The 72,089-nt window shown below is 45.6% G+C and overlaps 2 protein-coding genes across 2 annotated transcripts; both read right to left on the reverse strand.

Annotated features, from left to right (window-relative positions):
* Window positions 1-11,208: 11,208 nt before the first annotated feature.
* Window positions 11,209-15,166, reverse strand: LOC118476707 (uncharacterized). The gene is made up of 3 exons (XM_035966329.1): window positions 14,379-15,166; window positions 14,168-14,284; window positions 11,209-11,375 (listed from the first exon to the last, which is right to left on the reverse strand). The coding sequence occupies exons 1-3, from the start codon at window positions 14,884-14,886 to the stop codon at window positions 11,308-11,310; spliced, it is 693 nt and encodes a 230-aa protein (XP_035822222.1). The 5' UTR covers window positions 14,887-15,166; the 3' UTR covers window positions 11,209-11,307.
* A 3,910-nt stretch (window positions 15,167-19,076) lies between these two features.
* On the reverse strand, window positions 19,077-23,187 carry LOC118476708 (BRD4-interacting chromatin-remodeling complex-associated protein-like). The gene is made up of 2 exons (XM_035966330.1): window positions 22,187-23,187; window positions 19,077-19,219 (listed from the first exon to the last, which is right to left on the reverse strand). The coding sequence occupies exon 1, from the start codon at window positions 23,125-23,127 to the stop codon at window positions 22,345-22,347; it is 783 nt and encodes a 260-aa protein (XP_035822223.1). The 5' UTR covers window positions 23,128-23,187; the 3' UTR covers window positions 19,077-19,219; window positions 22,187-22,344.
* Window positions 23,188-72,089: the final 48,902 nt, after the last annotated feature.

The raw sequence follows: 72,089 nt of genomic DNA on the forward strand, positions 1-72,089 counted from the left end.
TGGAGCAACGCATTCTTTCATTACTGCATCATGGGTAGAAGCACATAATCTTCCAATTACTACCATGTCAACCCCCATTCAAATTGACTCAGCCGGTGGTAGAATTCGAGCCGATAGCATTTGTTTGAATGTATGTGTGGAAATAAGGGGGATAGCGTTTCCTGCCAACCTCATAGTAATGGGTACTCAGGGAATAGATGTCATCCTGGGGATGAATTGGCTAGATAAGTATCAGGCAGTTATCAGTTGTGATAAGAGGACAATCAAGTTGGTGTCTCCACTAGGAGAGGAAGTGGTGACCGAGTTAGTCCCGCCTGAGCCAAAGAAAGGAAGTTGTTATCAGATGGCCATTGATAGCAGTGAAGCAGACCCAATTGAGAGTATCAAGGTTGTGTCCGAATTCCCAGATGTGTTTCCAAAGGACTTACCAGGCATGCCACCAGAGCGGAAAGTTGAGTTTGCCATAGAGCTTCTTCCTGGAACCGCCCCCATCTTTAAGAGAGCTTACAGAATATCCGGACCAGAGTTGGTTGAACTTAAGAAGCAGATTGATGAGCTGTCAGAGAAAGGTTACATTCGGCGAAGCACCTCGCCTTGGGCCGCCCCTGTCCTATTTGTGGAGAAGAAAGATGGCACCAAAAGGATGTGTATCGATTATCGAGCTCTGAATGAAGTCACAATCAAGAACAAATACCCCTTGCCCAGAATAGAAGATCTGTTCGACCAGTTGAGAGGAGCCAGTGTGTTCTCCAAGATTGATCTGAGGTCAGGTTATCATCAGCTCAGGATCCAACCTTCGGACATTCCGAAGACGACATTTATTACCAAGTATGGTTTGTATGAGTTCACTGTGATGTCTTTTGGTTTGACCAATGCGCCAGCCTTTTTCATGAACTTGATGAACAATGTATTCATGGATTATCTTGATAAGTTTGTGGTGGTATTCATTGATGACATTCTGATCTATTCTCAAAGCGAAGAAGAGCATGCAGATCATTTGAGGATGGTATTGCAGAGATTGCGAGAGCACCAGTTGTATGCAAAGTTGAGCAAATGTGAATTCTGGATCAATGAAGTCCTGTTCTTGGGTCACATAATCAACAAAGAAGGATTGACTGTGGATCCGAAGAAAGTGGCAGACATTCTGAACTGGAAAGCACCAACAGATGCCCGAGGGATCAAGAGCTTCATTGGAATGGCTGGATATTATCGGCGATTTATTGAAGGGTTTTCGAAGATTGCAAAACCAATGACAGCATTGCTAGGCAACAAAGTTGAGTTCAAGTGGACCCAGAAATGTCAAGAGGCCTTCGAAGCGCTGAAAGAGAAGTTGACAACATCGCCTGTCCTAGTCTTGCCTGATGTGCACAAGCCCTTCTCAGTGTATTGTGATGCTTGTTACACTGGTTTGGGATGCGAGTTGATGCAAGAGGGAAGAGTTGTGGCTTACTCATCCCGACAGCTGAAGGTTCATGAGAAGAATTACCCAATCCATGATCTAGAGTTGGCAGCAGTGGTTCACGCACTGAAGACATGGAGGCACTATCTGTATGGACAGAAATGTGATGTTTACACAGACCACAAGAGTCTGAAGTACATATTCACTCAGTCAGAGTTGAATATGAGGCAGCGAAGATGGTTAGAGTTGATCAAAGACTATGAGTTGGATATCCATTACCATCCAGGCAAAGCGAACGTAGTGGCAGATGCTTTGAGCGGGAAGAGTCAGGTCAATCTGATGGTCGCTCGTCCGATGCCTTATGAGTTGGCCAAGGAGTTTGACAGGTTGAGCCTCGGATTTCTGAACAATTCGCGAGGAGTCACAGTTGAGTTGGAACCTACCTTGGAGCGAGAAATCAAAGAAGCGCAGAAGAACGATGAGAAGATTAGTGAGATCCGGTGACTGATTCTAGATGGCAGAGGCAAAGATTTTCGGGAAGATGCAGAAGGTGTGATATGGTTCAAAGACCGCTTGTGCGTTCCTAATGTCCAATCCATTCGGGAGTTGATCCTCAAGGAAGCTCATGAGACAGCCTATTCGATTCACCCTGGTAGTGAGAAGATGTATCAGGATCTGAAGAAGAAATTCTGGTGGTACGGAATGAAGAGGGAAATCGCAGAGCATGTGGCTATGTGTGATAGTTGTCGACGGATCAAGGTAGAGCACCAGAGACCTGCTGGATTGTTGCAACCGTTGCAAATTCCTCAGTGGAAATGGGATGAAATCGATATGGATTTCATAGTTGGATTGCCTCGCACTCGAGCCGGCTACGATTCCATTTGGGTAGTAGTGGACCGCTTGACCAAGTCAGCCCACTTCATACCTGTCAAGACCAACTACATCAGTGCAGTATTGGCAGAGTTGTATATGTCTCGGATCGTTTGCCTTCATGGTGTGCCAAAGAAGATAGTGTCAGATAGAGGAACGCAGTTCACCTCTCATTTCTGGCAGTAGTTGCATGAAGCCTTGGGCACGCATCTGAATTTCAGTTCAGCCTATCATCCGCAGACAGATGGTCAGACCGAAAGAACCAATCAAATTCTGGAAGACATGTTGAGAGCCTGTGTGTTGCAAGATCAGTCCGGATGGGATAAGAGATTGTCTTATGCAGAGTTTTCCTATAACAACAGTTATTAGGCCAGTTTGAAGATGTCACCATTTCAGGCGCTCTATGGAAGGAGTTGTAGAACTCCGTTGCAATGGGATCAACCTGGAGAAAAGCAGGTGTTTGGGCCAGACATTCTGCTTGAAGCCGAAGAGAACATCAAGATGGTTCGAGAGAATCTGAAGATAGCGCAATCAAGGCAGCGAAGCTATGCAGACACAAGGAGAAGAGAGCTGAGTTTCGAGGTCGGAGACTTTGTCTATCTGAAAGTGTCACCGATCAGAGGAGTCAGAAGGTTCGGAGTCAAAGGCAAGCTAGCACCCCGCTACATTGGTCCGTACCAAATTCTCTCAAGGCGTGGAGAAGTGGCCTATCAGCTCAGTCTGCCAGAAAATTTGTCTGTTGTGCATGATGTCTTTCATGTGTCTCAGTTGAAGAAGTGCTTGCGTGTGCCGGAGGAGCAGTTGCCAGTGGAAGATCTGGAAGTCCAGGAGGACTTGACCTATGTTGAGAAGCCAACGCAAATCCTTGAGACCGCAGACAGAGTCACCCGAAGGAAGACCATCAGAATGTGCAAAGTCAGATGGAATCACCACTCTGAGGAAGAAGCAACCTGGGAGCGTGAAGATGATCTAATGGCCAAATACCCTGAGCTCTTTGCTAGCCAACCCTGAATCTCGAGGGCGAGATTCTTTTAAGGGGGATAGGTTTGTAACGCCCTGAATTTGGGGGTAGAATTTTTTTCCTTCTTCTCCCCCACCAAATTCAGGCGTTACCCTTTCCTTTTCCCTTTTCTCCTCGCTAAACCTTGATCTTTTCCAAAGTTATAGCGGGTTTTGGCTTTAGATCTCGTGTAAAGCAAAACCCTAAAATGCTTTATTTTGTTTGTCGCACCATGCCGAGCTATGCATTTATTTTGTTTGGTTGAGATTGTGGAAATCACTCATCTAAAATTGAAGAAAAGGAAAACCTTTTCCTCTCTCCCCTCCCCCCTCCTTCCCCATTTCGGCCCAGCCGCGCCCCCCCCTTGCGCGCGCGGCCCAGCCAGCCGGCAACCCAGCCTTTTTCCCCCCTTCCCACGTGGGCCCCACGGCGGCCCAGCCGCGCCCCCTCCCCCGCAGTGGGCTGCCCCAGCCGGCCCAGCCGCGCCTCCCCCCCTTTGGGCCCAAGCGGCCCAGCCGCCCCTTCCCCTTTTTTTTCTTCCAAAATTTCCCTCCCCGCGGGCCCCGCCCGTCATTCTCCCTCCCTCTCTCCCTCTCCCTAACCCTAACCGCCGCCGCCCCTTCCCCCGCGCCGTGGGCGCGCTCGCCCCGGCCTCGGCCGCCCCTCCGGCGAGCCGCCCCGCCCTGTCCGCTCGGCGCCCCGGCTCGGCCGCCCCTCCGGCGAGCCGCCGGCCGCGCATGCCCTCGCCCGCGCCGGCCGCGCCCCACCCCGGCCCGGCCTCGCCCCGCGCCGCCTAGGCTCGGCCGCCCCTCCGGCGAGCCGCCCCGCCCCGTCCCGTGCCCGGCTCGGCCGCCCCTCCGGCGAGCCGCCCCGCCCCGCCCCATCCCGTGCCCGGCTCGGCCGCCCCCCGGCGACCCGCCCGCCCCCGTGCCCGGCTCGGCCTCCCCCGCCGCGCCCGTCCCTGGTGAGCCCCGCCCTGCCCCGGTGTGGTGGCCGGCCGTGTCCTCGCCCCGCCCGTGCCTCGCCCGCCGTGGTCCGCGGCGTCCTCGCTCGCCCGTGCTCGCTTGCCCCGGCGTGCTTGCCCGCTCGCCCCGCCGTGCCTTGCTCGCATCGTGACGGCCCCGGCGCGGCCTCGAGCTCGGCCCAGCGTGCCTATGGCGCGCGGCCTTGAGCTCGGCTAGCGCGCGGCCCCGACGTGCGCACAGCTAGTTCGCGGCGCGTGCGTGCGGCCTCGCGCGCCTGCCCGCGTAATGCGCAGTGCCTTGGCACGGCCGTCGTGCTTTCGTCTACCCCCCGTATCTTATGCGCGCTAATCACGTTGTTTATATTAATAAGATAGGAGTCTCAATTTAGAAATTGGTTACGTTAGTTAATTTGTATAGCTAATCGTCTACCTCATTCAATGTTAATCTACTAAAAGTGGTCACGTTTGCATTAGTGCATGTAGCTAATCCTTATTATTGAAGCTAAGCAGAACTAGAGCACGTAACGCTTAGCTATTCGTTTACCCGTAATACGTTTCGAGTAAGCTTTAACCCCTGCGAGACCTTCCCCTGTTTTCTTTCTAACCATGGTAAATGCATTATCGTATGTGATATTCTATGCACATTTACTTTATTTGTTCTCTGGTATGGTGTACTGTTTGTTTCCTAATTTGAATGGATGGATGTATGTATGCTTGCAATCGCATAGAGAACGATTCGGTCGAGGAGCCCGAAGAACTCGCAGGAGAAGCCCCTGAGCAGCAGTCGGTTGGTGGAGGCAAGTGTCCCTTGACCTATCTCTGTCCTATTCATTCTTTAATTCACCTCCCGCTTTACACATGTATACCTAAGGATTGACTAGCTTTTGTTATCCATGTCCTTGTTTACCTATTCGGGTTGGATTATTATTGTTTAGCTTTATGCTATTGCTCAAACTCTAATCAATGAACATGATGAGATTATCTATGATACACTGTTTTCCCTTCTCTTATTATGATGTTGTACTTGTGGCCTTTAAGGGGGCTCGAGCGGTTTCTCGAGTGCTTCTCCGTAAGGACCTGTTCTATGGATGATCGCCCGGGAAAACAGTGCAACCATGAGGGTGGAATGGGGTGCCCTTAGCTGAATAATTAGAGGATCCGGGGTGTAGTTCGCTTAGCCGTTGTGCCGTCTATGGGGCTCGGTGTATGCGGCTCGCTCTGCCAAGTTTGGGTTCGCCCCTTGGGGAGGAGTGCGGTGCATTTAGGAAACCTAACGGGCGGCTACAGCCCCGGGGAATCTTTGTAAAGGCTACGTAGTGATGCCCTGCTAGGCCACCTAGGTAGTGGTCAATGGGGAGTAGCTCTCTCCGGGCAGAAAGGGAATCACGGCTTGTTGGTAAAGTGCACAACCTCTGCAGAGTGTTTGAAAACTGATATATCAGTCGTGCTCGTCGTTATGAGCGGCCAAGGGAGCTCCAGTGATTAGTGGTACTTGATCAGAGACACTTTGGTTTACAGGTGGCAATGAGACTGATGGTTTTGGTTATTACTATGGTGCTGGTAAGTGGTATTCTTTCCGTTTGGAAAGGGTACATCGGGCTAATAACTTGGGTTAATGCTAAAACCTGGCTTTCTATTAGTAAATAATAATCTGACCAACTAAAAGCAACTGTTTGACTTATCCCCACATAAAGCTAGTCCACTACAGCCAAACAGGATACTTGCTGAGTATGTTGATGTGTACTCACCCTTGCTCTACACACCAAACCCCCCTCATCCCCAGGTTGTCAGCATTGCAACCACTGCTCAGGAGAAGATGAAGCTGTGGAAGGAGACTTTCAGGAGTTCCAAGACTACGACGAGTTCTAGGCGTGGGTTAGCGGCAACCCCCAGTCGGCTGCCTGTGAAGGCCGCGTTTATCTACGTTTCTTTTCCACACTTTGATTTATTGTAAAGACTATGTGGATGTCTCAGACATATGATGTAATCGACTATTATTTCCCTTTTTAATACTATTCGAGCACTGTGTGATGATGTCCATGTTATGTAACTGCTGTGTACGTGAATTGCTGATTCTGGCACGTACATGGTTCGCATTCGGTTTGCCTTCTAAAACCGGGTGTGACAGATATGATCAAAGGTATAGTTATGAGCTATGTATGCAAGACATCAAAAGAAATTCCTAGAATCAAGAATATTTAGCTCATGCCTAAGTTTGTTAAAAGTTTGTTCATCTAGTGGCTTGGTAATGATATCGGCTAATTGATCTTTAGTGTTAATATAAGCAATCTCGATATCTCCCTTTTGTTGGTGATCCCTTAGAAAATGATACCGAATGGCTATGTGTTTAGTGCGGCTATGCTCAACGGGATTATCCACCATGCGGATTGCACTCTCATTATCACATAGAAGAGGAACTTTGGTTAATTTGTAACCGTAGTCCCTAAGGGTTTGCCTCATCCGAAGTAGTTGCACGCAACAATGGCCTGCGGCAATGTACTCGGCTTCGGCGGTAGAAAGAGCGACGAAATTTTGCTTCTTTGAAGCCCAAGACACCAAGGATCTTCCCAAGAACTAGCAAGTCCCCGATGTGCTCTTTCTATTAATTTTACACCCCGCCCAATCGACATCCGAATAACCAATTAAATCAAATGTGGATCCCTGAGGGTACCAAAGCCCAAACTTAGGAGTATAAACTAAATATCTCAAGATTCGTTTTACGGCTGTAAGGTGAGTTTCCTTAGGGTCGGCTTGGAATATTGCACACATGCATACGGAAAGCATAATATCCGGTCGAGATGCACATAAATAGAGTAAAGAACCTATCATCGATCGGTAATACCTTTTGATCGACGGATTTACCTCCCGTGTCGAGGTCGAGATGCCCATTGGTTCCCATGGGTGTCTTGATGGGCTTGGCATCCTTCATCCCAAACTTGTTTAGAATGTCTTGAATATACTTCGTTTGGCTAATGAAGGTGCCCTCTTGGAGTTGCTTTATTTGAAGTCCTAAGAAGTACTTCAACTCCCCCATCATCGACATCTCGAATTTTTGTGTCATGATCCTATTAAATTCCTCACAAGTAGAATCATTAGTAGACCCAAATATGATATCATCAACATAAATTTGGCATACAAACAAATCATTGTCAAGAGTTTTAGTAAATAAAGTAGGATCAGCCTTTCCGACTTTGAAGCCATTCGTGATAAGAAAATCTCTTAGGCATTCATACCATGCTCTTGGGGCTTGCTTGAGCCCATAAAGCACCTTAGAGAGTTTATATACGTGATTAGGGTACTCACTATCTTCAAAGCCGGGAGGTTGCTCAACATAGACCTCTTCCTTGATTGGTCCGTTGAGGAAGGCACTCTTCACGTCCATTTGGTAAAGCTTGAAGCCATGGTAAGTAGCATAGGCTAATAATATACGAATTGACTCAAGCCTAGCTACGGGTGCATAGGTTTCACCGAAATCCAAACCTTCGACTTGGGAGTATCCTTTGGCCACAAGTCGAGCTTTGTTCCTTGTCACCACACCAAGCTCGTCTTGCTTGTTGCGGAAGACCCATTTGGTTCCCACAACATTTTGATTAGGACGTGGAACTAAATGCCATACCTCATTCCTAGTGAAGTTGTTGAGCTCCTCTTGCATCGCCACCACCCAATCCGAACCTTGTAGTGCTTCCTCTACTCTGTGTGGCTCAATAGAGGAAACACGAGAGTAATGCTCACAAAAATGTGCAACACGAGATCTAGTGGTTACCCCCTTATGAATGTCGCCGAGGATGGTGTCGACGGGGTGATCTCGTTGGATTGCTTGGTGGACTCTTGGGTGTGGCGGTCTTGGTTCTTTATCCTCCGTGTCTTGATCATTTGCATCTCCCCCTTGATCATTGCCATCATCTTGAGGTGACTCATTTGCTTGATCTTCTCCTTCATCAACTTGAACCTTATCCTCATTTTGAGTTGGTGGAGATGCTTGCGTGGAGGAGGATGGTTGATCTTGTGTATTTGGAGGCTCTTCGGATTCCTTAGGACACACATCCCCAATGGACATGTTCCTTAGCGCGATGCACGGAGCCTCTTCATCACCTATCTCATCAAGATCAACATGCTCTACTTGAGAGCCGTTAGTCTCATCAAACACAACGTCACAAGAAACTTCAACTTGTCCAGAGGACTTGTTAAAGACTCTATATGCCCTTGTGTTTGAATCATATCCTAGTAAAAAGCCTTCTACAGCCTTAGGAGCAAATTTAGATTTTCTACCTCTTTTAACAAGTATAAAGCATTTGCTACCAAAGACTCTAAAATATGAAATATTGGGCTTTTTACCGGTTAGGAGTTCATATGATGTCTTCTTGAGGATTCGGTGAAGATATAACCGGTTGATGGCGTAGCAAGCGGTGTTGACCGCCTCGGCCCAAAACCGATCCGAGGTCTTGTACTCATCAAACATGGTTCTTGCCATGTCCAATAGAGTTCTATTCTTCCTCTCCACTACACCATTTTGTTGTGGCGTGTAGGGAGAGGAGAACTCATGCTTGATGCCCTCCTCCTCAAGGAAGCCTTCAATTTGTGAGTTCTTGAACTCTGTCCCGTTGTCGCTTCTAATTTTCTTGATCTTTAAGCCGAACTCATTTTGAGCCCGTCTCAAGAATCTCTTTAAGGTTTCTTGGGTATGAGATTTTTCCTGTAAAAAAAATACCCAAGTGAAGCGAGAATAATCATCCATAATAACTAGACAGTACTTACTCCCGCCGATGCTTATGTAAGCAATCGGGCCGAATAGATCCATGTGTAGGAGCTCTAGTGGCCTGTCAGTCGTCATGATGTTCTTGTGTGGATGATGGGCACCAACTTGCTTCCCTGCTTGGCATGCACTACAAATCCTGTCTTTCTCAAAATGAACATTTGTTAATCCTAAAATGTGCTCTCCCTTTAGAAGCTTATGAAGATTCTTCATCCCAACATGGGCTAGTCGGCGGTGCCATAGCCAACCCATGTTAGTCTTAGCAATTAAGCAAGTGTCGAGTTCAGCTCTATCAAAATCTACCAAGTATAGTTGACCCTCCAACACTCCCTTAAATGCTATTGAATCATCACTTCTTCTAAAGACAGTGACACCTACATCAGTAAAAAGATAGTTGTAGCCCATTTGACATAATTGAGAAACGGAAAGCAAATTGTAATCTAAAGAATCTACAAGAAAAACATTGGAAATGGAATGGTCAGGTGATATAGCAATTTTACCCAATCCTTTGACCAAACCTTGGTTTCCATCCCCGAATGTGATAGCTCGTTGGGGATCCTGGTTTTTCTCATAGGAGGAGAACATCTTCTTCTCCCCTGTCATGTGGTTTGTGCACCCGCTGTCGATGATCGAACTTGAGCCTTCGGATGCATAAACCTACAAAACATGTTTAGTTCTTGACTTTAGGTACCCAAATGGTTTTGGGTCCTTTGGCATTAGATACAAGAACTTTGGGTACCCAAACACAAGTCTTTGACCCCTTGTGCTTGCCCCCAACATACTTGGCAACTACCTTGTCGGATTTGTTAGTTAACACATAAGATGCATCAAAAGTTTTTGTGGCGGAACCGCCTGAATTATTCCAGCTTAAGTGCCCAAGTCGCACCCTTAAGGGCAGCAACACACTTAAACAGGAATAACCTGTCAGTCCCTCGGATCTAGTCCGATAAAGCCACTTAACCAGGATCGAATACCACTAGCTCACACGAAGGTGAGGCACAGAGAAATACAATAGAACATAATACCACAAATTTACTAAGTATCATTAGTGATTACATTATCGGAGTTTCAGAAATAATAACCATAAATTTTAATGCAGCGGAGATAACTAACGGAGAAGAACCGAGTAACATGGCGAAGCCTGGCCACGCTACTCCTCCTGGTCCTCTCCTGCGGAAGCAGTAACCCACTCGACCATCTATCCCGGTGGCAGGGATGAAGGCCAAGTCACACCATCAACCAATCATCCTAAGGAGTACCTGCAAAAATTATGCCACAAGCAAGGCTGAGTATACTAATACTCAGCTAGACTTACCCGGTGTGAGGAGTCTACTCCTCTACCTCTAGACATGCAGCTGTTTGGCTGAGGGGTTTGGTTTGCCAAAAGCATTAGCTGAGTCTAAAATCAAGTTTTAGCTTTCAAGTTTTATTATGATCCTTTTTAAACTAGATGTGTACCTAGCTACTCATACATGGTATCAAACATTTTTATCAATCAACATCTTTTGCCAATCAACTCATTTCCACTTATTACTCAATGTAGCAGCATGGATCAAACAGTCTCATTAGCTGCGAGAAGCAGACGATTCGAATCGAGTTTTTAAACCTTGCAAGGTAAACCTAAACACACAACATGTAGGGGCACTCCGTCCCCACACACATCAACCGTCCCCATCGATTCCCTGGCAACAGAAAGGGGCTCACCGCCTTGGCGTACAATGCCTCACTGACCCCGATTGCCGTCGTGCAGTGACCGCACTTGTACCCACCATAACCGGAATGGGAGACCACGTCTCAGGTCGCGTGAGGAGGGCAATCTACGGGCAGGTTCACTCAGGTACTAGGCTTACCGATTTACCATATTTCTCGGTATGTGTTTAGTACGTTCAAACGCTTGACACACGGTACCACACCTTAATCCTTATTCCAATTTTCATCCCGTGGACAACCAATCCCCCGGGATTGTTGTCCACAAACCAGCATCATTATGATAAGAAAGTGGATACAACCAATTTCCTGACCTCGCGCGAGTGCTAGAAAAATCACTCGTCTTCTACCGAGATCCCTAATTAGTAAAGCAGCTACTCGACCTAGCATACTAGTATCCATCTCAAAAGGAATCCTGAGTTCATGCAACTAGGGTTTCCGTCAACTCCTACACTTAAGTGCACAGTACAAGCCTACAAACATTAAGTGCAGTAAAATAGCATATATAACGGTTATGCATAAAACCGGGGCTTGCCTTTAATTTAACACTTAGATAGTGTTTGCTGGGGGAGGTACTCGCTTGACGAGCATCTACTGGTTATGCCCATCCTTCCTTAGGTTGTCCACCATCTGCAGCTTGTGGTTGGCACCACATCACTAGCTCGATCATCATCTCTCGGTCCTATATGAGGTGCAAGATGCATATGTATGAATATAATAAAAGTAGCACAAAAATAGCACAAGATATACAAAGACACAGTGGCGAACTAAACATTAAAGTGGAAGACACCGTAGATAACTACATGTTAGCTTTAGTTATCTACACGTCGTCGGCGTTCAATATTAACACCATTAAAAAGATGACAACATTTTATTTATTTACGCAACATGACCACGACATCACAAGTACATGCATTTACTACGCTCACCTTAATCGTTCATTTGTTCTTCTATTGACCGTACAAGAGCAACCAATACAACGTAAGTTTAAATAGGACCTAGGCATTCATGTCTATGAACTCCTATATCACAATCAACTAGAGAAGAAACATATAAAACAGGACACTTAGGCAATATTAAGCTTAGTCATGGCAAGTCTACATTTATTTAAGTGCTAACCAAACATTTTTAGCCAAACGGGTGAACTAACAATCAAATGAGCACTAGCAGAATTTTTGGACAGCAATATAGCAGTTGCTTGTTTTAATCATAACTCTTCAATTGTTAGTCCAAAAATATCAAACTAGGACTTTCTGGAAAACTTAAAAAGTACTCTACAACTTTGGTATTGTCATCACAACCTGATTAAACACTTAGCAAGGTCGAATTGTGCAAACACAGCAGCTCTATCCAGATTTGGACAGATGCAGGCTTGCAACTTCAAAAATTCACAACTGAAGATTCAGACATCCAAATAAAGTGATCTTAGACTTTCTGAAAATCTAATTAAATGTTCTACAAATTATTTATAAACATCCCTGGCTGGTTTAGCATGTATCAAGGGTAAAATATACTATGAAGGCTGTGCTGTCCAAAACTGGACAGATTCAGTCTTCACACTTCAAACACATGTAACTTAATCTTCAGACCACCAAAAAGAGTGATCTAAGACTTTTTTGAAAAGCTTAGCAAAAGTACTACACAGCTTTTATAATCACCAAGAAATGATTCCAGGCTTAACTAAATCAAATATTACAGTTTTCGAAATCTGTTCTGACGGTGGACAGAACACAACAACCAGTCTGTAAAATTCATAACTCTTAAACCGTCAGGCCTATAGTTATGAAATTTTAACACAAGCAAGATAAGAAAAGCCTCTACAACTTTCTTATAATTGACAAAGACTGATTCTAACATTAACTTAAGCAAACAATGCAGTTTCTGAAATCTGTACAGAATTTGGACAGATTCAGTTACTGAATTTGTAAAAAGCACAACTCCTAAACGGTCAGACCTATGGCTGTCAAATTTTAACACCAGCAAGATAATAAAGTTATCTACCACTTTTCTATAGCACATATCTACAGAAAACACAATTTAGTTCATCAAACATACAGCACAACTAAAACAGTGCGTGCAGTCCAAAACAGCAATCAATAAATTTCAGCTTCTATATAATTCAAGAATTGCCTTGCTCTAGAGACTTGAATTATTCTAACACTTTACCATTTGTTAGAGTTAAAATAATCAACGGAGGACTAACAAGTAGACTCACTAATTTTTATCCATGTCATTTTGTATTACTAGCTTAATTGCACAACCAAAACTATACATGCAGGAATTTTTCAGCTTGCAAGCACAAGAACACTTAACTCAATCATCAAGCACAATCAGGGACAGTTACTACAAATTCTCATTTCCAAATTGCAATGATTTGGTTATCGAACACAACTATCACATGCTTATGTTATGTAAGTTGGTTACCATGAAAGATACACTTTAATAACGTAAATTAGCATGTGACGATAAGTTAATTCTAAACTCTTTACCTCTCGCAACACATGATCATTTTAATGTCATCAAGGTACCACAACATCATACGAGGACATATGCATACTAGTTTCCAGTTTTACATCTACAACTTCTTTACTAGTTATTTTCAACCACTTAATCGGCATTGATCGAATTAAACCTCTAACTCGATAATTTGGGGCACCATAAATTTCAGAATTCTACCTAGACACCTAGTGTCACATAGAGAGTCTACTAATTAACTTGCAACCACTTGAAGTACTGGAAACACCTACATATAACAATTACTTAACGCAATTGAATTCCTCTATTTAACAAGAGTTGGCTAACACAACATGAAAAAAATAGTAATTCATACACAAGTTCATATTTTTCTCAATCACAACACCATGAGACCAACAAAACTAGTTTCACCATTTTAGACATCTTAACTTAAAATATAGCTAAAAGTAATTCGATTAGTTTTCTTAACTACTTTTCTATGTTAGGTCACTTAGCTCCCAATTAATCAACACACCATATTTCCTTTGACGCAATAGGTAGAGCACTACTACTTGTTTCTAACAATCTTTGGGTATCAACAATTAATTGCCTATGGTATTTATCCGACTCGAAAACATAGAGAAGGCGACGACTACTACGGCATGTCGTCACCTCATCTTAATCGCATAATCAATTTTAGCTTTACTGATCGAGTCTGCCGACTAACCGTTTAAACTAGTAAAACCTATCCTTCGCATCAAACAACACATCGCACATCTTCCTATCGAAACGTAAAAACATTCGAGTTCTTTTCTACTTCCTTTTTCTTTCGCCACAAACTTCAATCCATACCAATACAATTTTTAAACACGCACCACATCGACCAATTTATACGAATCGACGACCACCAATCTCTAACTCGAAATCATGAGCACGACCATATTACGACCTACCGCCAAAACATTTCAACCACATCTATATAATTTATTAATCAAGTCAATCGAGAGCGACATGGCTCACCATAAACAAACCCAATCGGCGTTTGCAAGAACGACGGTGATTCCGATTTGTGCATCGCTACGACATCGACGAGCGTCGAGCGGCTTGCCTTCTCCACGCAAAACACGGGGTTATCTCCTCCACAAAAATAAAACAAAGCAGCACACATACATAATTAATCATAGGAAAATAATGTCGATGCGGAATCGAACAAGGAGCGTCGCGGTCTCACCGGGGTGAACGACGACGACAACGGGGCTGCGCAAAACAGCAAACACCCGGCGGGCATCCCGACGTGCTGTTCGCTGCGCAGCAAACACGAGAGCGATGACTCGCGACGGGGAAGTGGAGAATGAACTAGAGGGCTGCTGCAGCGCACGGCTTGCTGTGCATTTTGCCGAACAGCCGGCGGGCACCACGACGAGCAGCGAGGAAGGGGGCTCGCTGTTTGGGGAGGGAGAGTCACGCAGAGGCGCTGTGCGGGGCGCCGGCCATGGAGGAAATGGAGCTCTTGCTGGATTTCCATGGGAGAGTAGGGCGCAGGGAAGAATCGGCCATGGCAAGAGCAGTTTGGGGGAGGGAGATGCTGCTGCAATTTCTAGGCACCAAGGAGGAAGAGCAGAGGGCGCCATGGGAGGGAGCTGCTGCGTCGCCATGGACAGGGAGGCAGCGCCATGAGGAAACTCGAGCTCGAGCCATGGGGAAGGGAAGGGAGCTCGCTGGGGCATCTCCTGCGCCATGGGAGGAAGCAGGACGCCATGGACAGGAGCTCGACGGCCATGGGAGGAGAGGAGGAGCCGAGCTCCCTGCGCTGGGGAAGAAGGCCCCTCGCTGCGCGTGGGGGAAGAAGCCAGGGAGATGGAGCCGCTGCTGCTCCCTGCGCCTGTGAACGGAGAGGAGAGAGGCTGCAGGGAACCTGGACGCCAGGGGATTCCTTGCCGCGGGAGGTGCCGAGCTCCATGGGAGAAGAGCTGAGCTCCCAGCTGCCACCGTGAGGAAGAAGGAGGCAGGGAGAAAGAAAGTGGCGGCTAGGGGTGTAGGTGAATAAAAGCCAAGCAAGGAAGGAGCACCTCTATTTATAGAAAATGGCTAGGGTTAGGGTTTTTTAGTGGGCCTAGTGGGCCGGGCTGGAATGGGCTTGGCCCAAAATCCCAATTCGGGTCGCGCTAAATTTATTTTTCCAAATAAAAATGCTCCCGCGGAATTCGTTTCTACAGAGAACAGAGTGAATTAGAGTTTCGGTGAACGGACGGTTGAGCGATTAATTCGGTCGAGAGTCTAATTTGATTTCGCTCAAAAATAATTATCTACGCGTGATTCGAAAATAAAACGTCCTGAGATTTGATCGGCATTCGGATTTTTAGTCGGAGGAGGTGAATCGTGGCATTTTAAAATCGCTGCCGATGTTGAATTTTGAAATCGGATTGGACACAGAGGTGTTAAGCCGAGTCGGATAAGAATTAATTAGAGGGCGACATCCTGAGTATCCCGTTGGAGAATACAGACCCGAATAAAATAGTCGAACATAGATCAAAGTTTCGAGGAATTAGATTCGGGCTCAGATCAGATAACAATCGTCGAGAGTTTGATTTAAAGAGCTTCGGATGAGATTTATAATTCGAGAATGATCTTCGAGTCTGCATTAGTTCCGAGAATTAAAAGTTTTAACACGCTCCAAAATCGGTTGTTTCTCGCGATCGATTAACTCTGAATTCGGTGAACTTCCAAGAGAAAGCCTGATAAACAGAGAAAGGCACGATCGAGAAATAGAAATTTTTACTGAGCATCCGAGATTAGGATTAATCTCCCGACATGACGCGAAATAGACACCTGGGGTGTCACAACCTTCCCCCTTAAACAGAATCTCGTCCCGAGATTCATATGAGGGTCTTCAAGGGTGGAGAAGCATGTAACGCCCAGGCTGAAGATAGATGCAAATTCGTGAAAGGGTATCTGACAAGATACTGAAGATAGATTTGGATAGAATATCGCGGCATGTTGAGACAAAATGCAGCGATCACTTTGGGAGAATATCCACAAAAGATAGCACATCAGTATAGTCTCGTAATGGACCACGTCTATTAACCGCGATACCAGCGCGTGCCGAGAAGCTCGACCATGTGTGCACCATAGTAGGCTCTCGGTCTCGTCGCGGCACCATCAGTCGTTAGTCATGACATCATTACCAAACGCAACCAACGATAAATCCACGTGGCATAAATAGATGGAGCCCATGAGAGTATGGCCCAGAAAATAAGAATGTGATCAGAGTTGAAGCAGAGATTGCTGGCAAAAGAGCATCACATAAGAACTTTCTTCAACTCAGAGAACTAATTTATGATCATCACGGGGATTATCAGCCAAAGATTGATACGATATTTAATATGAGAAGGAACCAACCATGAGATCAAGATTGATAAGCTTTTAGAGACATGAGAGATCCAAAGATAACAGCAACATCAATTAATCCACATGGATATGTCGTTTAGAGATAAGTTGATAAAACAAATGTCATGATCCTCGGAGAACGAGTATGAGCATTATTAGAATTGAGAGATTTAGGCAGATCAACATCCAATACTTGAGAACTGTTTATAGCAGATAACCAGGTAATAGGGCAGGATCATAGGGGATCCCGAGATTCGGATGATAAAGCCAACATGATTCACAAGAAAAAGGGTTACCAGATCTAGGCAAAAGGAGAGGTAGGCAAACAGGATCAGCTAGGATGATCAACAGAAATGTTATGACGTTTTAGGGGCAAGGACTTATGGAAAGAAACATGGCCTTGATAGGGGTTGCACAACTAGACACCAAACAACATTTTTTATGTAACATGTGCAGAAGGAGACTTGGGTTGGTCTAGCGGTCAAGCTGTGGGGTTCTATAAGCTGTGCAGGTGTAACTTTATGGGTAAAACACACAAGGGTTTGAAAACACTAACACAAGCATAAATATTTTTTTTGAGGTTTTACTTGCTAACCACTAGGTTGTTTAAAGAAGGGGTCTTTTGATGGGCAAAACAGACAACAATTTTTATTGGCAAAAAGGGTTGAACAATTGCAATGCCACCTAGATAGCAAGACAAGAGAAACACATAACACGACCTAACAAGACTTATCAATCTGACATGAGGTAAGACATTTTTTTGCAGTTCATAGCAATACAACACATTATTCACAATTTCTTATTCTTGGAATAAAGGTGAGAGAAGCATATTTGTGCACAAGAGACATTTATAATGCGACAATCATGATGCATGCTTATTCTAGTCGTCTTCTCAGACCTAACTAATTTTTCGGATGCTTCTACAACATCCTTATTAATAGTAGTAGTAGCCTTTATGGCCTAAATAACTAGCCACCCAGCTACCCATCTATTCCTAGGGCTTCACGTCCTAGGTCTATCCTTATCGTCCTGACGATCTATCCAACTTTGGTTTCTAAGCAAGTTTTACTTTAGAAAAGGTTGGTAATCATGACTTATTGACTTCTCTGTGATGGTATTCGCTCCGATACCAGCTGTGGCGGAACCGCCCGAATTATTCCAGCTTAAGTGCCCAAGTCGCACCCTTAAGGGCAGCAACACACTTAAACAGGAATAACCCGTCAGTCCCTCGGATCTAGTCCGATAAAGCCACTTAACCAGGATCGAATACCACTAGCTCACACGAAGGTGAGGCACAAAGAAATACAATAGAACATAATACCACAAATTTACTAAGTATCATTAGTGATTACATTATCGGAGTTTCAGAAATAATAACCATAAATTTTAATGCAGCGGAGATAACTAACGGAGAAGAACCGAGTAACATGGCGAAGCCTGGCCACGCTACTCCTCCTGGTCCTCTCCTGCGGAAGCAGTAACCCACTCGACCATCTATCCCGGTGGCAGGGATGAAGGCCAAGTCACACCATCAACCAATCATCCTAAGGAGTACCTGCAAAAATTATGCCACAAGCAAGGCTGAGTATACTAATACTCAGCTAGACTTACCCGGTGTGAGGAGTCTACTCCTCTACCTCTAGACATGCAGCTGTTTGGCTGAGGGGTTTGGTTTGCCAAAAGCATTAGCTGAGTCTAAAATCAAGTTTTAGCTTTCAAGTTTTATTATGACCCTTTTTAAACTAGATGTGTACCTAGCTACTCATACATGGTATCAAACATTTTTATCAATCAACATCTTTTGCCAATCAACTCATTTCCACTTACTACTCAATGTAGCAGCATGGATCAAGCAGTCTCATTAGCTGCGAGAAGCAGACGATTCGAATCGAGTTTTTAAACCTTGCAAGGTAAACCTAAACACACGACATGTAGGGGCACTCCGTCCCCACACACATCAACCGTCCCCATCGATTCCCTGGCAACAAAAAGGGGCTCACCGCCTTAGCGTACAATGCCTCACTGATCCCGACTGCCGTCGTGCAGTGACCACACTTGTACCCACCATAACCAGAATTGGAGACCACGTCTCAGGTCGCGTGAGGAGGGCAATCTGCGGGCAGGTTCACTCAGGTACTAGGCTTACCGATTTACCATATTTCTCGGTATGTGTTTAGTACGTTCAAACGCTTGACACACGGTACCACACCTTAATCCTTATTCCAATTTTCATCCCGTGGACAACCAATCCCCCGGGATTGTTGTCCACAAACCAGCATCATTATGATAAGAAAGTGGATACAACCAATTTCCTGACCTCGCGCGAGTGCTAAAAAAATCACTCGTCTTCTACCGAGATCCCTAATTAGTAAAGAAGCTACTCGACCTAGCATACTAGTATCCATCTCAAAAGGAATCCTGAGTTCATGCAACTAGGGTTTCAGTCAACTCCTACACTTAAGTGCACAATACAAGCCTACAAACATTAAGTGCAGTAAAATAGCATATATAACGGTTATGCATAAAATCGGGGCTTACCTTTAATTTAACACTTAGATAATGTTTGCTGGGGGAGGTACTCGCTTGGCGAGCATCTACTGGTTATGCCCATCCTTCCTTAGATTGTCCACCATCTGCAGCTTGTGGTTGGCACCACATCACTATCTCGATCATCATCTCTTGGTCCTATATGAGGTGCAAGATGCATATGTATGAATATAATGAAAGTAGCACAAAAATAGCACAAGATATACAAAGACACAGTGGCGAAGTAAACATTAAAGTGGAAGACACCGTAGATAACTACATGTTAGCTTTAGTTATCTATACGTCGTCAGCGTTCAACATTAACACCATTAAAAAGATGACAACATTTTATTTATTTACGCAACATGACCACGACATCACAAGTACACGCATTTACTACGCTCACCTTAATCGTTCATTTGTTCTTCTATTGACCGTACAAGAGCAACCAATACAACGTAAGTTTAAATAGGACCTAGGCATTCATGTCTATGAACTCCTATATCACAATCAACTAGAGAAGAAACATATAAAACAGGACACTTAGGCAATATTAAGCTTAGTCATGGCAAGTCTACATTTATTTAAGTGCTAACCAAACATTTTTAGCCAAACGGGTGAACTAACAATCAAATGAGCACTAGCAGAATTTTTGGACAGCAATATAGCAGTTGCTTGTTTTAATCATAACTCTTCAATTGTTAGTCCAAAAATATCAAACTAGGACTTTCTGGAAAGCTTAAAAAGTTCTCTACAACTTTGGTATTGTCATCACAACCTGATTAAACACTTAGCAAGGTCGAATTGTGCAAACACAGCAGCTCTGTCCAGATTTGGACAGATGCAGGCTTGCAACTTCAAAAATTCACAACTGAAGATTCAGACATCCAAATAAAGTGATCTTAGACTTTTTGGAAAGATAATTAAATGTTCTACAAATTATTTATAAACATCCCTGGCTGGTTTAGCATGTATCAAGGGTAAAATATACTATGAAGGCTGTGCTGTCCAAAACTGGACAGATTCAGTCTTCACACTTCAAACACATGTAACTTAATCTTCAGACCACCAAAAAGAGTGATCTAAGACTTTTTGAAAAGCTTAGCAAAAGTACTACACAGCTTTTATAATCACCAAGAAGTGATTTCTGGCTTAACTAAATCAAATATTACAGTTTTCGAAATCTGTTCTGACGGTGGACAGAACACAACAACCAGTCTGTAAAATTCATAACTCTTAAACCGTCAGGCCTATAGTTATGAAATTTTAACACAAGCAAGATAAGAAAAGCCTCTACAACTTTCTTATAATTGACAAAGACTGATTCTAACATTAACTTAAGCAAACAATGCAGTTTCTGAAATCTGTACAGAATTTGGACAGATTCAGTTACTGAATTTGTAAAAAGCACAACTCCTAAACGGTCAGACCTATGGCTGTCAAATTTTAACACCAGCAAGATAATAAAGTTATCTACCACTTTTCTATAGCACATGTCTACAGAAAACACAATTTAGTTCATCAAACATACAGCACAACTAAAATAGTGCGTGCAGTCCAAAACAGCAATCAATAAATTTCAGCTTCTATATAATTCAAGAATTGCCTTGCTCTAGAGACTTGAATTATTCTAACACTTTACCATTTGTTAGAGTTAAAATAATCAACTGAGGACTAACAAGTAGACTCACTAATTTTTATCCATGTCATTTTGTATTACTAGCTTAATTGCACAACCAAAACTATACATGCAGGAATTTTTCAGCTTGCAAGCACAAGAACACTTAACTCAATCATCAAGCACAATCAGGGACAGTTACTACAAATTCTCATTTCCAAATTGCAATGATTTGGTTATCGAACACAACTATCACATGCTTATGTTATGTAAGTTGGTTACCATGAAAGATACACTTTAATAATGTAAATTAGCATGTGACAATAAGTTAATTCTAAACTCTTTACCTCTCGCAACACATGATCATTTTAATGTCATCAAGGTACCACAACATCATACGAGGACATATGCATACTAGTTTCCAGCTTTACATCTACAACTTCTTTACTAGTTATTTCCAACCACTTAATCGGCATTGATCGAATTAAACCTCTAACTCGATAATTTGGGGCACCATAAATTTCAGAATTCTACCTAGACACCTAGCGTCACATAGAGAGTCTACTAATTAACTTGCAACCACTTGAAGTACTGGAAACACCTACATATAACAATTACTTAACGCAATTGAATTCCTCTATTTAACAAGAGTTGGCTAACACAACATGAAAAAAATAGTAATTCATACACAAGTTCATATTTTTCTCAATCACAACACCATGAGACCAACAAAACTAGTTTCACCATTTTAGACATCTTAACTTAAAATATAGCTAAAAGTAATTCGATTAGTTTTCTTAACTACTTTTCTATATTAGGTCACTTAGCTCCCAATTAATCAACACACCATATTTCCTTTGACGCAATAGGTAGAGCACGACTACTTGTTTCTAACAATCTTTGGGTATCAACAATTAATTGCCTATGGTATTTATCCGACTCGAAAACATAGAGAAGGCGACGACTACTACGACATGTCGTCACCTCATCTTAATCGCATAATCAATTTTAGCTTTACTGATCGAGTCTGCCGACTAACCGTTTAAACCTTAGTAACCAGGTTCCCGGATCGATGGGATCGAGGAACGGGAACGTGGTACGTGGAACGTTACAAAAACTAGGATTTAACACTATTGGAACGAGATTGTTCCCACGTTCCCGGAACGGAACGAACGTTCCCGGAACGAGGAACGTGGCCAAGTTCCCGGTTACTAAGGTTTAAACTAGTAAAACCTATCCTTCGCATCAAACAACACATCGCACATCTTCCTATCGAAACGTAAAAACATTCGAGTTCTTTTCTACTTCCTTTTTCTTTCGCCACAAACTTCAATCCATACCAATACAATTTTTAAACATGCACCACATCGACCAATTTATACGAATCGACGACCACCAATCTCTAACTCGAAATCATGAGCACGACCATATTACGACCTACCGCCAAAACATTTCAACCACATCTATATAATTTATTAATCAAGTCAATCGAGAGCGACATGGCTCACCATAAACAAACCCAATCGGCGTTTGCAAGAACGACAGTGATTCCGATTTGTGCTTCGCTACGACATCGACGAGCGTCGAGCGGCTTGCCTTCTCCACGCAAAACACGGGGTTATCTCCTCCACAAAAATAAAACAAAGCAGCACACATACATAATTAATCATAGGAAAATAATGTCGATGCGGAATCGAACAAGGAGCGTCGCGGTCTCACCGGGGTGAACGACGACGACAACGGGGCTGCGCAAAACAGCAAACACCCGGCGGGCATCCCGACGTGCTGTTCGCTGCGCAGCAAACACGAGAGCGATGACTCGCGACGGGGAAGTGGAGAATGAACTAGAGGGCTGCTGCAGCGCAAGGCTTGCTGCGCATTTTGCCGAACAGCCGGCGGGCACCACGACGAGCAGCGAGGAAGGGGGCTCGCTGTTTGGGGAGGGAGAGTCACGCAGAGGCGCTGTGCGGGGCGCCGGCCATGGAGGAAATGGAGCTCTTGCTGGATTTCCATGGGAGAGTAGGGCGCAGGGAAGAAACGGCCATGGCAAGAGCAGTTTGGGGGAGGGAGATGCTGCTGCAATTTCTGGGCGCCAAGGAGGAAGAGCAGGGGGGCGCCATGGGAGGGAGCTGCTGCGTCGCCATGGACAGGGAGGCAGCGCCATGAGGAAACTCGAGCTCGAGCCATGGGGAAGGGAAGGGAGCTCGCTTGGGCATCTCCTGCACCATGGGAGGAAGCAGGACGCCATGGACAGGAGCTCGACGGCCATGGGAGGAGAGGAGGAGCCGAGCTCCCTGCGCTGGGGAAGAAGGCCCCTCGCTGCGCGTGGGGGAAGAAGCCAGGGAGATGGAGCCGCTGCTGCTCCCTGCGCCTGTGAACGGAGAGGAGGGAGGCTGCAGGGAACCTGGACGCCAGGGGATTCCTTGCTGCGGGAGGTGCCGAGTTCCATGGGAGAAGAGCTGAGCTCCCAGCTGCCACCGTGAGGAAGAAGGACGCAGGGAGAAAGAAAGTGGCGGCTAGGGGTGTAGGTGAATAAAAGCCAAGTAAGGAAGGAGCACCTCTATTTATAGAAAATGGCTAGGGTTAGGGTTCTTTAGTGGGCCTAGTGGGCCGGGCTGGAATGGGCTTGGCCCAAAATCCCAATTCGGGTCGCGCTAAATTTATTTTTCCAAATAAAAATGCTCCCGCGGAATTCGTTTCTACAGAGAACAGAGTGAATTAGAGTTTCGGCGAACGGACGGTTGAGCGATTAATTCGGTCGAGAGTCTAATTTGATTTCGCTCGAAAATGATTATCTACGCGTGATTCGAAAATAAAACGTCCTGAGATTTGATCGGCATTCGGATTTTTTGTCGGAGGAGGTGAATCGTGGCATTTTAAAATCGCTGCCGATGTTGAATTTTGAAATCGGATTGGACACAGAGGTGTTAAGCCGAGTCGGATAAGAATTAATTAGAGGGCGACATCCTGAGTATCCCGTTGGAGAATACAGACCCGAATAAAATAGTCGAACATAGATCAAAGTTTCGAGGAATTAGATTCGGGCTCAGATCAGATAACAATCGTCGAGAGTTTGATTTAAAGAGCTTCGGATGAGATTTATAATTCGAGAATGATCTTCGAGTCTGCATTAGTTCCGAGAATTAAAAGTTTTAACACGCTCCAAAATCGGTTGTTTCTCGCGATCGATTAACTCTGAATTCGGTGAACTTCCAAGAGAAAGCCTGATAAACAGAGAAAGGCACGATCGAGAAATAGAAATTTTTACTGAGCATCCGAGATTAGGATTAATCTCCCGACATGACGCGAAATAGACACCTGGGGTGTCACAGTTTTAAATGAAATATCATGATCATTTGATGCATTAGGAGTTTTCCTTTTAGGCAACTTAGCACATGTTGGTTGCCTAGAACTAGATGTCTCACCCTTTTACATAAATGCATGGTTAGGGCCAGAGTGAGACTTCCTAGAATGAATTCTCCTAATTTTGCTCTCAGGATAACCGGCAGGGTACAAAATGTAACCCTCGTTATCCTGAGGCATGGGAGCCTTGCCCTTAACAAAATTAGACAATTTCTTAGGAGGGGCATTAAGTTTGACATTGTCCCCCTTTTGGAAGCCAATGCCATCCTTAATGCCAGGGCGTCTCCCACTATAAAGCATACTACGAGCAAATTTAAAATTTTCATTTTCAAGTTCATGCTCGGCAATTTTAGCATCTAATTTTGCTATATGATCATTTTGTTGTTTAATTAAAGCCATGTGATCATGTATAGCATTAATATCAATGTCTCTACATCTAGTACAAATAGAAGTGTGCTCAACGGTAGATGTAGATGGTTTGCAAGATTTTAATTCTACAACCTTAGCATGCAATATATCATTTTTACTTCTAAGGTCGGAAATGGTAGCATTGCAAACATCAAAATCTTTAGCCTTAGCAAGCAATTTTTTATTTTCATTCCTAAGGCTAGCAAGAGTAATGTTTAATTCTTCAATCTTAGCAAGCAAATTATCATTATCATTTCTAAGATTGGGAATTGAAACATCACAAACATTTGAATCAACCTTAGCTAACAAATTAGCATTTTCATTTCTAAGGTTGTCAATAGTCTCATGGCAAGTGCTTAGCTCACTAGATAATTTTTCGCACTTTTCTACTTCTATAGCATAAGCATTTTATTACCTTAACATGCTTTTTGTTTTCTTTAATAAGGAAGTCCTCTTGGGAGTCCAAGAGATCATCCTTCTCATGTATAGCACTAATCAATTCATTTAATTTTTCTTTTTGTTGTATGTTTAGGTTGGCAAAAAGTGTACGCAAATTATCTTCCTCATCACTAGCATTATCATCGCTAGAAGACTCATATCTAGTGGAGGATTTGGATTTAACCTTCTTCTTTTTGCCGTCCTTTGCCATGAGGCACTTGTGGCCGACGTTGGGGAAGAGAAGTCCCTTGGTGACGGCGATGTTGGCGGCGTCCTCGTCGTCGGAGGAGTCGCTAGAGCTTTCGTCGGAGTCCCACTTGCGACAAACATGGGCATCGCCGCCCTTCTTCTTGTAGTACCTCTTCTTCTCCTTTCTTCTCCCCTTTTTGTCGTCGCCCCTGTCACTGTCACTAGATAGTGGACATTTTGCAATAAAGTGACCGAGCTTACCACATTTGTAGCAAACCTTCTTGGAGCGGGGCTTGTAGTCTTTCCTCCTCCTTTGCTTGAGGATTTGGCGGAAGCTCTTGATGACGAGCGCCATTTCCTCGTTGTCGAGCTTTGAGGCGTCGATTGGTTGTCTACTTGGTGTAGACTCCTCCTTCTTCTCCTCCGTCGCTTTGAATGCGACCGGTTGTGCTTCGGACGTGGAGGGATCATCTAGCTCGTTGATTTTCTTTGAGCCTTTGATCATATACTCAAAGCTCACAAAATTCCCGATTACTTTCTCGGGAGTCATTAGTGTATATCTAGGATTACCACGAATTAATTGAACTTGAGTAGGGTTAAGGAAAATAAGTGATCTAAGAATAACCTTAACCATCTCATGGTCATCCCACTTTTTGCTCCCGAGGTTTCGCACTTGGTTCACCAAGGTTTTGAGCCGGTTGTACATGTCTTGTGGCTCTTCCCCTTTGCGAAGTCGGAAGCGACCGAGCTCCCCCTCGATCGTCTCCCGCTTGGTGATCTTGGTTAGCTCATCTCCCTCATGCGCGGTTTTGAGCACGTCCCAAACTTCCTTGGCGCTCTTTAATCCTTGCACCTTGTTATACTCCTCTCTACTTAGAGAGGCGAGGAGTATTGTTGTGGCTTGGGAGTTGAAGTGCTCGATTTGGGCCACCTCATCCTCATCATAATCTTCATCCCCTACGGATGGTACCTGTACACCAAACTCAACAACATCCCATATACTTTTGTGGAGTGAGGTTAGGTGAAACCGCATTAAATCACTCCACCTAGCATAATCTTCATCATCAAAGGTTGGTGGTTTGCCTAATGGGACGGAAAGTAAAGGCGTATGTTTAGGAATGCGAGGATAGCGTAAGGGGATCTTACTAAACTTCTTGCGCTCATGGCGCTTAGAAGTTACGAAGGGCGTGTCGGAGCCAGAGGTGGAAGGTGATGAAGTATCGGTCTCGTAGTAGACCACCTTCCTCATCTTCTTTTTCTTGTCGCCACTCCGATGCGACTTGTGGGAAGAGGCTTTCTTCTCCTTCCCTTCCTTTTTGTTGCGGGACTCTTCCGATGAAGCCTTCCTGTGACTTGTAGTGGGCTTGTCGCCGATGGGCTTGTCGCCGGTCTCCATCTCCCTCTTGGCATGTTCTCCCGACATCACTTCGAGCGATTAAGATCTAATGAAGCACCGGGCTCTGATACCAATTGAAAGTCGCCTAGAGGGGGTGAATAGGGCAAAACTGAAATTCACAAAATTAATCACAACTACAAGCCGGGTTAGCGTTAGAAATATAATTGAGTCCGAGAGAGAGGGTGCAAAACAAATCGCAAGCGAATAAAGAGTGTGACACGCGGATTTGTTTTACCGAGGTTCGGTTCTTGCAAACCTACTCCCCGTTGAGGTGGTCACAAAGACCGGGTCTCTTTCAACCCTTTCCCTCTCTCAAACGGTCCCTTGGACCGAGTGAGCTTTTCTTCTCAATCACTTGGAACACAAAGTTCCCACAAGGATCACCACATGATTGGTGTCTCTTGCCTCAATTACAAGTGAGCTTGATCTCAAGAAAGAATGAGAAAGAAAGCAATCCAAGCGCAAGAGCTCAAAACAACACAACAAATCACTCTCACTTAACACTAAAGCTTTTGTGGAATTGGGAGATGATTTGATCACTTGGGTGTGTCTTGTATTGAATGCCTAGCTCTTGTAAGTGGTTGCAAGTGTGAAAACTTGGATGACTTGAATGTGGGGTGGTTGGGGGTATTTATAACCCCAACCACCAAACTAGCCGTTTGATGGAGGCTGCTGTCGCATGGCGCACCGGACAGTGTCCGGTGCGCCAGCCACGTCACCAGGCCGTTGGGTTCCGACCGTTGGAGCTCTGACTTGTGGGCCCGCCTGGCTGTCCGGTGGAGCACCGGACAAGTCCTGTAGACTGTCCGGTGTGCCACCCGCGCGTGCTCTGCTCCTCTGCGCGCGCTGGCGCGCATTTAATGCGTTGCAGTCGACCGTTGGCGCGAAGTAGTCGTTGCTCCGCTGGCTCACCGGACAGTCCGGTGTGCACCGGACATGTCCGGTGAATTATAGCGGAGCGGAAATCCGAAGCTGGCGAGTTCAGAGTCACTCTCCTCTGGGGCACCGGACACTATTCGGTGTGCACCGGACATGTCCGGTGAATTATAGCGAAGCGCCTCTGAAAATTCCCGAAGGTGCGAAGTTTGTCTTGTAGTCCCCTGGTGCACCGGACACAGTCCGGTGGCACACCGGACAGTCCGGTGCGCCAGACCAGGGCTGCCTTCGGTTATCCCTTGCTCTCTTTTGTTGAACCCTTTCTCTTAGTCTTTTTATTGGCTAAGTGTGAACCTTTGGCACCTGTATAACTTATAGACTAGAGCAAACTAGTTAGTCCAATTATTTGTGTTGGGCAATTCAACCACCAAAATCAATTAGGAAATAGGTGTAAGCCTAATTCCCTTTCAAATAGGAAGAGAAATTTGACACATAGAAATATGGCATCTGCCATCATGCTTAAGTATTATTATATCTTGGCTTTAGTAGTACTATCACATAACTGGAAGTGTTGGAAGATAGAAAGGAGGATAAAAATTAAATAACTTAGAAGTCAACGTCTGTACCATTTAATTTGTGAGAGTGATGTCAAGTGTATAAATGACCTTCGCATGGATAGGAGAACATTTGATATATTGTGTGAGATGCGTAGAGATGTTGATGGGTTGAGGGATACAAGAAATACTCCATTGGAAGAGATAGTGAAAGTCGCCTAGAGGGGGGGGGGGTGAATAGGCGAAACATGAAATTTATAAACTTAAGCACACGCTAGGGCCGGGGTTAGCGTTAGAATTAAATTCAAGTCCGAAAGAATGTTTCTCTTGCTAAGAGTTGCTCAAAGGATGCGGATGACGTATGGGAGCAAACTCAAAGTAATACTAGCAAGGAAACGTTGGAGAGAGGAGAGAGGGCTGTCGGAGAGCAAATCTCCGGCCGAGTGGCGGAGTGCACCCGCCCTAAATCCTGAGATGAGGAGGGGCTTAGGCGTTTTGCTTGATCGTTGGAATGAACGGGAATAACTCAAGAACACACAAGGATTTAGAGTGGTTCGAGCCGCCGGAGCGTAATACCCTACTCCACTGTGAGATGTATGAGCTTGCGAGTCTAAGGTGTGATCTAAGATTGCGTGTGTGTGTAACGTCGCATGCCTCCCCTTTTATAGCTGAAGGGGGCATGCACAAAGGCACTGGGCCCCAACATGTGGGCCTAGGGTCATAAAGAATATAGTACTTGGAGCCACTAATGTCTGTTGTCGAGACAATCTTCTTGTGCCCTGACGCCCGAGATCTGCGTATCCTTGGCGTGCAGGGAAAGCTTCTTATAGAAGGGAAGAGGAGTACAGTGCGCCGCTCGGCACGGGCGCACTGTTTGCCAGTAGACTAATCAGACGCGCTGTCTGCTGGATGGGTCTGACTTCGTCTGCCAGCGGATGGGACATGATGCATTAAATACCGAGAGGGCACGTCGCCCGTCAGCGTGGTGGCAGGCGGCACGTCCTCTCCGCAATGAATGAAAAGGCTGCATGGCTGTATGGACCTTACATCAGGCTCGGCCTGCTGGCTTATGTCACGGGCCACACGCCACGCGGCAGCAGTGGGCCTTCGCCTGAGTGGGAAGCGTAGGGCAAGGCCTAGACACGTGCCGGCACCGGACCCCTACCCATGCCGGGGTCCTCTTCGTCCCGGGACCTTGCCAAGACCCGGGCCTTACCGGGGGAGCCTGGAGCTTATTCGAGGGACCCGGCATGTCCTCCTGGGGGCTCCGGACCCGTTCGTACAGGGGTCCGGTGTCCCTTGGAGGTCTGGACCCATCGATGCACCTCAGGATGTATTACCTTTCCTTGCCACGTGGTGCCCCTAGTCCTGCCCATGTGGTGGGGTCGGGAGCCACTCTCCGTATGACCTAGAGGTGTGGTATGGGTGCAGCGCCTTCATACCATAGAAGAGGGTACCCCTGATTCAGGGTACCGACAGTTGCCCTTGGGCGTGCCTCAGGGGAGGATGCGAGCCTGCAGGTGGGACCAGAGTCTGATTGGCGGTTGGACCGCTGCTCCTGCGTGCCTGTTGCTGCAATTACTGCCGGCCCGCCTATGGCCATGCCAACTGCTACGCCTATTCCCACGGCTAACTGGCCCGTGACCATCGTACTTAATGTCACTGTTGGGCCATGTGCGGGGGCGCCTCGAGTCGCTGCACTGGTTCTGAAAAATTTACCTTTTCAGACTCCCGTGACGGCCCTGAGAAGACGTGGCATTGGCGTAAGCGGTGGTGCGGTTTTTTCGCACTTGGTAACTAGCGCGCCGGTTGTATGACATGTGGGCCTAGGCCCCCGAGTTGGTCCGCCGGTTGCAGCGAAGCTGAGGGGGCGCACAGCCGTGTGACGGTTGTACGCTTCTTGCGTGGCGGTTCTCCTCTTTGACCGTTGGTTATGGTGAAGATGAAGGGGCGCTTAACCGTGGGGCGGTTGCATGCCCCTTGCACGGTGGTTCGCCTTCCTGACCGCTGGTTGCCCCGAAAATGAAGGGGCGCGTAACCGCAGGGCAGTTGCACGCTCCTTCTTCGGGTTAGTCTGTATGACATGTGGGGCCTGGCCCCCGTGTCATAAGGTGGGATCCTTGGTGCACGCCGGGAGAGACTTCACCCGTGATGCTTCAGGGGCGCGAGTGGGGGGGTCTGCCTTTAAAAAGGGGTCGATCTCCCGGGCAGTAGACATGCCTCGCTTCTCTTGCGACCATCGCGCCCTTTCACCTTCCGGGCCTCCAGATGGGGTGCGCTAGTGTTCTCTAGAGGGATCCACGTCAAGGTCGTCCCTTCCGGTGACTTCACTGTCGGAGAGCGCGTGCTCGTGGTGGTGTCGTCGGTCTTGTCTTCTTCTTGCTGTTGTTGGAGTGGTGCAACCCCATGGGAGTTGGCATCCTTCCACCATCATTCGGCTTCAAGGATTTTCATCACGCAGCCCGGTCGCAACCTTCGACCGGTGGTCATCCACAAGGATGACTACCAGCCTTGTGGTGGAGAGAAGCGAGCCGGGCTGCGGCCTCCCCCTTGCCCTCAGCATCAAGGATGTTCATCATCCATGCTGGGGAGGAGGGCGAGCTGAGTGGGAGCTTCACCTTCCGCGTGGGCTGGCGGTCCGCTTCTTCCTCCAGCATTCGAGGGAGAAGGGCGTTCACCAGCCTTGCGGAGGAGGCGAACTCTAGGTACGTGGGGCCGACCGTCTGTGGCGCCGTCGGCTGCCGCGTGTCTGGCTCCCCGACCTGTGTGGCTCGTTCGCAGCCTGCGGCGCTGCCTTCTGCCACTGGGGGCGGAGCGTGGCTGCCCGTCCACCGCACGGGCGACGGTTGCGCCGTGTGCAGGTCGGCCACATCCACGGCTTCTCCTACGCCACGGGCCGCACCGGGAGGTCGTACAAGACGTCGTACGTCGTGGGGGCGGCGGTGGCGTTCTTGGATGGCCTTGTCCTCACTCCCTCAGTGAGGATGGGAGCGAGGACCTCTTCGTGGGTGCTGGGGGAGCCGCTGCCCATCGGTGCAGAGGTGGTCGCTGCCACTGGTGGGGCTGATGTGGTCGCCTCCGCTGGTGAGGCTGCCCACTGCAGATGTGGTTGCCTCCGCTGGCGAGACCGTCAGTGCCACCTACCGCCAGACCTCCGGCTCTTTGTCTTTAATGGCCTCGCTGTCACCCCCCGTAGGAGTACAGGGGCGAGGACCTATTCGCAGTAGCGCTCACCCTGAGGTGATCGCTGCTGCTGGCGAGCCGCTCGGAGCGGGGTCGTTGTCGCTGCTGGTGCAGAGGTGGTCGCCGTCGTCGGCAATCCGTCGATGTAGAGGTGGGGCTGTCTGGAGCCAGCTTCCAGCGCGACTCTTGCTAGTGCAGCATAGTTCATCCCTGCAGAAACGGAGCTAGGGTCCCGCTTGTAAGGGAATGTAATGACATTTGCTTGAGAGCAGAATGTAATAACATATGTACACATGATTTTAGCCTGGGAAGCCAAGTTGTGTGTTCGAACCCCCTGGATGGTGGCTTCAAGTACTAAGACACCTATCACAGGGCGGTGGAGTATGCAGGCTCACGGTACGGGACCAGGCTAAGCGGCTACATGGTTTCCGGACCCCCCCAGGAGACAAGTGCCCATTCTTCAGAGCCGGACCTCTAGATTGTTGGACGCACAGGACTATAGTTTTAAATACTAGGACACCCACCACGGAGTGGTGGAGTGTGCAGGATTTTGGGTACGGAACTAGGCTAACCGGCCACACAGGCTCCAGACCACCCTATGGAACGGGCATCCGTTCTTTAGAACCGGCCCCCAGGCCTTCCCCTGTTTTTGTAAAGTAATAAATATTGTCTTCTAAGCAGCATTTAACACTTATATGTGTATCACCTGTTCCTGATGTGTGCGATATTGTTGACTTCTCCTTAGTACCTGGCCCCCCGCCTGGGATGCAGGCTTGATGTGTTGAGGTTGGATACCAGCGTTTCTGAAATGGTTGTCAACAATCCTCGGGAGGCAAACTCGCCGGGATCTGGATCTGTACACAACTTTTAGCTAGGAAGCATTAGTAGTACACCTCATAGGGTTCTCCATCTGACATTAGTCGTCCTTTGATACATGCTTGGGACCCGCAGGTTTTAGTCTGGGTGGCCAAGTTGCGTGTTCGGACCCCCTTGGGCTGCGGTTCTAGATACTAGGACACTTATCGCAGGGCGGTGGAGCGTGCAGGCCCATGGTACAGGACCAGGCTGAGCGGCTGCACGGGCTCCGGACCACCCCAGGAGACTATGTCCATTCTCTAGCTCCAGTCCCGAGGTTGTCGGATCCGCATGACTTATAACTCTAGATACTAAGTTCCCATCACGGGGTGGCGGAGCATGCAGGCCCATGGTACAGGACCTGGCTGAGCGGCTACACGGGCTCCGGACCACCCTATGGAATGGGGTTCCGTTCTCTAGAGCCGGCCCCCAAGCTGTCAGACCTCCCTACTTTCGTATCAGGGGCCCTAAACTGCAAGCTTGGCTGCTCAATTCGGATGTCGCCATGTCAGATAGATGGAAACCGTACGGGTGGGTTAGCTAAAAGGTATTATCTGAAAGACTGCAAGGTAGGACCATGGAGCAGCAAGATGGAACTATCACAAGAGCACAACTAAGGGGGGTAGTTTCTCTTTATAACTTGTCGTGCATGTGTGCAGACCAATAGTTCGGGTTCATGGGGGCAGACCCCACCAGGTTGTCGTACACGTATGCGTTATCTAGTTACAAAAAAGGGAAACAGATTCGACCCCTTAGTCTTGCTCTATGGATAGAACTTACAGAGATGTTCGGCATCGGGGTAAGGTACTCCTCCAGTTGTAGCTAGATGGTTGCCCCTGGGTCGGTGCATTCCTGTTACCTCGAAGGGTCCTTCCCAGCTGGGGGAGAGTTGTGGAGCCCTCCTTGGTATGGTACTTGCCGTGGGGCTAGGTCCCGACCCAGGGTTCCCATCTGCATTTGACACGAGAGCCCTCGTCTCTGGCTATGGTCACTTCTGCATGTACCTATCTGCAGCCCGGACCCGTGGGGGATCCGGAAGGGCCTCCGGAGGAAGGCGCGCTTTAGCTCCATAGACCGGGGAACGCGGGGTCCCTCTGGGGTCCGTCTAGTTGTCTTCACCGCAGTAGGAGCCTCCGGCGAAGATATCCTTCAGGTCACCCTCGGGCGACTGATACCCGAGGCCCCGCTCAGCCGCGACTACCTCACCGTCGTCCACCTTTTCCTTGCCAGGGCAGCGGCGAGGCGGGGAGCCGTCTTTGGAAGACTGCTCACGCCGCTCGCTGATGCGTTTTGCGAGGTCAATGATCTCGCGACACTCCGCGGCGCTGTGGCGACCGTTCGGGTGCACAGGGCATGAACCGCTGCTACCCCTCTGCGCCCGCAGGCGTTTGTTGCGGTCGCCCTGGCCTCCAGTCGTAGCTACAACCACCAGAGCGGTGGACCGCGGCTTCTGGTAGTCGCAGTCCTTCTTCTTCTTTCCGTCCCGGAGGACGGCCCCCGAGCCACCCGACTGGGCAGCTCCAGTTTGTGGGGCCGAGTGCCATGCACGGCCCTCGGCGGCTCTGGCACACTTGTCGGCCAGAGCGAAGAGCGTGGGGACAGTTTCCACGTCATGTGTGGCCAACTTCTCCAACATTTTTTCATCACGTACTCCCTGTCGGAAGGCCGTGATGATAGAAGCATCAGAAATACGAGGTATCGTACCTCGCACCTTGGTGAAGCGGGAGATGAACTTCCGGAGGGTCTCCCCGGGCTCCTACCTCACTGCATGGAGGTGGGCCTCCACACCGTGCTGCTGGTAAGCACTAGCGAAGTTCGCCACGAACCGCGCACAGAGTTCTTCTCAGGAGTAGATTGATCCCGGGGTGAGATTCATGAGCCAGGTCCGGGCAGGTCCAGACAAGGCCACATGAAAATATGTTGCCATCATAGCGGTGTTTCCACCTGTTGTCGTGATGGCGGTAACGTACACCTACAAAAACTCTGACGGGTTCGTTGTTCCATCGTATTTTTCCGGTAGGTGCGACCGGAACTTGGGTGGCCTGGATGCCGCACGAGATGATCCGCAAGAGTGGCGCAGCCCACACCGGCCAAAGGGACACCCGTTTGGGACCGGGTGCCCATTGGTGTCTGCGGTGCAACCGCAGTGAAGTCTTGATCGAGGTCGCGGCCATCGATGTTCTGGCGGAGCTCGCGGACCCTTTCCAGGAGACCCGGACATCCACTCCCGCACGCCTGCAGTTGAGCTATGCCCGGAGGTCATTGGTCTGTGTGCCCCTTACTGAGGGCGAGCGCACAGATGCTGACGCCTCGTGTTGGCGTCGGGATGACCATGTCTTCGATCTGGTAGAATGCGCCATGCCGAGCAGTCGGTCGACGTCGTCCCTCCATTGCTTCATGGCTCCTGGTGAAACCGTGGAGCTTGGAGGGTGTCGCAACAATTCCCTGGCCACCGACAATGCCCCCGGAGACGCCCTTGATGGAGTCTGGGACGTTTGCGCTGCTGTGTGCTGCCGTGCGGCGTGCACAGCAGGAGTACCTGGTATTGGGCGACTGGGAACCTGCGATGTGGAGGAAGCAACTTCTCCCTCCACCGCAAAGTCTACCGAAGTCTCGGCGTGGTGCTCAATGATCTGCACCATCATGCTTGGGCTAGGGATCAAGCAAAAACCTAATGCCTAGGCCCCTACCTGGCGCGCCAAATGTCGGAGAGCAAATCTCCGGCCGGGTGGCAGAGTGCACCCGCCCTAAATCCTAAGATGAGGAGGGGCTTAGGCGTTTTGCTTGATCGTTGGAATGAACGGGAAAAACTCAAGAACACACAAGGATTTAGAGTGGTTCGGGCTGCCGGAGCGTAATACCCTACTCCACTGTGAGATGTATGAGCTTGCGAGTCTAAGGTGTGATCTAAGATTGCGTGTGTGTGTAACGTCGCATGCCTCCCCTTTTATAGCTGAAGGGGGGCATGCACAAAGGCACTGGGCCCCAACATGTGGGCCTAGGGTCATAAAGAATATAGTACTTGGAGCCACTAATGTCTATTGCTGAGACAAACTTCTTGTGCCCTGACGCCCGAGATCTGCGTATCCTTGGCGTGCAGGGGAAGCTTCTTGTAGAAGGGAAGAGGAGTACAGTGCGCCGCTCGGCACGGGTGCACTATTTGCCAGTAGACTGATCAGACGCGCCGTCTACTGGATGGGTCTGACTTCGTCTACCAGCGGATGGGACAGGACGCATTAAGTGCCAAGAGGGCACATCGCCTGTCAGCGTGGTGGTAGGCGGCACATCCTCTCCGCAATGAATGCAAAGGCTGCATGGCTGTATGGACCTGCATCAGGCTCGACCTGCTGGCTTATGTCACGGGCCACACGCCACGCGGCAACAGCGAGCCTTCGCCTAAGCGGGAAGCGTATGGCAAGGCCTGGACACGTGCCGGCACCGGACCCCTACCCATGCCGGGGTCCTCTTTGTCCCGGGACCTTGCCAAGACCCGAGCCTTACCGGAGGGAGCCTGGAGCTTATTCGAGGGACCCGGCATGTCCTCTTGGGGGCTCTGGACCCGTTCGTACAGGGGTCCGGTGTCCCTTGGAGGTCCGGAGCCATCGATGCACCTCGAGATGTATTACCTTTCCTTGCCACGTGGTGCCCCTAGTCCCGCCCATGTGGTGGGGTCGGGAGCCGCTCTCCGTATGACCTGGAGGTGTGGTACGGGTGCAGCGCCTTCATACCGTAGAAGAGGGTACCGACAAGGGCAAACAAATCAAACGACAATAAAAGCGAGTAGACACGGTGTTTTGTTTTACCGAGGTTCGGTTCTAAAGAACCTAGTCCCCGTTGAGGAGGCCACAAAAGGCTGGGTCTATTTCAACCCTTTCCCTCTCTCTCAAACGATCACTTAGACCGAGTGAGCCTTCCCTTAATCACATGGGTCACTAAGACCCCGCAAGGACCACCACACACTTGGTGTCTCTTGCTTAGCTTTACAAGCACTTAGAAAAAGAGTGAGGAAGGAAGAAAAGGCAATCCAAGCAACAAGAGCGCAAATGAACACAAAAACTCTCTCTTACAAGTCACTAGGTGGTTGAGATGAATTTGGGACTTGGAGAGGATTTGATCTTTGGAATTGTGTGTTGGAGTGAGTGCTAGAGCTCTTGTATTGAATGTGAACTTCTGAAAAACTTGGATGGCAATGAATGAGGTGGTTGGGGGTTTTTATAGCCCTCAACCACGTCCTAGACGTTGGCAAAGGCGGCTGGCGATGGACGCACCAGACGGTCCGGTGCGCCACCGAACAGTCACTGTTCACTGTCCGGTACGCGCCACGTCAGCGCGTCCGTTAGGGTTTGAAGCAGTTGAGCGTTGGAGATCCTTGTCGTCTTGCTCCACCGAACAGTCCGGTGACCTCTGACTTCTGTGCTCTAACTTCTGTCGCGGCACTGTTCATCTCTGACATCTTCACAGTCGACCGTTGGCGCGGAGGGAGCCGTTGCTCCGCTGGTGCACCGGACAGTCCGGTGGCACACCAGACAGTCCAGTGAATTATAGCGGAGGCTGCACCTGGAATTCCCGAGAGTGGCTGGTTGGATTCAGCTCGAGCTTGGTGCACCGGACAGTGCACACCGGACAGTGTCTGGTGCACCGAAATTCAGCACACTCATGTCCTTTTGCTCCAAATAAATTTGAGTCCCCAACTTGAATTCTTTCTTGGTTTATGCTAAACCTTATGTACCTGAGATAAATCACATCTACCCAAACTAGTTAGTCCATATGGTTTGTGTTGGTCGTCAACCACCAAAATCTATTTATAGGAAATGGTTAACCCTATTTCCCTCTCAATCCCCCCCTTTTTGGTGATTGATGCCAACACTAACCAAAGCAAATATGAAGTGTAGAAATGTAACTAGTTTGCAATTGAGATAGATGTGCATAGGTTACTTAGAATTATACCAATTGAAAGACTTTAAACATATGACTAAGAATGAATGGATTGCTTTTCTTTTATTTAACATTTTGGACCACATTTGCACCACTTGTTTTGCAAATATTTTGGAAAAATCCTTTCAAAGATCATTTGCAAGTAGTCAAAGGTATAGGAATACGATTGTAAGAAGCATTTTAAAATTTGAAATTCCTCCCCCTATTTGAAATGACTTTTCCTTTGACTAAATAAAAGCTCCCCCTGAACGAATTCTCCTCTTAGCTTTCAAGAAGGTTTTGAAATACCAAATGATATACCAATTGAAATCTTATTTTACATACCAATTGAAAGTTAGATACCATTTGAAAATTCATCTTGAGGCAATCTCAAATACCAATTGAAATAAACTCAAAATACTCAAATACTATTTGAAATAAGATTTGTGATTTTTTTTGAAATGGTGGTGCGGTCCTTTTGCTTTGGGCTTAATACTTTCTCCCCCTTTGGCATTAAGCACCAAAAATGGAGAACTTGAGAGCCCTGGATAATTTCTCCTAATACTTTCTCCCCATCGATAAAGGAAATATGAGTGAAGGGTCATACCAATTGAGAGATGTAGAAGTAACGACAAAGGGTAAATGATACCATCAGAGTTGGAGTGGAAGCCTTGTCTTTGCCGAATACTCCATTTCCCTTTCAATCTAAGACTAATCATAGAGATAGACTCGAAAGAACATTAGTCTTAGCCTTGGCACAAGAAGAATAAGAAATATGCATTTGTACCAAATGAAAGAGACATGATCAAAGGTATATAAATTAGCTATGTGTGCAATGTTTCAATCAAAGTTCCGAGAATCAAGTATATTTAGCTCATTCCTAAGTTTGCTAAAAAGTTTTCTCATCTAGTGGTTTGGTAAAGATATTGGCTAATTGGTTGTTGGTGCTAACATAAGCAATTTTGATATCCCCCTTTTGCTGGTCATCTCTCAAAAAGTGATACGGATGTCTATGTGTTTCGTGTGGCTGTGTTCAACGGGATTATCTGCCATGCAGATTGCACTCTCATTATCACATAGGAGAGGGACTTTGCTCAACTTGTAGCCATAGCCCCTAAGGGTTTGCCTCATCCAAAGTAATTGTGCACAACAATGTCCTGCGGCAATATACTTGGCTTCGACGGTGGAAAGAGCTACAGAGTTTTGTTTCTTTGAAGCCCATGACACCAGGGATCTTCCTAGAAACTGACAAGTCCCTAATGTGCACTTTCTATCTATTTTACATTCGACATAATCGACATCGGAATACCCAATTAGATCAAAGGTAGATCCCTTGGGGTACCAAAGCCCAAACTTAGGAGTGTAAACTAAATATCTCATAAACCTAAGGTGAACTTCCTTAGGATTTGCCTGGAACCTTGCACACATGCATACATAAAGCATAATATCCAATCGAGATGCACATAAGTAAAGCAAAGAACCTATCATCGACCGGTATACCTTTTGATCTATGGATTTACCTCCCGTGTCGAGGTCGAGATGCCCATTGGTTCCCATGGGTGTCTTGATGGGTTTGTCATTCTTTATTCCAAACTTCTTAAGTATATCTTGAATGTACTTGGTTTGGCTGATGAAGGTGCCTTCTTGGAGTTGCTTGATTTAAAATCCAAGGAAATACTTCAACTCCCCCATCATAGACATATCGAATTTCTGTATCATGATCCTACTGAACTCTTCACAAGTTGACTTGTTAGTAGACCCAAATATAATATCATCAACATAAATTTGGCATATAAACAAGTCCTTTGCAATAGTTTTAGTGAAGAGAGTAGGATCGGCCTTTCCGACTTTGAAGCCATTAGTGATAAGAAAGTCTCGCAGGCATTCATACCATGCTCTTGGGGCTTACTTGAGCCCATAAAGCGCCTTTGAGAGTTTATACACATGGTTAGGGTACTCACTATCTTCAAAGCCAGGAGGTTGCTCAACATAGACCTCTTCCTCGATAGGTCCATTGATAAAGCTTGAAGCCATGGTAAGTAGCATAGGCAAGTAATATGCGAATTGATTCAAGCCTAGCTACGGGTGCATAGGTTTCATCGAAATCCAAACCTTCGACTTGTGAATATCCCTTTGCCACAAGTCGTGCTTTGTTCCTTCTCACCACACCATGCTTATCTTTCTTGTTGCGGAATACCCACTTGGTACCTACAACATTTTGATTAGGACGTGGAACTAAATGCCATACCTAATTCCTTGTGAAGTTGTTGAGCTCCTCTTGCATAGCCACCACCCAATCCAGATCTCTTAATGCATCCTCTATCCTATATGGCTCAATAGAAGACACAAAAGAGTAATGTTCACAAAAATGCGCAACTCGAGATCTAGTGCTTACCCCTTTATGAATGTCCCCAGGAATGGAGTTAATAGGGTGATCTCTTTGAATTGCTTGGTGGACTCTCGGGTGTGGCGGTCTTTGATCCCTAATTTATTAATCATCTTCCTTGTCTTGATTGTCATCATCTCCCCCTTGATCATTGTCTTCCTCTTGAGGTGGCTCATTGTCTTGATCTTCATCCTCTTCTTCTTGAGCCTCATCCTCATCTTGAGTTGGTGGAGATGCTTGCATGGAAGATGACGGTTGATCTTGTGTTTGTGGAGGCTCTTCAGATTCCTTAGGATACACATCGCCAATGAACATGTTCCTTAGTGCGACGCATGGAGCCTCTTCATCATCTAATTCATCAAGATCAACTTGCTCCATTTGGGAGCCATTAGTCTCATCAAACACAATGTCACAAGAAACTTTAACTAATCTAGTGGATTTGTTGAAGACTCTATATGCCCTTGTGTTTGAGTCATAACCTAGTAAAAAGCCTTCTACAGCTTTAGGAGCAAATTTAGAGCTTCTACATCTTTTAATAAGTATAAAACATTTGCTCCCAAAGACTCTAAAATATGAAACATTGGGCTTTTTACCAGTGAGGAGCTCATATGATTTCTTTTTGAGGATTCGGTGAAGATATAATCGGTTGATGGAGTAGCAGGCGGTGTTAATCGCCTCGGCCCAAAACCGGTCCGGTATCTTGTACTCATCAAACATGGTTCTTGTCATGTCCAATAGAGTTCTATTCTTCCTCTCCACTACACCATTTTGTTGAGGTGTGTAGGGAGAAGAGAACTCATGCTTGATGACTTCCTCCTCAAGAAATCCTTCAATTTGTGAATTCTTGAACTCCGTCCCGTTGTCGCTTCTAATCTTTTTGATTCTCAATCCGAATTCATTTTGAGCCCATCTTAAGAATCTCTTTAATGTCTCTTAGGTTTGAGATTTTTCCTGCAAAAAGAACACACAAGTGAAGCGAGAATAGTCATCCACAATAACAAGACAATACTTACTCTCGCCGATGCTTATGTAAGCGATCGAGCCGAATAGATCCATGTGAAGTAGCTCAAGCGGCCTGTCGGTCGTCATGATGTTCTTGTGTGGATGATGGACTCCAACTTGCTTCCCTGCTTGACATGCGCTACAATTCTTGTCCTTCTCAAAATGAATATTTGTTAGTCCTAAAATGTGTTCTCCCTTTAGAAGCTTGTGAAGATTCTTCATTCCAACATGGGCAAGTCAGCGATGCCAGAGCCAACCCATGTTAGTCTTAGCAATTAAGAAAGTGTCTAGTTCAGATTGATTATCATTAAAATCAACTAAGTATAGCTGACCATCTAGCACTCCCTTAAAAGCTATTGAGTCATCACTTCTTCTATAGACAGTAACACCTACGTCAATAAATAGACAGTTGTGGCCCATTTTGCATAATTGAGAAACAGATAGCAAATTTTAGTCTAAAGAATCTACGAGAAATACATTAGAAATGGAATGGTCAGGAGATATAGCAATTTTACCCAAACCTTTGACCAAACCTTGATTTCCATCCCCGAATGTGATACCTCTTTGGGGATCTTCATTTTCCTCATAGGAGGAGAACATCCTTTTCTCCCCTGTCATGTGGTTTGTGCACCCGCTATCGATTATCCAACTTGATCCACCGGATGCATAAACCTACAAAACAAATTTAGGCCATGTTCTTAGGTACCCAAATTGTCTTGGGTCCTTTTACATTAGAAACAAGCACCTTGGGTACCCAAACACAAGTCTTTGGACTCTCATGTTTGCCCCCCAACATATTTGGCAACTACTTTGCCTGATTTGTTAGTAAGCACATAAGAAGCATCAAAAGTTTTAAATGAAATATTATGTTCATTTGATGCATTAGGAATTTTCTTCTTAGGAATTTTAACATTAGTGGTATTCCTAGAACTAGAAGCTTCATTTTTATACATAAATGCATGATGAGAGACAGAATGAGGTTTCCTAGTATGAATTTTCCTAATTTTGTGCTCAGTATAGTTTGCAGGATATAAAATGTAGCCTTTACTATCCTAAACCATGGGAGCCTTGCCCTTCACAAAATTAGACAATTTCTTAGGGGCATTAAGCTTGACATTGCTTTGGCTCCCTTGTTGGAACCCAATGCCATCCTTAATGCAGGGCGTCTCCCATTATAGAGCATGCTTTTAGCAAATTTAAACTTTTCATTTTCAAGTTCATGCTCGTCAATTTTGGCATTTAATGTGGCTATGTGATCATTTTGTTGTTTAATCATAGCAAGGTGATCATTAATAGCTTCAACATTAATGTCTATGGCGGAACCGCCCGAATTATTCCAGCTTAAGTGCCTCAGTCACGCCTTAGAGGCCGCAACACACTTAAATCGGAATAACCCGTCAGTCCCTTAGATCAAGTCTGATAAAGCCACTCATCCAGGATCAAATACCACCAGCTCACTCGAAGGTGAGTCATAGAAGAAATACAATAAAACAGGAAACCTCAATTTAAAGTACTGGAGTTATTACATAAATCGGAGTTTTTCAAATAAACTGAAATAGGTTCATAAGGTAGTCTGCAGCGGATAATCGATATCGTCGAAAAGTGAGGAATAAGGCAAGGCCTAGCCCACTACTCCTCCTGCTCCTCTCCTGCTGGAGCAGCATCCCACTCGACCGTCCAACCCGGTGGCAGGGTGGTAGGCCAAGTCACACCATCAACCATATCCTGAAGCGTACCTGCAAAAATTATGCCACAAGCAAGGCTGAGTATACTAATACTCAGCTAGACTTACCCGGTGTGAGGAATCTACTCCTCTACCTCTAGACCATGCAGCTGTTTGGCTGAGGGGTTTGGTTTGCCAAAAGCACTAGCTGAGTCTAAAATCAATTTTTAGCTTTTCCAATTCTAGTATCATTAATTTAGCTAAGTTTGCTCTTTCTAAGCATACATGGTAACAATCATTTAATACAATCATCATGTTATCTCATGTAATCCCACTACAACAATATTGACCTTCTATGACATTCTGATGGTATCATAAGCGTCACAGAAGGTGCGTAATTGAAGGTCTTCTGTGACGAAACATAAAAAATTATGACATTCCTAAGGAGGAATATTCTAAGGAATGTCATTATTTATTATGTTTCTTCACAGAAGATCTTCAATTACGCACCTTCTGTGACACTTATGATACCATCAAAATGTCATAGAAGGTCAAAATTCTTGTAGTGTCCTCATTTCACTTCTTACTCAATGTAGTACAAGGGGTCAAGCAGTCTCATTAGTTGCGAGAAGCAGACGATTCGAATTGAGTTTTAACCTTGCAAGGTAAACCTAAACACACGACATGTAGGGGCACTCCATCCCCACACACGTCAACCGTCCCCATCGATTCCCCGTTCGTGGCCAGGCCTCACCGCCTTGGCATACAATGCTCCACTGACCCCAACTGACGCCGTGTAGTGACCACACTTGTACCCACCATAGCTAGCATGGGAGACCCAGTCTCAGGACGCGTGAGGGGTAAAGTCCGCGCCCGGCTTCACTCAGGTACTAGGTTTTCTGGTTACCATATTTCCCGACATATGCTTAGTACATTCAAACGCTTGACTCAGGTATCCACACATTAATCCTTAATTTCTTTTTCCAGTCTCATGGGCAAGGCATCCACCCTGGATCCAAGTCCATAGACCATCATAGCTCTCGTTATCAAGATGAATACAATCAATTCCTGACCTCACGCGAGTGCTAGAAAAATCACTCGACTTCTACCAAGATCCTGATTTAGCAAAGCATCTACTCGACCTAGCATACTAGTATCCATCTCAAAAAGGAATCCTGAGTTCATGCAATTAAGGGTTTCAAGCAACTCTTACACTTATGTGCACATTACAAGCCTACAAACATTAAGTGTAGTAAAGTAGCATATATAAACGGTTATGCATAAAACCGGGGCTTGCCTTCAATTTCTGGGGCTGCGGGGAGATCCTCGATGGCAGGCTCGGGAGCTGGCTCTTGATCTTCCTCGTGGATAGCTCCTTGCTCAGGGATGAGCACGTACTCTCCGTCAGCGAGGTTGCTGTAACACCCCTGGTGTTACTTCTACTAAAACATGAGCATAACATCATAAGCATTGGCATTGCATATGTTTGACACATCTAGAGTGCATTCACTAGGTAAAATTTCAAACAAGTTGTATTGTTTTGGGTGTTTTGCAAATAGAACCCTGGAATAGGGGACTTAACCCTAAATAGGGACCAAAAGGGTAAAACATGACCCAAATTGAGAAAACCCTAAGGTTTAAGTAAAACAATCATAGAATGTTACCAAAGATGGATCTACATTACATTCATACCCCTGAGATACCAAAAACTCTAATTGGAACCCTGGAAAACCCTAAATCCAAACCCTAGGGGCCTATGTGCAAAAATAGTGCACTTGTGGACTAAAATGTAAAAACCATGTTAAATAAGTATCTTAAGTCATATGGTTCCCAATCATGAGGGTTTGCAATCTAAAACTTGAGATTTGGACTTAAGTGCAAAAGAGCCACACTTGACTCATGTGATGAAGTCTGAATTTCAGTGTGATTGCTTCAACTTTGAGCCCTTGTATCCTTCAAATTAATGAGAATTTGCCCTAGGTCACCACATCAACTTGTAGACCAAACAAAGGAGAACAATTTTGCTTAAGAGTGTAAGCATAGTTGTTGAGAAAAAATTGGAAATAATTAAGCCCAAAGTTGGACTGTCAGACTACATAAAGTCTGAAATCAGACTAAAAGTGGAATGGCATGAACTTCAAGCTCAATCTCAAGCAAGATCCATTGACTTTTTGTGGGAGCACAATATAGCAAAGTTGTAGCTGGTTTATAGCACTACAATATTGCTGCAGAGATTTTGACATGTTGCCATGGAAATCTGAGAGAAAATCGAGTTCAAAGGTTGACTGTCAGGCCAACTGGATGGAGATCGCCATGGTACAGTGTCCCAAGGGGATCAGATTGCCAGCGCAACAGCTTCACCGCCGACGACCGATTTCCGCCGCGATTCGTGCCGCCGCCGGTCCAATTTGTGCTCGGGGTGAGTGGATAACACCGGTGTACGTCGCTGGGGATAAACTCCGACCGATAAACAATTCCGGCCGTCGTACCATGGTCACCGCGATGGAAACCGATAAGAACGCCGGTGACTATCGTCACACGACCTTGTGCCACGTGCCTGAGTACCTCCACCGCATCGCCGTAAGCCTTAGTGACACTCCGTTGATCGCCGGGATGACCGCCACGGTAGAGGCCACGAATCCACTGCGCTAGTGCTCTTCCTTTCCTCCGACCGCCGCGCGTCGTCATCCTAATTCCCGGCCGCCGCTCTTGCTTCCTATAAATTGAGCCCTCCGTCAGCTCCGCAACATCACCACGCACTCAACCACCCAGCATTGCCCCCAGCCGATCACCAGCGAGCTCGAATTTTGGGTTTTCCCCAATTCGGTTTCCGCCACCGCGAAGAACACCTCGCCGTGGCCAGTGCAAATCAGGTCTGATCCTGTCGTGCTTAGTTTTGTTCTAGCATCCTCATGTGTCTGTGATGCTCACCGACCCACCCAATTGAATTAGACTGCCACCGTTCGCCGGGAACACGGGCAGGTGTCCGCGATAACCACAGTCACCGTGGCCAGGGCGTTGTAGTGTGCCATTGGTGAAATTGACTTAGGGGAATGGTTCTAGGGAGATCCAATTCAGTGTTCGCCACTCGGGGCCGCCAGTCTTGGTCCCTCCAGCCGGTCCAGGCGCTCGCCGAAGCTCTGCTGCGCTCGGCGCCGTCGGGGACCCCATCGCGTGAAGGAATAGAACCTCAAGGGCTTTTCTCCAAACGGTCAGCGACTTAGGAAAATAGTAAAGGAACCTGCTTCGAGTTAACCATAACACCGAGGCCCTTTTCGCAAAACAGCCAGTGCGGGCGCGGGCGCGCGCGCTTTCCTGTGTTAGTTGGGCCGCCTGGGCTGAAATCAGCCCAGGACTATTCATTCTTTTCTCTTTTCTTTTTCGAGCAGAACTCCAACAATTTTAGAAAATGGCAGAAAAATCCTAAAAATGTCAAACCAATTTTCATAGATTCCTTATTTTTCATAGTATTTAATAAAAATAGTTTTAAGATTTTTAGGGCAATTAGGGATTTTTGGGTCATTTAAAATAGCTTAAAACATTGATTCTGGATTTTTAGAGAATAGATAATAAATCCAAAAATGCCCAAAATTTTTATATGAACTCTACACATTATTTAGAAGCCTTGGGAGAGTTTGGTTTGATTTGGACCTTGTTTGATAACTAGAACCCAAAACCCCTACCCCCTTCCCTTTGAATTCCTTTACTAACTCCGGAAACCCTAAATTCTCGGAGTTCCGTGGAGGAAAGTTGTATTCAAGATTTTAGATAATAAATTCTTATTATCTTTGCACTCTCATGAGCATTACATGGCATTCATTCTTATATATACCTATATGGTTATATTTAGAAAACGAAGAAGAAGTCGAAGTAACCGAAGAGAAGACACCACCACCTTCGGAATCTTAGGCAGGAAATTGTTTCTACTTTGATATCTGCGGATCTGAGCCTGACTCACCTATAAACGAAGGCAAGCCCCAGTGCATTTGCCACCCTCCTTGATGTTTTTAAAATCTTTCTCACTTGCTTGATGCATTAGGTGATAGGAGTTGATTGCTAAAACAATTCCTGCATTACCTTCCTTGAATTTGATTACCTTCCTTTATCACCATTTTACAAAAGATTTTGATGCTTAGCCTTGCTTTAGAAAAACAAAATGTTTTGTTTTTACAAAAGATGATGTGCCAAAAGTGGGTGGGATGTTTTCGAAAATAAAACTTGATGGTGGATCCATCATGGCCGTGATGGGTTCAACATCGGAAAAGATGTACCTCTGCCAGGTACCAAACTTTGGGTTTGAAATGATTAAGCTGAGACCGGGCGGGTAACTTGCACGAGAAGGGAGTCTCGGTGTAGTGTCTCCGTCTAAGTCGATTAAGGACCGTGTCGATGTAGGCCTTATGACCGAGGACCCTTTAACTGGTCACATGCCTCGTCATGGGTAAGCCTTGCCTCGGGCAGACTAAGGCCAGAATAAGATAACACAGAATGGGCGTGGAGCGGTGGCGAGAGTAGCGTGTACCCTCCATGGCAAGAGGCCGGACGATGGTGTATCTGTGCTCTCGGTTGGCGTGAACCTGATCTGGTCTTAAGAACCCCGGTGGCGGGTTGACATATGCAAGGGTTAAGTGCTACATATGTCATGTGATTGGAGATCCTCAGCTGAGTGTACCTTCGCGGTTATGAAGACTTGGTCACTGACCTATACGTAGAAATCCACTAAAGATGATGAGTTTGTTAAGAAATTGGCTAGTGCAGGTCAAGTGATTGAACTAGGGTAGAAAGAACTCTAGTTGCAAGTAATTTTACTTAACTTGACAAATAAAACTGGATTTTTAAGGATCCACTTTTAGTAAGCATTTCTGCAAAACAGAGTCTTTGATTATTGAGAAGCCTTACCTTGACTCCCTTATAACCAGCATACCCTTGAGAGTCTTTTCTTTAGTCGGGTAAGACTTGCTGAGTAATTCCATACTCAGGGTTTTATTCCCCGTTGTTTTTAGGTGAGGAAGCGACAAACTTTTGTTGCTTCTGTTCTAAGGTGGTACCAAAGGAAGAACGCCAGGAATGAAGTGCGGGTGGAAAGGATCCTCCATTAGAACTTTTGTTTAAAACTTTATGGGAGGAGTTTTTGCCTCCCTTGGTATGTAATAATATTACTCTGCACTCCTAGGATATATTTTGGTCTGTTCATATTCAACTTTATCTTACTTTTAAATAAAGGTAAGTTTATGTAATTGCTTCCGCATTCTCATAACTCCGATGCTTGTAATGTCTGCGTGACGGGTGAAACGCTCTTGGGAAAGGTAAGAAAAGCAGATACCAAACTTGTCAAGTGATTCAGGGGCACCTACAGGGTTGTCTGAGGTCCGTGGGACAAGGACAACTGTAGGTGGGCCTAATTACTTAGGAGGTTCCGTCACAGCTGGTATCAGAGCGAAGCCCTAATCTGCAGATATTATGAGGCATCTTCAAAAGGATTTTCTAAAGGCTTATCTCGAAAATCTCTTCCCTTCTTACCTAAGTATTTCTGAAGAGTTTATCTTAAAGACCAGATAGTAAGAGTGCAACATATAGAAGGTGTGAATCAACTAAGGTTGATTCTGTAATTACACATGCATCATGCTAAGAATTATGCTAATAAAATTTTCCCCCTTAGAAAAATGCCACCGCGCACGAGGAGAACTGCGCGCAAGCATACTGGACCGATTGGTGTGCCATGTCATCAGCTGGCCCCAAGACATGATGATAGCAGTAGTGGAAGTAACAATCCGATAGGGGATCTTGAAGCACAAGTGAATCGGCTCCAAGCGGAACTCTGCCGCAGGACTGATATATGGGTCGCCGATGGCGACAGAATTAATGAGTTGAGAAGTGACGTCCGCCACCTGCGAGATCAGCTCGCGGACAGAGATTTAGCGCTCGACTAGGTAGTTCAATCTCATTCGCTTGCTTGGGCCAAGGAGGCAACAGCTCAAGCTCGAGTAGCAGAGCTCAACTCGGCCATTGACGACCTGCAGACTTATTGCAATACTTTACACGAAGAAGTTCATGTACTATATTCGCAACTGCACCCCAGTGAACCTGTGGATCCTATCGGGACGGAAGCCGGACCCTCGCATGTAGCGGGAGAAGCGCTTGGTGGTGAGTTGGACCTTTTCAGGCCCCCTCCCTCTATGAGGTTGGTCGATGAATGGTCTCTCACACCCGACGACGAGGCTGCCAGGAGCAACCGGAAGCAGGAATAGTGGTGTAATAGTAGAAATAGAAGTAGTGTATTGTATAATAGGTAGTGTACTCCTGTTGTAAAAATTCGAGTCTGTAACATTACTCTTTTTAGTAATGTAAAATGGATGGTTTTCTTTGGCATGTCATATTGTTTCCAAATGTTTGTTGCCACAGATGCCTTCTAGGACTCGTGCACAGGACGGAGCTAGTACCTCCCGTGGGAGGGAGGCAACGCCAAATCCACCTCCAGTCCCTCCCACACTTGCCGAGGCTATCGCCGCCTTGGTAAACGCGACCACGGATAATACCCATTTTCGATGAGAAATGTCGGGTCAACAGTTCCAACAACAAGGCGGGCGGGGTTATCAACAGGGCCCCCGTGAAACCTCTTACTTGGACTTCTCCGAGACGCGCCCACCGTTGTTCGTTAAGGCGGAAGACCCTTTAGAAGCGGACGAATGGGTCCGCGTCATCAAGAAGAAATTTGGACTTATTCGGTGTTCCGAAATTCAGAAGCCCCTATTTGCGGCACAGCAATTGCGTGGCCCTGCCAGCACCTGGTGGGGAAATTTTGTTGCCGTACAACCGGCTGGTCATCAAGTAACCTGGGATGAGTTCAAGTTAGCCTTCAGAGAACATTATGTGCCTGAGGGAGTCCTCCACCTGAAACAGGAGGAATTTATGAAGCTAAGGCAAGGAGGGGATACTGTTAATTAGTATCTCAATAAATTTAATCATTTATCCCAGTACACAATCGATCAAGTGAACACAGATGTGAAGAAGAATTGTTTTATGAGAGGTTTAAATGTTCGACTGTAAAGAAAGATGGCAACCTGCATCGATCTTACTTATGGAAGAGCTGTCAGTATAGCATTGGCAGTTGAAGCAAAGTATGCAGGCACCGGAAAATCCAAGGGTTTTGGAGGTGACAGGCCTAGTCAGGGCCCGGTGAAAAGGCAACGGTTTGTTATCCGGCCTTCCAACTAGAATCGCTCTTTCTCTCGTCCACCCTCCTTCCCTTTTAAGCAACCAGTATTTATCCGTCCCAATAATGCCCCCACTGCAACAAGTCAGCCGGGTGCCCTAGACACTCGATTCCCTGCCCTACCCAGTTCATCAACGGGATGCTTCAATTGTGGAAAGTCTGGGCATTTTATCAAGGATTGCCCTTATCCGAAGTAGAACAAGTCAAACAATCCACAAGGATCTGGGAATTCATCTCAAGCCAAGGGAAATACTATGGGCAAAATACAAAGAAGACAGGACGCATATATTATACGCAAGTGGCCACCACACCGGACGGTGAGCCGGTAATGATGGATACGTTCCTTGTGGCCAATCATCCCGCATTTATTCTCTTTGATTCTGGTGCTTCGCATACATTCATCAGCAAGAAATTTGTGGAGCAACATTGCATTTCATACCATGAATCAAAAGAAGGGTTTAAAATTCTCTCACTTGGGGGACAAATATTTATTAGAGAAGTGGCCTATCAAGTGCCCATAACATTGGTCGGATGGGACTTTCCTACTAATATGATTGTTCTGAAAGGCCAAGACATAGATGTCATTTTGGGCATGAATTGGTTGGCCAAACATAAAGCAACCCTCAACACTGATCAGAGAATTATTAGGTTGAGTCATAACCAAGAGGAAATTCTTTTGCCTATCCCCATTCCAACCAAAACTACTGGCAGAGTTTATGAATCCATTATACCGGATATCAAGGATATTCCGGTAGTGTGTGAGTTCCCAGATGTCTTTTCAGAGGATTTGCCTGGATTGCCACCTGAAAGGGATGTAGAGTTTGTAATTGAGTTGAAGCCCAATACGGCTCCCATATCTAGAAGATCGTACCGAATGCCTCCAAATGAGTTGGCAGAACTAAAGATTCAATTACAAGGTCTACTTGAGAAAGGATTCATCTGGCCAAGCTCGTCGCCATGGGGTTGTCTAGCCATATTCGTCAAGAAGAAGGATCAAACTTTACGGATGTGTGTGGATTATCGACCCCTGAATGAGGTCACTATCAAGAACAAGTACCCTCTTCCACGGATTGGCATTCTATTTGATCAACTGACTGGAGCGAGGGTATTCTCCAAGATTGATCTCAGATCGGGCTATCATCAGATCTGTATTCGGCCCGAGGATATACCAAAGACCGCATTCACTACACGGTATGGATTATTTGAATACCTAGTAATGTCTTTCGGACTGACAAATGCTCCTGCCCACTTCACTTATTTGATGAACTCGGTATTCATGCCCGAGTTGGACAAGTTCATGGTGGTCTTCATAGATGATATTTTAATATATTCCAAGAATGAAGAGGAGCATGCCCAACACTTACGGATCATGTTAACGCGCTTGAGAGAACATCAGTTATATGCCAAGTTCAGCAAATGCACGTTTTGGCTGGAAGAAATTCAATTTCTGGGACATGTACTGTCTGCCAGGGGGATTGCGGTGGATCCCAGCAAAGTCAAGGACATTTTGGAGTGGAAACCCCCGACCATTGTTCATCAAGTCCGAAGTTTCCTTGGACTGGCTGGTTATTACCGCCGATTTATACCAGATTTTTCTAAGCTTGTGAAGCCAATCACAAGTTAATTGAAGAATGATACTAAATTCAATTGGTCTTCAAAATGTAATGCAGCTTTTGAACAATTGAAAGTATTATTAACCACTGCTCCGGTATTGGCTCAACCGGATATCAATAAGCCCTTTGATGTGTATTGTGACGCATCGGGCAGTGGTCTCGGTTGTGTGTTAATGCAAGAAGGCCGAGTAATCGGGTATGCTTCAAGGCAGTTGCGCCGGCATGAGGAGGATTATCCTACTCATGATCTGGAGTTAGCTGCAGTGGTTCATGCCCTGAAAATCTGGCGTCATTATCTGCTGGGTAATGTCTGTCATATTTATACAGACCATAAAAGCTTGAAGTATATCTTCACCCAGTTAGAGTTGAACATGATACAAAGGCGATGGCTCGAGCTGATCAAGGATTATGAATTAGAAATCCATTATCACCCAGGCAAAGCAAATATAGTGGCAGATGCACTCAGTCGCAAGGCTTCCTGCCATTGTCTAACAATGAGGACTTCTGACATTACATTATGCCAAGAGATGGAGAAGTTAAACCTGGGAATGATTCAGCATGGAACTTCAAATCATGTGAAGCTAGAGTCAGTCATCTTACAAAGGATAATTGATGCACAGAAAGATGATAAGGGTATGAAACACATCTGTGAGAAGATAAGGGCTGGAAAAGCCAAATGTTTCAAAGAAGATGATCAAGGTGTTGTATGGTTCAACAACCGCATAGTTGTGCCAAAAAATGAAGAACTCCGCCAGCAAATTTTAGATGAAGCACATCTTAGTCGCTATTCTATTCATCCTGGAAGCACTAAGATGTATCATGATCTAAAGTAGCACTACTGGTGGACGAAAATGAAGATCGAGATTGCACGCTATGTGGCCAGGTGTGACACTTGCAGACGTGTCAAGGCCATACACATGAAGACTGCAGGTCCATTACAATCTTTACCTATCCCAACATGGAAATGGGAAGATATAAGTATGGACTTTATTGTGGGATTGCCCATGACCGCAAAAGGATATGACTCTATCTGGGTTATTGTTGATCGGCTCACGAAAATTGCTCACTTTCTGCCAGTCAAGACATATTACCCGGTTCTTACCTATGCGGAATTATACATTGCTCGCATTCTCAGTTTGCATGGTGTTCCGAAGACTATAGTGTCGGATCGTGGACCTCAATTCGTATCCAAATTCTGGGAAGAACTTCATAAGTCCCTGGGTACCAAATTGCTCCACAGTTCGGCCTATCATCCTCAAACAAGTGGGCAGACTGAGAGGGTCAATCAAATACTTGAAGATATGCTACGGGCATGTGTTCTGGAATTCCCACAAAAATGGGATGAATGCTTGCCGTTAGCGGAATTCTCATATAATAATAGCTATCAAGAAAGCATCAAGATGGCACCTTTCGAAGCTTTATATGGACGACGATGTCGTACTCCGCTAAATTGGTCTGAACCTGGTGAAAGGTACTTCTTTAGGCCTAATATGGTGAAAGAAACCGAAGAAAAGGTTCAGAAAATAATTCATAATTTGAAGAAAGCTCAAGCTCATCAGAAAAGTTATGCGGACAAACGGCGAATGCCTTTGTATTTTCTGATTGGAGATTATGTTTATTTGAAGGTCTCCCCGATGAAGGGGGTATCACGTTTCGGGGTTAAAGGGAAGCTTGCACCCCGGTACATTGGTCCTTTCCCTATACTTGAGCAATGTGGACCAGTGGCATACCGACTCCAACTACCCGAAACCTTGTCTGTTGTGCATAATGTGTTCCACGTGTCACAATTGAAGAAGTGTCTTCGGGTTCCCGATCAAACCATTGAAGTGACAGATGTTGTCATTGAACCAGACACTTGACATATTCCGAGCATCCCATCCGAGTCTTGGATCAAAAGGACAGGATTACCCGAAGAAAAACTTTCATGTTTTACAAGATACAGTGGAACCAACATTTCGAAGATGAGGCTACATGGGAAACTCAAGACTTCTTAGATAGGAATTTCCCAGGCTTTTTGGCCTCATGTAATTTGTAAAGCATGTATAGCTACTATAATAAAGGAATAAATCCCCAAACCACCCCTGCCTTGTACCAAGAATAAGGAAATAAAGATGTGATGTGTTTCCTTTTCCATTACTTACCCTAGGACTTTAAATCTCGGGACGAGATTCTTTTATGGGGGGAAGGATGTAACACCCCTGGTGTTACTGCTACTAAAATTTGAGCATAACATCATAAGCATTGGCATTGCATATGTTTGACACATCTAGAGTGCATTCACTAGGTAAAATTTCAAACAAGTTGTATTGTTTTGGGTGTTTTGCAAATAGAACCCTAGAATAGGGGACTTAACCCTAAATAGGGACCAAAAGGGTAAAACATGACCCAAATTGAGAAAACCCTAAGGTTTAAGTAAAACAATCATAGAATGTTACCAAAGATGGATCTACATTACATTCATACCCCTGAGATACCAAAAACTCTAATTGGAACCCTGGAAAACCCTAAATCCAAACCCTAGGGGCCTATGTGCAAAAATAGTGCACTTGTAGACTAAAATGTAAAAACCATGTTAAATAAGTATCTTAAGCCATATGGTTCCCAATCATGAGGGTTTGCAATCCAAAACTTGAGATTTGGACTTAAGTGCAAACGAGCCACACTTGACTCATGTGATGAAGTCTGAATTTCAGTGTGTTTGCTTCAACTTTGAGCCCTTGTATCCTTCAAATTAATGAGAATTTGCCCTAGGTCACCACATCAAACTTGTAGACCAAACAAAGGAGAACAATTTTGCTTAAGAGTGTAAGCATAGTTGTTGAGAAAAAATTGGAAATAATTAAGCCCAAAGTTGGACTGTCAGACTACTTAAAGTCTGAAATCAGACTAACAGTGGAATGGCATGAACTTCAAGCTCAATCTCAAGCAAGATCCATTGACTTTTTGTGGGAGCACAATATAGCAAAGTTTTAGCTGGTTTATAGCACTACAATATTGTTGCAGAGATTTGGACATGTTGCCATGGAAATCTGAGAGAAAATCGAGTTCAAAGGTTGACTGTCAGGCCAACTGGATGGAGATCGCCATGGTACAGTGTCCCAAGGGGATCAGATTGCCAGCGCAGCAGCTTCACCGCCGACGACCGATTTCTGCCGCGATTCGTGTCGCCGCCGGTCCAATTTGTGCTCGGGGTGAGTGGATAACACCGGTGTACGTCGACGGGGATAAACTCCGGCCGATAAACAATTCCGGCCGCCGTACCATGGTCACCGCGGTGGAAACCGATAAGAACGCCGGTGACTGCCGTCGCACGGCCTTGTGCCACATGCCTGAGTACCTCCACCACATCGCCGTAAGCCTTAGTGACTCTCCGTTGATCGCCGGGATGACCGCCACGGTAGAGGCCACGAATCCACTGCGCCAGTGCTCTTCCTTTCCTCCGACCGCCGCACGTCGTCATCCAAATTCCCGGCCGCCGCTCTTGCTTCCTATAAATTGAGCCCTCCGTCAGCTCCGCAACATCACCACGCACTCAGCCACCCAGCATTGCCCCCAGCCGATCACCAGCGAGCTCGAATTTTGGGTTTTCCCCAATTCGGTTTCCGCCACAGCGAAGAACACCTCGCCGCGGCTAGCGCAAATCAGGTCAGATCCTATCGTCCTTAGTTTTGTTCTAGCATCCTCATGTGTATGTGATGCTCACCGACCCACCCAATTGAATTAGACTGCCACCGTTCGCCGGGAACACAGGCAGGTGTCTGCGATAACCACGATCACCGTGGTCAGGGCGTTGTAGTGTGCCATTGGTGAAATTGACTTAGGGGAATGGTTCTGGGGAGATCCAATTCAGTGTTCGCCACTCGGGGCCGCCAGTCTTGGCTCCCTCCGGCCGGTCTAGGTGCTCGCCGGAGCTCGGCTGCGCTCAGCGCCGTCGGGACCTCATCACATGAAGGAATAGAACCTCAAGGGCTTTTCTACAAACGGTCAGCGACTTAGGAAAATAGTAAAGGAACCTGCTTCGAGTTAACCATAACACCAAGGCCCTTTTCGCAAAACAGCCAGCGTGGGCGCGGGCGCGCACGCTTTCCTGTGTTAGTTGGGCCGTTTGGGCTAAAATCAGCCCAGGACTATTCATTCTTTTCTCTTTTCTTTTTCGAGCAGAACTCCAACAATTTTAGAAAATGGCAGAAAAATCCTAAAAATGTCAAACCAATTTTCATAGATTCCTTATTTTTCATAGTATTTAATAAAAATAGTTTTAAGATTTTTAGGGCAATTAGGGAATTTTGGGTCATTTAAAATAGCTTAAAACATTGGTTCTGGATTTTTAGAGAATAGATAATAAATCCAAAAATGCCCAAACTTTTTATATGAACTCTACACAATATTTAGAAGCCTTGGGTAGAGTTTGGTTTGATTTGGACCTTGTTTGGTAACTAGAACCCAGAACCCCTACCCCTTGCCCTTTGAATTCCTTTACTAACTCCGGAAACCCTAAATTCTCGGAGTTCCGTGAAGGAAAGTTGTATTCAAGATTTTAGATAATAAATTCTTATTATCTTTGCACTCTCATGAGCATTACATGGCATTCATTCTTATATATATAACTATATGGTTATATTTAGAAAACAAAGAAGAAGTCGAAGTAACCGAAGAGAAGACACCACCACCTTCGGAATCTCAGGCAAGAAATTGTTTCTACTTTGATATCTGCGGATCCGAGCCTGACTCACCTATAAACGAAGGCAAGCCCCGGTGCATTTGCCACCCTCCTTGATGTTTTTAAAATCTTTCTCACTTGCTTGATGCATTAGGTGATAGGAGTTGATTGCTAAAACAATTCCTGCATTACCTTCCTTGAATTTGATTACCTTCCTTGATCACCGTTTTACAAAAGATTTTGATGCTTAGCCTTGCTTTAGAAAAACAAAATGTTTTGTTTTTACAAAAGATGATGTGCCAAAAGTGGGTGGGATGTTTTCGAAAATAAAACTTGATGGTGGATCCATCATGGCCGTGATGGGTTCAACATCGGAAAAGATGTACCTCTGCGAGGTACCAAACTTTGGGTTTGAAATGATTAAGCTGAGACCGGGAGGGTGACTTGCACGAGAAGGGAGTCTCGGTGTAGTGTCTCCGTCTGAGTCGATTAAGGACCGTGTCGATGTAGGCTTGATGACCAAGGACCCTTTAACTGGTCACATGCCTCGTCATGGGTAAGCCTTGCCTCGGGTAGACTAAGGCCAGAATAAGATAACACGGAATGGGCGTGGAGCGGTGGCGAGAGTAGCGTGTACCCTCCGTGGCAAGAGGCCGGACGGTGGTGTATCTGTGCTCTCGGTTGGCATGAACCTGATCTGGTCTTAAGAACCCCGGTGGCGGGTTGACATATGCAAGGGTTAAGTGCTACATATGTCGTGTGATTGGAGATCCTCGGCTGAGTATAATCGATTCGGATCGCCGTACCTTCGCGGTTATGAAGACTTGGTCACTGACCTATACGTAGAAATCCACTAAAGATGATGGGTTTGTTAAGAAATTGGCTAGTGCAGGTCAAGTGATTGAACTAGGGTAGAAAGAACTCTAGTTGCAGGTAATTTTACTTAACTTGACAAATAAAACTGGATTATTAAGGATCCACTTTTAGTAAGCATTTCTGCAAAACAGAGTCTTTGATTATTGAGAAGCCATACCTTGACTCCCTTATAACCAGCATACCCTTGAGAGTCTTTTCTTTAGTCGGGTATGACTTGCTGAGTAATTCCATACTCAGGGTTTTATTCCCTGTTGTTTTTAGGTGAGAAAGCGACAAACTTTTGTTGCTTCTGTTCTAAGGTGGTACCAAAGGAAGAACGCCAGGAATGAAGTGCGGGAGGAAAGGATCCTCCATTAGAATTTTTGTTTAAAACTTTATGCGAGGAGTTTTTGCCTCCCTTGGTATGTAATAATATTACTCTGCACTCCTAGGATATATTCTGGTCTGTACATATTCAACTTTATCTTACTTTTAAATAAAGGTAAGTTTATGTAATTGCTTCCGCATTCTCGTAACTCCGATGCTTGTAATGTTTGCGTGATGGGCGAAACGCTCTTGGGAAAGGTAAGAAAAGCAGATACCGAACTTGTCAAGTGATTCAGGGGCACCTACAGGGTTGTCTGAGGTCCGTGGGACAAGGACAACTGTAGGTGGGCCTAATTACTTGGGAGGTTCTGTCACAGCTGCAATCTAATGAATGCAATGAGTAAGATATATGCTTGGCATGATATGCAACTTAGCAACTAAAATTGTAGGGTGAAAGATTAATTAACAGGGAATAGAGCTAAGTCTTGCTATTAGAGATTTCTGGGGTATACTTAGTAAGTTTGGGTTAAGTTTGATTACTGAATGGTTAGACCATTTTTAGTGTTCTACTGATTTCCCTTTTTATATCTTAGTGATATTTTAACAAGATTCTTAGCTGCAATTATTGCGGTGATCTTATTAATCTTTCCAATCCATCTTTTTATTTCTATTTCTTTTATGCCCTTAAGGTGAGTTTGAACTACAAGATAGTTTTACAAATTTCCAAAAATTCTGTAAAACTTACAGTGGCTTCTCACTGGTGTATAACTCTCTGTCTCAAAATTTGAGGCTTAAAAAGTGAGGGGTTCTCTCTGTACAAAATTATTAAATATCAAAGCAGAAGGGGTGTTTTGAACTACAACTCCCTTCTTACAGTGGGTTATTCTCTAAGGCTTATTTTTGCTGACATTTAGGTGTAATAACATGGTCTTGTACAAATTTTCAGCCACTAATACTTAATGGTTATTTTACTCTGATTTTCTAAAGTTTCTAGTCAAAGGGGTGCTTTCTACTACCATTATACTTGAAAAATATCAAACAACAGATTTCTAAATTTTCTTATCTTCTTCTTTGTGCAAGAGCAGTCATTCTAAAATTTGGTAACCTTTTGCTTAAGGGAAAGGGTGGTAGGAATTTATTGAATTAAATGGCTCTTTTTCATAAGGTAGGGGCAATGAGTGTTATTCTGTAGTTTTGAATAGGTTTTACATTTTTCTCTGGTGGTCTATTCCATTAATAATCTAGTAAAAATTTGTTTGCCCATTGTTGCACACTTTTTGGCTTACTTATGATTTAATTTGAATATGGCTAAATACCAAGTTTTATTTGTTCAACCCACTTAAGATGATGGGCTGGGGTGTTTATTATTTTTGTAGGAGTGTTCTAGTAGTTAGGAGTCTACTAGATTTTTCTTACTAATTTTAAAATGGTCCTTATATTTTTAATAATGGCCTTTCTGGTTTTATTAGGGCCTAATAAAACATTCCACCTTGAATTTGTTCTGGACTAGGGTTCTTTATATTTTTCCTAAGTTCTTCACTATTAAAATGGATTAGAAAAAATATATACATCCTCTGTTCATTAATTCTTATTTCCTTTCCTAATTTCCTAAGTTTTGGGCAGATATGGCTTTTAATAGATAACCCTATGTTAATCTTTTATACTAGGGTGCTTAGTATTTTTAAACAGTGCCTAAGTTGGGTTTGGACTTCTACAATTTTTCTTAAGTCTAGCACAGAAGGATACTATTTTTCTCCATTTTAATAAGGTTTTGGCAGTTTCCTTATTTAATTTCAAACTCTAAAATTTAAAACAGAAAGCATAGGGTTCAGTATTTTTATTTGATAGTTCATAATATTTTGAATCTAGTAAAATTGGTTTGACTAAATTTAGTTGAATATTTCTCAAGATACAAATTTACTAAGTTCTCTGCCTATTTTAAAACGAATAAACAAAAATGGTTTAAAGGAAAAAGGTTTTGCATCTGGGTCCCTCGCTAAAGGTTCTAAGTTCATTACAGACAGGTCCTCGATTTACTATTCACATGAGTCTATGACTATGCAGAAAACCCCATAGGTGTCTGCTAAATCAAACCCGCGATCCTTCCCCTAATGGAACAGTAACCGCGGCGGAAGAAAAGGACGGAGGGGCTTACCGGCGGTGAGATTGCTCCGGTGAAGTGGTCGAGGGTGTAGGGGAGTGTTGGGGACTTGTTCTCAAATGCTATAAATTAAGAACAAGGCAACACAAAAATGTTAAGCATAGATGCCCTTCGTCCGCTGAAGCATTATCTCCCCAAGGATTTAATGAACTTCGGACGAAGGCCACGAGTAAGGTATCACGAAGATTACACCTTCGTGATCATACTTGTAAAACAACAAACGATGAGAAATGAAATTTAGAGCATATAATATATTCATATATTTTATTATATGATTATATAAATATTAAAACTGTGGCGGAAGTGCCCGAATTATTCCAACTTAAGTGTCTAAGTCCCGCTTTAAAGGCTAGACCACACTTAAATGGGAATAACCCGTCAATCCCTCGGATCTAGTCCGACACGGCCACTGACAGGATCAAGTACCACAATCTCACTCGATGGTGAGTCACAGAGCAAATACAATAAAGCATAAAACCATGCACGAAAGAGTATTAAGTTATTACATCATCATCGGAGTTTTTCAAAAGTAGCCATCAGTGTTCGAAGTGCAGCGGAATAAAACTAACGGTAATTAAACGGAGAGATGGGGAAGCCTGTCCCATCACTCCTCATGCTCCTCCTCAGCCGAGGCAGGGTCCCACTCGACAGTCCAACCCGGTGGCAAGATGGACGGCCAAGTCACTCCAGCAACCATCTCCTCCAGAGAACCTGTAAAAAATTATGCCACAAGCAAGGCTGAGTATACTAATACTCAGCTAGACTTACCCGGTGTGAGGAGTCTACTCCTCTACCTCTAGACATGCAGCTGTTTGGCTGTGGGGTTTGGTTGCCAAAAGCACTAGCTGAGTTTCTAAATCAAGTTTTAACTTTGTCAATTTAAGTGTGACTCTCTTAAGGCTAAAAGTGTACTATCTACTCATACATAGTAGCAAGCATTATTAGCAATCAACATCTTATATCAACTCATCATATTTCCACTTGTTACTCAATGCAGTACAATGGATCAAGCAGTCTCATTAGCTGCGAGAAGCAGACGATTCGAATCGAGTTTTTATCCTTGCAAGGTAAACCTAAACACACGACATGCAGGGGCACTCCGTCCCCACACATATCAACCGTCCCCATCAATTCCCTGGCAACAGAAAGGGGCTCACCGCCTTGGCGTACAATGCCTCACTGACCCCGACTGCCGTCGTGCAGTGACCGCACTTGTACCCACCATAACCGGAATGGGAGACCATGTCTCAGGTCGCGTGAGGAGGGCAATCTGCGGGCAGGTTCACTCAGGTACTAGGCTTACCGATTTACCATATTTCTCGGTATGTGTTCAGTACGTTCAAACGCTTGACACAGGTATCCGCACGTTAATCCTTATTCCATTTTCCCATCTTGTAGACAACCAATCCCCATGGATTGTTGTCTACCACTAGTATCATGATAGTATGAAGGTGGATACAACCAAGTCCTGATCTCGCGCGAGTGCTAGAAAAATCACTCGTCTTCTACCGAGATCCTAATTAAATAAAGCAACTACTCGACCTATCATAATAGTATTCATCTCAAAAGGATTCCTGAGATCATGCAACTAGGGTTTCAAACAATTCCTACACCTAAGTGCACAATCAATCCTACAATCATTAAGTGAAGTAAAATAGCATAAATAACAGGTTATGCATAAAACCGGGGCTTGCCTTCCAAAGCAGTGGCAGACAGGTCCTCTGGTGTAGACTCTGGTGCTGGATCCGGGACTACCTCCTGAGCAACTCCTTGCTCCGGCATGAGGACGTACTCTCCGTCAGCAAGGTTACAGTCTATCGAATGCAATGAACATGTATGTCATGATTATGCAAGATTTAATAACATTATGTAAAAAGAAACTTAGTCAAGAAGTAACTTAGGGTTTTCTTAGTCATGCGAGGCTCCAAGTGGTTTATACTTATTACCTTTTAGTCTTAGGTTTCCATTGAAGATAACATAGTGGACTTGTATTGCCTTTATACATTTCAGGGGACAAATTACAAGGGTTTTAGGATGGCACTAATTACCCTTATTCATTTTTCCTCACTTTAATTTCTCCTTATGGTTTCTAGTGTAGGTTTGAACTATGACAGTGTTTTTAAAAATTTCCAAAAATTCTGTAAAAATTACAGTGGGTTGCCATTTGCTATTCTAGCTTGTTTTAAGAATTTGAGGCTTAAAATATAAAGGCTATGCTTTAGACAAAAATAGTACGAGGGATGTAAAATGGGTCACTTACACTACATCTCCTAATTAAGGGTGGGTTCTGCCCTAAGGGTTATTTTTGCTAGAATCTAACATTAATAATAGGCTTCTGTGCCAAAAACCACAGAAGGCTAACGGGTGGTTATTTAGTTATGATTTTCTAAAGTTTAATGTCAAAAAGGCACTTTCTACTACATTGTTATTTGAAAAATGTCAAACAGCAGATTTCATATTTTTCCTAAGTTCTTAATAACAAAACATTAACTATCCCAAGGGTGGGGGTGTTTTCACCTTGGGGTTATTTTTGTAGGGTTATTCTAAGTTATCCTTGTTTTATTTAATTAAAAGGTATCCTACTTATTTTATACTAAACCAGGGTATGATAGATTTTTCCAGTGAACTACATTGAATAAGTATCCTAACAAAAATAGGGGTGCCTTCTAGTTCATTATTTAAATCCCATTTTCTATTTTTCTTAACCTTGAGCATATTGTAAAATAAGGGGCAAAAACTAACTTAATGGAGTGGACAGAGAGGTTTAACATTTTTAAACAGGTTGGTAGGTAGATATAAACTTCTCCAAATTTTTCTAACCCTAGCCAAATAGCACAACTATTTTTCTTTCTATTATTGAGCTTTTGGCTATAACTATAATTAAATCAGAACCTTAAAGTTTTTCATAGCACCTAGGGAGTTTTATATTTTTCCTAAGTGGGTTACATTATTTAGAGTCTGACAAAATTGGTTTGACCAAATTTGGATGAACTAAACAGAAGTTGTGAGTTTTAAAGTTTCTGTTTAAATTAAAAACAGATTTAATAAGAGTTTCCTGGAAAAACAGATTACACCGAGACCCCTGAGTTTAAACTAAATCAATCCTCGCAGTTCTACCCTTGCGCCACTATTCCCTTGGGTCGCTGACAGTTCAAAAGCCCCCTGACCTTTCCTTCCTCTCACCCGCAGTCCTTCCCCCAAAGTAAACAGTACCCGCGGGAGAGAAAAGGGTGGCGCGGCTTACCGGCGGCGAGATAGGTCCGGTGAAGGGCAGGGTTGGCTCGGGGAGGCTCTGGCGGTCACAGCGAGGTGCGGCTCGACGGCGGGGATGGCCGGAATCGCCGGGTCCACGCGCGCAGGCGTGTGTTCTCGTCGGCGGTGAGTGTACCGGCCGAACCACGGCGATCTGGTTCAATCCAAGGGCACGGTGAGCTTCCTGGGGTGACGTATAGGCTATCTGTGCAGTGAATCGAGAAATGGCTCAGTGATTTACCCGGTCCACGTACTCCGGCAGGGTTGAGAGCTCCGGCGACCGTGGACTGGCCTCTCCGGCGAAGTAGGCTTCGATTCCTCGCTCGGGGAGCTTCACTGGGGCGTGTACACTCGTCTCAGAGGGTTGGATGGGGCTGGGGAAAGCTGGCCTGGCCGGTCTACGGCGGCAGTGGCTCGGGTGGCCGCGGACACGCCGCGCACGGGCAAACAACGGCGAACTGAACTCCGGTGAGGCTTGAGCGTGCGCGGAAGAGTGTATCCGACGCCTGGGAGGGCTTTATAAGCGTGGGCGTAGGACAGGGCGTCGGCTGGCCGATGGCGCGACGCGGGGCGCGCGCGGGCGTGCTCTAGCAAGCTCAGGGCGCGTCGAACATGTGGAGCTTGCAATCTGCCCGTGTTCCACAACTCACCCAAGTCGCAAACGTGCGAATCTTGGCAAAAATCCGGCGCGAGTCTTTTCCTGGCACCTAGGGTTGTCTCTCATCCGTGAGCTGCCATGGCAGATATGGCCTAGGTAGGGAGATCTCTGGTCGCCAAATCGGGTGTGTCACACTGCCCACCTCGCGACAAAAACCATGCCAAGGCATGTCAAACGTCCAAGTCTCGGGCTCAGCTTTTTCCAGTGGGTGCCTTGGGTGGTATGCCACATTTTTGGTATAGGACATAAGTGGATTTGATGCCAGCTTCGAGGTGAACACAACTGATCTTTAGTGTAGGTGTAGTTTTTAACTTAGAGAGAAATAGAGAGCTCTAGCTCTCTCTCCACTTGGAGATTTGATTTGGGGTTTCTCCAGGGGTCTTTTTGCAATATTTCCTCCCCCTAATTGCTGGTTATAAGGTTGCTTAAGGTTTGGGTAAAAAATTACTCATGCTTTGCACACTTGTTCACTCTCTTTTCCCTCTTATCTAGGGTTTTGGGAGATAGGGTTTAAGAGAGGTCTAGGGTTCTTCTCCCCTCTTATCCAAGGTAGTAAGTGTGCAAGGATTAGAGTAATGCTTTTGGTTACACACACTCCTTGGTTAAAATCTAGCTTTCGAAGACCCTCATGCTTCTGCTCCTTAAGTTCTTCCACATGTGATCATAGCCTTTAGTACCAAGGTGGGCTCTAGCCATGGTAACACCTGGGGTGTTACAGCCCTCCCCCCTTAAAGGAATCTCGTCCCGAGATTTTAGATAGAGGCCCTTGGGGTGCTTGAAGGTGTGTTGGTGCTATTCTTTCTTTAGACTCGAGTTTCTCTTATTAACTGCTCTTCGAATGTCATCCTCTTTGCAACTTTAGAAGAAAGCCCTTCTTAAGTTAAATCCACAACTTAGACTATCCTTGTTATCTAAGTTTTTCTTATAATTGAATTCAAATGGCAGGTGGGGGTGGGGTTTTGGGGTTACGTACCGACTCCTTTGGGTAGAAAGTCGGGGAAGCGAGAGCGTAGAAAATCCTCAGTCTCCCATGTAGCTTCTTCTGCTGAATGGTGACTCCACTGAACTTTATACATTCTGACCGACCTTGCCCGAGTTGATCTCTCCTTTTGATCTAATACCTTGACGGGGTACTCTTGATAAGATAAGTCCGGTTCTATCTCAATGTCTGGTTCTGGTAGTACTTCAGTGGGTAGGCGAACACATTTCCGCAGCTGAGATACATGGAACACATTGTGAACTGCTGACATGCTGGGTGGAAACTTCAGTTGATAGGCAACAGGTCCATAAGCTTCCTTGATCTCGTAGGGTCCAATGTAGCGAGGAGCTAACTTGCCCTTGATCCCGAATCTCTGGACACCCTTGGTGGGTGACACCTTAAGATAAACATGATCTCCCACCTCAAACTGTAGAGGCTTCCGCCTCTTGTCATGATAGCTCTTTTGCCTAGCCTGAGCAGCTTCTAAGTTCTTGGTAATAATCCTAACCTTTGCCTCTGCCTTGAGTACCAAATCTGGCCAAAAAATTTCGCTTTCTCCTGCTTGAGACCAATTTAGTGGGGTCCTACACCTTCTCCCATATAAGGCTTCAAAAGGTGCCATCTTCAGACTGGACTGATAGCTGTTATTGTAAGAAAATTCTGCCAAAGACAGACACTTGTCCCAATCCTTCCCGTAGTGTAGTGCACATGCTCGCAACATGTCTTCTAGAATCTGATTCACCCTTTCGGTCTGGCCATCTGTTTGGGGATGGTATGCTGAGCTTCGGATTACTTGGGTTCCAAGTGATTCTCGCAGCTTCTCCCAAAAGCGTGCCACAAATAGTGCTCCTCTGTCAGATATAATGGTCTTGGGAATACCATGCAATCGCACTATTTGATCAACATAAATTTCTGCGTACTTCTCCGTCTTGTGGGTGGTGTGCACTGGCAAGAAATGAGCGGTCTTGGTCAACCTGTCCACGCTAACCCAAACAGAATCATGGTGCCTGGAGGTATTGGGCAATCCTACGATAAAATCCATGCAAATGTCCTCCCATTTCCAAGATGGTATGGGAAGAGGTTGCAAAGGGCCTGCTGCCTTCAAGTGACTGGCCTTGATTCTCTGGCAGGTGTCACACTCGGATATGTACTTGGCAATTTCCCTCTTCATCCTGGTCCACCAATATAAAGATCTGAGATCATGGTACATCTTGTTGCTACCAGGGTGCATGGAGAATTTGGAAAGGTGAGCTTCATCTAGTATCTTCTTTCTGAGCTCAGGGTCCTTGGGAACAACTAATCGGTCTCCAAACCATAAAATTTTCTTGGTGTCCTGACGGAAACACTTGTATTTCTCTGCCTTTTGCTTGATCATTTCCGTAATCATTTGAACACCCTTATCCTCAATCTGTGCCCTCACTATTAGCTCTTGCAATGTGGGTTCCACCAAGATATAACTTAAGTCACCTGGGGAAACAACTTCCAGGTTCAGCTTGCACAGCTCATCGCACAGGGTGGTAACTCTTGCATCCATGCTCATACAATTGCACTGGGCCTTTCTGCTCAAGGCATCTGCCACAACATTTGCTTTGCCCGGATGGTAATGTACTTCCAAATCATAGTCCTTGATTAACTCCAACCATCTCCTTTGCCTCATGTTCAGATCTGCCTGAGTGAAGATGTATTTGAGACTCTTGTGATCAGTGTAGATGTTACAGTGAGCTCCCATCAAGTAGTGTCTCCATATCTTAAGAGCATGAACCACAGCTGCCAATTCCAGATCATGTGTGGGGTAGTTCTGCTCATGGGGCCTGAGTGCTCGTGAAGCATAAGCAATAACTCTGTTCTCTTGCATCAATACACATCCCAATCCGATACCAGAAGCATCACAATAAACTTCAAATGGCTTGGTGTTGTCAGTTTGAGCTAGCACTGGGGCTGTTGTCAAATGCTGCCTCAAGGTATGAAAGGCATCTTCACACTTCTGGCTCCAAACATACTTGACTCCTTTCTTTAACAGTTCAGTCATTGGTTTGGCAATCCTGGAAAAATCCGGAATAAATCGTCGATAATACCCTGCCAAACCCAGAAAACTTCGAATCTGCCTTACGGTAGTCGGGGGTTTCCAATCCATCACCTTTTGTACCTTCTCAGGATCAACTGATATTCCGTCCTGAGAAATTGTGTGACCCAAAAATTTGATCTCCTTCAGCCAGAATTCGCATTTAGACAACTTAGCATACAACTGATGGTCTCGCAGTCTCTGAAGTACAGTATGCAAATGTTTGGTGTGCTCGGCTTCGTTCTTGGAATAAACCAGAATATCATCAATGAAAACGACCACGAACTTGTCTAACTCTGGCATAAATACTGAGTTCATCAAGTACATGAAATAAGCCGGGGCATTGGTCAGCCCGAAAGACATCACCAAAAACTCATACAGCCCATATCTGGTTGAGAAGGCCGTCTTGGGAATATCACTGGCACGGATCTTAATCTGATGGTATCCTGAGCGAAGGTCTATCTTGGAGAATACCTTGGCTCCTACCAACTGATCGAACAGAACATCAATGCGGGGCAGTGGGTATTTGTTCTTGATAGTCACCGCATTGAGAGGGCGGTAGTCAACACACATTCTCAAACTCTCATCCTTTTTCTTCACAAATAATGCTGGACATCCCCATGGTGAAGTACTTGGGCGAATAAACCCCTTGTCTAACAATTCTTGCAATTGCTTCTTCAATTCTGCCAATTCCGCGGGAGGCATCCTATAGGGTCTCTTAGAGATAGGAGCAGTCCCGGGTTGCAATTCGATGGCGAACTCAATGTCTCGGTCAGGTGGCATCCCTGGCAATTCATCCGGAAAAACATCCGGGTAGTTACGGACCACTGGGATCTTTTCCACTGGGGACTCTATCATAACAAAGGCACAAGAACGGGTGCATCCCTGACCAGGTAAATATAAAACAGTCTCGCCATAAGCAGGGGAATGAATTTCAATGGCCCTGGCTGCAATATCCAATACTGCCTGATGCCTGGTCAACCAGTCAGCTCCCAATATAATATCCACGCTATCCAATCCTAAGATGAGAAGGGTGGTTCTAATCACAAGACTACCAAATTTTATAGGCACTTGCCTATTGATTTGATAAGTGGCAACTCTGCCTCCTGGTGTTGAAATTGTAATGCCCCCATCGGTGTGGTGAAAGGGCAACTGGCATTTGGCACTAAACTTGGCACTGATAAAACTATGTGATGCACCAGAATCAAAAAGAACAATAGCGGGATAATTTAAAAATGTAAAGATACCAGTCATGACGGGTGCTCCCTCTGGAATATCAGCCATGGTGGTGAAGTTCAGCCTGCCTTGCCTCACTTGCACCTTCTGCCTCTTCCCTTGGTTCTGATTAACCTTCTGCCCTTGCCTCTGCTGGTTCCGGGGGCAATTCTTGGCATAGTGCCCGGTGTTGCCGCAAGTGAAACACCTGTTGTCATTTGCCTGGTGGTACTGCTGCTGCTGCTGATTGTTCCTCTGAGCTGGAAACTGGGTGCGGTTGGGTTTCTGCTGCTGCTGCTGCTGCTGCTGTGGTCGGATCACCCATCGCCCTTGCTGCTGCTGTGGTCCCCTGTTCTGCGTGTCGGACACAATCCTGAAGCGCTGTGGCCGAGCTGAGGGTCCTGCCACAGGGGTCTTCCTCTTCTTCTCTGCCTGTCGAGCTGTAATGCAGTCCTCTTGGGAGATAGCCATGTTGACCAACTCATTGTAGCTGTTGGCCCGGACGGTGTTGAGACGGTCATGGAGCTTAGTGCTGAGCCCCTCCTAAACCTGTCTCTCTTCTTCTCATCCGTATCTGCGTGATACCCAACATACTGGCACAGGTCATTAAAAGCCTAGGCATACTGCAACACTGTCCTGTTGCCCTGAGTGAGTGCCAAAAACTCATTGAGCTTCCGGTCCATAATCCCGGCTGGTATATGGTGTCCCCTGAAAGCTGCCTTGAACTCTCTCCACTCCACCTCTCGGTCCTCTGGCTGCATAGCAAGAAAATGATCCCACCAAGTCCTTGCGGGTCCGCGAAGCTGCTGGGTGGCGAACCTGACTTTAGTGACCTCAGAACAAGCTCCATGGAGTAGTGGGAATTTGGATTCTACCACTCGCAACCACACATCTGCATCAAGTGGATCCTCTGCCCTTGTGAACAATGGAGGCTAGGTGCTGAGGAACTCTTGGTAGGTGGCTGCCGCGGGGTGACGCTGATGGTCTCCACCACCATAATGCTGAGGTGGTGGCTGACGCTGAGCTAGCTGCCTCAAGATCTCATTCTGCTGAGCCATGAGCTCCTGCAGAGTGGGAGGCGGTGGCGGCGGTGGCGGAACGCGCTCATTCTGGCCACGACGCTGCCTCCCAGCCATCTGAAAAACCACATACATGCTTAACACCATATCTCCAAGTTCAAGATTTAATTACGGCGAAAAGAGTCAAACGCAAAATAATAGACTCCAACTTCAACCAAAGGATAAAAAAGGCATAAATTTCTCCTTCCAAATTTAAACTGATAACAGCATCCATCAACATGCTTCCAAAAGAGTTTATCACGGTTACATCATTTGCCCCAAAAAGACTCAACTCTATCTAGCCTAGTACCCCAAGGGTGCAAAAGCTAAGCTAGCTGCGAGGAGTCCTACCATCACCAACGTCTAACTCTATCCTGGACATCTAGTGAGCGAATGAGGCAACACTCGACTCGGGGGAAGGTGGTCTTCCCGAGCCAGCAGTGTCCACACTGGAGGCAGGCTCATCTCCTCCCTCGATGTCGACGTCCTCGTTGGCCTCCAGGTCCTGGATCTCCTGGTGATGCATATCCAGGTGCTCGTTAGCCTCAGCAAGCTGCTGCTGAGTGTTAATGAGCTGATCCTCTAGAACCTCGATGGTGTTCTCCCTGGTGCCCACTAGCTCCTCCAACTCTTGGATATCAGTGGATAGCTGCTCCACCTGCAAGTCCTTCTCCACCATCTCAGTGGACAAGTCAACCACAAGCTCCTCCCTGTTGTCCAAAGTAATCTTTGTTGCCTCCAGTAGTGCCATCAGATGGGACATCGCCTCACCGCGCATCACCTGTAGACGGTACAGAGCATTCATGCACCGTACGGTCAAGTGCGCAGTCTGTCCTGGGTAGATGGCCCAGATATCCTTGGCATGCTCCACCCGATCCTTCCACATTGGGTCGTCCTCCCTTTCGGCGGGGAACAAGCCAATGGGGTGGGTAGCCAGCTCCAAAGGATGGAATCCGCAGAAAGTAGTCAATCCATGCAGAGCGATCGCCTCGATCGTGTCCTCCGCTCGGTATCCGAAGGACTCGGAGTCCAAAGAGCGCCAGCCTGGCTGCAGGGGATGAGGCTCCAAAGTCATCCTCACCCTACAGCGGGGCACTCGGTGCTTCTCGAACTGCTGCACCGCGTACTGAGGGGGTGTCGTGTATCCGGCCCCCTGAAGTACCTCCCACAAAATGCGGGGAAAGCCCTCTCGTGCAAGCCCGTCAGTGTGGGACTGTGCATTTCCGTCATCGGAGGATCCGTGGGAAGTCATCTGTGTACGGTTAAGCGTAAGTAAAAGAAAAAGAATTATAAAAAGAACAAGAAAAATAAATCTCAGCCCCTTTCTCTAGTTAAAATAAAATGGTACTGGGGACCTAGTTGGTTGTTATCTTATTTTTAAGTCCTTAATCAGTTATCCATTTGCTTAATTAAGAATGCATGCATGCTCGTCCTGAACGACCTCACAACAAGATAAAAGGAATAGGGAAGAACTCCCATCCTGTAAAAGTGGCCTGTAGGGCCTAATTACTTAGCCACCTAGCTACCCTTCTATTTCCCTAAGGCTTCACGTTCTAGGTCTATCCTGCTCGTCCTACTATCTATCCAACACTGTTTCTATCAAGTTTTATTTCGGAAAAAGATGGTACTTATATTTTATTGATTCCTCTGTGGTGGTACAAGCTCCGATACCAGCTGTGGCGGAACTGCCCGAATTATTCCAACTTAAGTGTCTAAGTCCCGCTTTAAAGGCTAGACCACACTTAAATGGGAATAACCCGTCAATCCCTCGGATCTAGTCCGACACGGCCACTGACAGGATCAAGTACCACAATCTCACTCGATGGTGAGTCACACAGCAAATACAATAAAGCATAAAACCATGCACGAAAGAGTATTAAGTTATTACATCATCATCGGAGTTTTTCAAAAGTAGCCATCAGTGTTCGAAGTGCAGCGGAATAAAACTAACGGTAATTAAACGGAGAGATGGGGAAGCCTGTCCCATCACTCCTCATGCTCCTCCTCAGCCGAGGCAGGGTCCCACTCGACAGTCCAACCCGGTGGCAAGATGGACGGCCAAGTCACTCCAGCAACCATCTCCTCCAGAGAACCTGTAAAAAATTATGCCACAAGCAAGGCTGAGTATACTAATACTCAGCTAGACTTACCCGGTGTGAGGAGTCTACTCCTCTACCTCTAGACATGCAGCTGTTTGGCTGTGGGGTTTGGTTGCCAAAAGCACTAGCTGAGTTTCTAAATCAAGTTTTAACTTTGTCAATTTAAGTGTGACTCTCTTAAGGCTAAAAGTGTACTATCTACTCATACATAGTAGCAAGCATTATTAGCAATCAACATCTTATATCAACTCATCATATTTCCACTTGTTACTCAATGCAGTACAATGGATCAAGCAGTCTCATTAGCTGCGAGAAGCAGACGATTCGAATCGAGTTTTTATCCTTGCAAGGTAAACCTAAACACACGACATGCAGGGGCACTCCGTCCCCACACATATCAACCGTCCCCATCGATTCCCTGGCAACAGAAAGGGGCTCACCGCCTTGGCGTACAATGCCTCACTGACCCCGACTGCCGTCGTGCAGTGACCGCACTTGTACCCACCATAACCGGAATGGGAGACCACGTCTCAGGTCGCGTGAGGAAGGCAATCTGCGGGCAGGTTCACTCAGGTACTAGGCTTACCGATTTACCATATTTCTCGGTATGTGTTCAGTACGTTCAAAGGCTTGACACAGGTATCCGCACGTTAATCCTTATTCCATTTTCCCATCTCGTAGACAACCAATCCCCATGGATTGTTGTCTACCACTAGTATCATGATAGTATGAAGGTGGATACAACCAAGTCCTGATCTCGCGCGAGTGCTAGAAAAATCACTCGTCTTCTACCGAGATCCTAATTAAATAAAGCAACTACTCGACCTATCATAATAGTATTCATCTCAAAAGGATTCCTGAGATCATGCAACTAGGGTTTCAAACAATTCCTACACCTAAGTGCACAATCAATCCTACAATCATTAAGTGAAGTAAAATAGCATAAATAACAGGTTATGCATAAAACCGGGGCTTGCCTTCCAAAGCAGTGGCAGGCAGGTCCTTTGGTGTAGACTCTGGTGCTGGATCCGGGACTACCTCCTGAGCAACTCCTTGCTCCGGCACGAGGACATACTCTCCGTCAGCAAGGTTACAGTCTATCGAATGCAATGAACATGTATGTCATGATTATGCAGGATTTAATAACATTATGTAAAAAGAAACTTAGTCAAGAAGTAACTTAGGGTTTTCTTAGTCATGCGAGGCTCCAAGTGGTTTATACTTATTACCTTTTAGTCTTAGGTTTCCATTGAAGATAACATAGTGGACTTGTATTGCCTTTATACATTTCAGGGGACAAATTACAAGGGTTTTAGGATGGCACTAATTACCCTTATTCATTTTTCCTCACTTTAATTTCTCCTTATGGTTTCTAGTGTAGGTTTGAACTATGACAGTGTTTTTAAAAATTTCCAAAAATTCTGTAAAAATTACAGTGGGTTGCCATTTGCTATTCTAGCTTGTTTTAAGAATTTGAGGCTTAAAATATAAAGGCTATGCTTTAGACAAAAATAGTACGAGGGATGTAAAATGGGTCACTTACACTACATCTCCTAATTAAGGGTGGGTTCTGCCCTAAGGGTTATTTTTGCTAGAATCTAACATTAATAATAGGCTTCTGTGCCAAAAACCACAGAAGGCTAAGGGGTGGTTATTTAGTTATGATTTTCTAAAGTTTAATGTCAAAAAGGCACTTTCTACTACATTGTTATTTGAAAAATGTCAAACAGCAGATTTCATATTTTTCCTAAGTTCTTAATAACAAAACATTAACTATCACAAGGGTGGGGGTGTTTTCACCTTGGGGTTATTTTTGTAGGGTTATTCTAAGTTATCCTTGTTTTATTTAATTAAAAGGTATCCTACTTATTTTATACTAAACCAGGGTATGATAGATTTTTCCAGTGAACTACATTGAATAAGTATCCTAACAAAAATAGGGGTGCCTTCTAGTTCATTATTTAAATCCCATTTTCTATTTTTCTTAACCTTGAGCATATTGTAAAATAAGGGGCAAAAACTAACTTAATGG

This window comes from Zea mays, chromosome 3, assembly GCF_902167145.1.
Source record: "Zea mays cultivar B73 chromosome 3, Zm-B73-REFERENCE-NAM-5.0, whole genome shotgun sequence".
Classification (NCBI taxonomy): domain Eukaryota; kingdom Viridiplantae; phylum Streptophyta; class Magnoliopsida; order Poales; family Poaceae; genus Zea; species Zea mays.

Excerpts from the sequence above, each read along its gene's own strand:
- LOC118476707 (XM_035966329.1), bottom strand. The coding sequence starts at position 14,886 with ATGGCGCAGGAGATGCCCCAGCGAGCTCCCTTCCCTTCCCCATGGCTC. Across the intron at positions 14,285-14,378 it reads TGTCGTCGTCGTTCACCCCG|GAGATAACCCCGTGTTTTGC; the intron begins GTGAGACCGCGA and ends ATTTTTGTGGAG. Across the intron at positions 11,376-14,167 it reads GCCGATTGGGTTTGTTTATG|GACCGAGAGATGATGATCGA; the intron begins GTGAGCCATGTC and ends CACCTCATATAG.
- LOC118476708 (XM_035966330.1), bottom strand. The coding sequence starts at position 23,127 with ATGGAACTCGGCACCTCCCGCAGCAAGGAATCCCCTGGCGTCCAGGTT.